General features: G+C 39.0%; 2 protein-coding genes across 9 annotated transcripts; one reads left to right on the top strand and one right to left on the bottom strand.

The window, feature by feature from the left end:
* Nucleotides 1-3,346: 3,346 nt before the first annotated feature.
* On the bottom strand, nt 3,347-49,434 carry ARFIP1 (ARF interacting protein 1). Of its 8 annotated transcripts, none has more exons than XM_072861776.1 (10): nt 49,212-49,434; nt 44,163-44,242; nt 39,290-39,391; nt 29,801-29,915; nt 26,955-27,050; nt 25,391-25,500; nt 20,107-20,328; nt 16,461-16,618; nt 13,226-13,400; nt 3,347-4,929 (listed from the first exon to the last, which is right to left on the bottom strand). In XM_072861776.1, exons 2-10 carry the CDS (start codon nt 44,238-44,240, stop codon nt 4,774-4,776), a joined length of 1,212 nt encoding a protein of 403 aa, XP_072717877.1. In that variant the 5' UTR covers nt 44,241-44,242; nt 49,212-49,434; the 3' UTR covers nt 3,347-4,773. The 8 variants fall into 8 exon arrangements, with proteins under 8 accessions (XP_072717877.1, XP_072717880.1, XP_072717878.1 ...); XM_072861779.1 differs by lacking the exon at nt 49,212-49,434 and adding an exon at nt 48,683-48,906 and having other exon boundaries at nt 26,979-27,050; nt 29,807-29,915; XM_072861777.1 differs by lacking the exon at nt 49,212-49,434 and adding an exon at nt 48,683-48,906 and having other exon boundaries at nt 29,807-29,915.
* On the top strand, nt 48,990-52,275 carry TIGD4 (tigger transposable element derived 4). The gene has a single exon (XM_072861773.1). The coding sequence runs from the start codon at nt 49,648-49,650 to the stop codon at nt 51,184-51,186; it is 1,539 nt and encodes a 512-aa protein (XP_072717874.1). The 5' UTR covers nt 48,990-49,647; the 3' UTR covers nt 51,187-52,275.
* The last annotated feature ends 19,814 nt before the right edge of the window (nt 52,276-72,089 follow it).

Below are 72,089 nucleotides of genomic sequence, written 5' to 3' on the forward strand. Positions count from 1 at the left end.
ACAGATCTAATGGGAACAAAGCAATTTATACGACCTGAAAAAAGGTGTCGTCATCTTCATTACAAGTCCTCATTTCTACAGTGTTCGGACAAAGGAAGGAGAGAAAGTTAATTGTGACACTTCAGACACATTAAAACCAAGTTCTATTTGGTTTCAAAATTAAGCACGGTGGTAGTTAACCTCTTAAACAAAACCTTGCAATTAATTACCACTATCACATAAAACTAGCATGATACATACACATATGTAAGAAAGGCAAATCAAGACTGAACAGGCAGCACTAGTTTTTAGCATTAATTAATTCTTAAGTGCTTGAATTTACAGCCTTAAGTATTCTTTAAAAGGTAGCAAGGTGTATAATTTTTTTTAATTAGCACAGTAAGACATACTATTTTTCAAGTCCCATTTACTAGGAACACGTTGCTGATAGCTGAACTGTTCCTGACTGAACCAATGGATTTATGCTGGCACACACAGTAATAACAGGGCAAACCCGAACTAAAAATTTGTTTCAGGTTTACTCTGTTCTATATCTGATCTCTGCACTTAATTAAGAAATGTTATCATACAGCCACACTGGTACCCATCTAAGTTCTACCACCCGGTGATGCAAGGGAACTCTGGAAAGATACTCTTCATCTCTTTTTCTGCTCCTGGAATATCAAATATTTCTATTCCTCCAATAGCTATTATCTTTAAAATGGGTTCTCAAAGAGATGAGACAGAGTGTATTTGCTCAGAAAAAAAAGTTTTTCTCACCCACAGCGATTAAAAAAAAGTTGAACATACATTTTGCTGAGCATAAGTACTTAAAAGAAATACACTACCAAGAGTGGACAGCACAGAGTTGTTGCTGCTCCTGCCCCCTTCTTAAAAAAAAAATTTTTTTTGAAAGGCAGCTGAAGTGCAAAAAAGTAATGCCTTTGTGCCAGCACTCTCAGCCATAGGAAACAAAAGATTTGCAAACCATAGACTGAGCTTTTACGTCCAAGGCCATTGCTCTGCAAGGTTCACGTGCTGCTGCTCTGCATTTCAGTGTAGGGACTCTGATGAAACAGCAACACATCACTTTTCCTTTCCACTGCTGCTCTATCAATTTATGCCAAACTTCTCCAAGGCGGGCACAAGCCATCCTACTTGCTACTCTTACGCGACAGGGTAAGGCACTTCCTTAATTCACTTGGAACTATTGCCATGGTGACACACCCCACCTACCTGGCCACTTGGTTCCCATATAAGACTGACAGAAATTAACAGAAAGGACCTTGGTGAAAATAGGTGTGGCATGGTGAATGAGACCGCTGTCACAGACACAGAAATGCACTTTCTATGCACCACTAGCTTTAACACCACAACACCTGAAAGAACACAAAGATGTCAAAGAGCTACTAACAACGACAAGTAACAAGGAGAACAAAGAAATATAAACCAAGGAACAGTCAACTCCCCTGTGGATCTTCTCATCAAAAAAACTAAGCTTACCTGCCAGTAGTTGGATAAGTTTGGGGTGGGGGCAATCACAAAATATGAAAAGATTAATGACTAATTAAAAAATCTGTGACTAGTACAACCTCCACATCAAGCATGCAGCACGGAAAAGATAACCAGACTAAAAAAAACCCGAAAGATAATTGCAGATGAGGAATGCTAAATAATTATAATACCTTATTACTCTTGTAACACCACAATAAGGAACAAGAGCAGATAAGCAGAGAATACAAACTGAACATGCCCCCAGTTCAGTTCAAAACAGAGTTGAGGGGAACGTTTAGCTTTCCTTTAACATTACTTTGAACATTTTTTGAAGCAGAGACAGAACAGAGATAAAGTTGCTGGGAAAACCAGTTGACAGAAGATTGAAATCAAGCTGTTACTTTAATGATACTGGTGTGTTACTGCACTCTACTTGCATAGACCTCTCTTCAAATGTAACTATAGATACAGTTTATAACCAGAAAGGTTCTTTGTAAGGGCTTGACAAAGCATGAAGTATGCCAAAGAGCACTTCTAGAGCAGAAGAGCTGTTAGTAGAATTCATACAAACAAGATAACAGGAGCTACAAGTTTCAAACAAGCCAGGGGTGCAGATAACTTACACTACGGTCACCGAGAAATGAAACAGCTCCCTGGGTCTCTGGTAGAGCAGCTGCAACAGCATATCTGAAACACTATTAACTGCTTTAAATTCTTCTTCCTGAGAAACCTCACACAACATTAGAAGCACTGATGTGGTAACTTGTTACAGAGGCGAAAATTTTCATAGACAAGACTACTAGGTGAGTATGGCCCCCTCATCAAACAAACAAAAGAATCCACCCTGACAACCGTCTATCCAGACAAATGCCAGCGTTACCATCTTAAGGTATTTATACAGCTTTTTTGTTAGTATCAGAAAAGCTGACAACCATAATTACTTCCCATTAGAAACTTCAGAAGTGTCTTCCTCATATGATCTCCAGAAGCAAAAGATTCTAAATTTGGTTAGATATGAAGAGCTAACTTTGAATACGAGACATGAGCTTGACTCATTTCATAAGCACATATATTTGAATGGGGGCAAAAAAAGAAAGTTAAAGTACTACAAAAGGCAACCAGTTTAATATCCTATCGATCAGCTGAACACAGAACCCTCCTCACTGAGGCTATCAATTAGAACAATTGCTTCGGTGAGCAAAACGGAAGTCATTCTTCCAGGTGAAGAGACTCTAGCAGTTTTAAGCCATTGGAAAAGTTTGAGGGTTACACAATGCCACATGGGTCATTCCTGCATAAGGCAATTTCAGATTCAAGTTCACTCTTACCATTTCTGACAGATCAGTTCCTTCTGGGCAGGGACTATCCTCAGCAGGAGACGCATGAATCAGAAACCAATGGCACATGTTCCATATGTATCCTTTTCCTATAGTGGTCTGAAAGCTGGTATTTCAGTTGTAGTCAGTAGGTTTGCATTCTTCATCCCTGCTATAATGCTGCTATCTGCATTTCCTAGCTCAACTGTACTGTTATACAGCTAACTTTTCTTGCACCATCATACCATACACATGCCAAGATTCAGAGACAGCAGAAGTCAACAGCTTCGTAAAAGTTGTAAATGTAATGAAATTTCCTTTAAAAGTTTAAGTCAAGAATTGCATGTACTGAAAGATTTGTTTCACTATGAATTTACATTCAACTTGAACTTGCACAGTACTAAATCATCCTGAAATAAAACAGCATCAGTGTTACCACCTAGTACTGCTTTACCAGAAATTCTTGGGCAGGGGTGGCAACTCTGAAAAACAGGACTAAGCTTTCACTGCAGAAGCTGGGTTCTACTCTTAACCATCACAAGTCAAGGAAGTTTGACTGCAAACACCTTTAATATGAATACAAAATTCACATAGGATATACATTCTGGGGGATGTAAATGAACTATTACAAGAGATTCTGACAGAACAAAAACATAAAGAAGGCTCTGTCAGGCCAAGAATTTAATGAGGAATGATTAAAAAGTTTGATTTACAGTTACATTACAGTTGTGTTAAGCACTGAAAACTTTAAGAACGTCAGCTGAAAGGCATTTGAACATACAGTACATAAATCATACAATCCACACTGTTGTAAATAACATATTTGAAGTATTTCATTTTACTTAACAGAACACAAAGCAACATAACATGTGCAAATGAGGACTCCAATATATTGAATTTAAAATGTCTGATAAAATTGACATAGAATTTTACATTTAAGGACTACACGATTGATGGAGAAATTAAAAAAGTATCCTCCATGTTACTCCCATTACCAAAGTATGCTTTTCAATTAAATAGAAAAACCATACTGGTCCAATTTCCTCTCTCAAAATTATACATGTCCATGAAGGTTAACGAAAGCTTTAACTTGCTCTAAGTGTAAAACAAAACAGCATTTACACAGTCTCCTTCCCCTTGTTGGGAATTGACAAACCATTATGGGAGAGGGTTCTTGGATTATGTACATTGGTGGAAAATATTATCTTATAAAAAGGCACATACCTGTGATTTAAGGCTAGTACGGTATTTGTTTCATAGAGAAAGTAAAATTTTAAATGAAATTAGTACATTGCATGGTTGGCCTCACTCAGCAAACCACTTGGTGCAAAGCAAAAATGTGTGCTTAGAAGCCTCAGACTGACAGTGATTCTCGCTTTAGTGTTTTTCTGGGTTTTTTTGAACCTATGATGGAAAGGTACATCTTTAAAAAAGGCATTTGCTACAATTCCACTAGTCAATGAACCACCTGCTACTGTTGCCTTATATGCAGATATCCCACAAAGGCCTTAAATTATTAATCTGCAAAATATTCTTTTAACTCTCTTCTTTTTAAAAGTCATATGAAAATTACTAAAGATGTTTTCTATATTCATCTATAAAATACCAGATGTTGGTACAAATCATGTAAACCTCCATTTGGAAATATTTTGACTAGCCACCAAAATGACCAGAAATCACAAACATCATTTTGTCAGTGCAAATCTATAATAGTTTTCTTTCCCCTCCCTCCCTCATCCCAGTTACAGAAATAACCACCAACCTTCACATACAAAATGAGTGCTCTATATTTGAAATGACAGAAATTATGTTTGGTTAAAGCCACCCACTTTCCCACCAAATTCATTTTTACAGTATTATAAAAGGGGAAAAAAATTAAAGCTATCTGTGCAAGAATCACTACAACAGTCCTTCAACCCCAACCCTTAATTATTATCAGATTTAAAGATTTTAATTTAACATTGGGTCCTCTTCTCTGATCCGATTACTGTTCTTCAAGCCAGGATGGGGCATCTGCTCCAGGAGTTTTCAATTTGATGTGGAACTGTTTAAGTGTCTGTTCAAGCTGCTTTTGATTCCCAGCAAAGTATGCCGCAATGGCATTGTGGAACAGAACAAGCTGATTGTGCAATACCTTAACCTGCAGGCAAGGACAGAGATAGGTTAAGAGGAGGAGGCAGATGTTAACGTCATCACAGGTCATTTAAAAAAAATAGGTGTATTTGAGATGCTCAGACTTCATACAGGTTTATTTAATAAAAGTTTAAAAATACAAATACAAAATGCATATACAAAATTCTTTAACATTGAAGTGATTTAGAGTTTTCATAAAGTGTGGTTAACAGTCAATACCAAGTCAGTATGCATGGATCAAAAGCAATTCACTAAACAGCATAATGTTATCAAATATCAAACACGATTACAAGTACTTGATTCCTTGAAATTAGATGCCAAAGCTCTGTTTAATATACCTACCTAAAGGCCAAACAGACTTCCCTGAGACAGTACATGACAAATGCATTATCTAAGTATACAGTTCATTTATTTGCCCCCTTGCAGGGAGTTGCTGTTTTCCAGCTCACCTATACCTAAGTCAGATGAAACTGATGTTCTTTTCCCAGCAATATTTCTTGTTCATCTCCTGTAACACAGGATTATTGACAGCACTTGGTCAGTATCTAGACTATAACATTTGTGCAAAGTAGTCGTGAAACACACAGGTCATAGCAGTAATCAAAACTTGGGGAGAAGAACACAAGAGCAGCTGGAAGGCATCACCGTTTTTCTCTTCCAGTCTAGTCTATGATGACAAGCTATAGCACTGATGAAGTCAAGGTTAAACAAATGTTACATTTTCATCCTAGCACACCAGTAAACCTGAAGCTGTGAATGATGAACAGTAGTATGCTGGAAAAGGCATCTGTCCAGTTTCTCCTGCAGCCAAAACCTGTCCTTTTTGTTCTTGAGTGTACTCTCAGCCCAGCACAACCTTACTGTTGTGTCAGAGCCCGAATCCCTAAGGTGGTGGCCCTGTGCCTGTTTTCAGCCTACAAGACCTTAAGCCCAACAGCGTTTAGCCAACACAGAAGAGAACAGAGGAACAGGGTGGCTGACAGAGCTCAAAGGGAGGAGGTGGTAGGCAGCAGATTTAGCTTTCTCTGCTCAAATTTTGGATCACTACCCCATTTGTCAGCACAATCCACAAGGAAAAGTCTACTCCTGTCATGCTAGCAAGCAAAACTGTCCTTGGGCCAGGTTTGGCCTATGCCTACCAGTTGGCCATGCCTGTTTCAACAGGTTATCTGGCTAACATGCTTTTCTGAAATGCATGCAACTCAATACAGAGATACTTTATTGCCTTAATTTAAGAAAGGATCTCAAATTAAAAAAAAACACAACATGTATTAGACATGCTATTACAAAGAGTGTAACATTTACACTATTACACAGAAATGTAATAATATACTTTTAAAATAAAATACTTAGAGAAAAAGGGGCTGAACATGTGTGCGTGTGCACGCATGCATACTGGTGTATATAAAAGTTTCAGCACTAAAAGTTGAAATTTCTTTTATGGTATAAAACAATTTTTTTTTTTTTTTACTGAATAGTCTCATGTCATAAATTAAGTTTTGCCCATAAACTGACAACTGTACAGACCTTAGTATCCTACTTAAGTGATAACCTCTCTTTGGTGACCCAAATTTTGGTCTAAGTTGCTCTGACAGTTTGAAAACTGGTATTCCTGTGTTTTCTCCCCTAAAAATTCAGGCTAATTTAAACTTAATACATATGAAATAGGCTTTTTGCCTCATCAACAGTGTAAAATGGTAGGTTCTTCCATCAAAAAGCTCTCCAAAAAGAAACATGAGAGAGGCGGGCATGGTTAGAAAGGAGTCTGCAGTACACATCATATCTTGGGACAATGTTTTTTTCATTTACAATAGAAGACTTCACCAAATTCATGAGGTACAGTCATTTTAATATTTAGGCAATGTAGAATATAGCTAACTACACTTGTTCAACAAACTTACAGTTCAGCTTTTCAGGGTCACGAAAGATGGCCTCTTTCAGTTTGTGTGGGAATAGAATTATATAGGCATATTTTTTGTATCTATAAAAATCTGTATTTTCACCCCAAAAATATTAAGTCATACAAGTGGAAAATGTCACAACAATATCAAGAGTTTGCTTTTGAAAGTCGAGAGCAAAAAATTTAGCAAGTACAGTTTTTTTCTTGAGCAGATTTGTTCATCATTGACATGCAAAGTTTCAGGCAGTCCAAGCTAGTTCTAGCACATTATTAAAATGCTACAAGAGTTTTATTCCTACTGTTTATAGGAACTCAAATAAAATAAGGATAATTAATCCACCCTCCCAGCCCAAGTTCATGAATTTGAGGCCAAATTTGGTACTTTGTTAGGGTAGCTTTTTAACACAAAGCTTTCCTGAAGTGCCCTGAAACCTTCTGATAATTTTATAAATTCAGTCAGACCTAGGCTCAAGTATATGTGCACATGCACAGAGAGGCAGGAATTGACAGTGTAGAAGCAGATGATTTGGACTGAAAAAATGTTTTGTTTTGGTGGGGTTTTTGGAACTACCAGAGCTAACCTCACTGTATGAGGTTCTATCCCCAAGCCAGAGCTACCTCATCATGGTGTAAATTTTGTGATTGTTATCAAACTGGTTGCAGAGGTTCAAGATGTTACAATTTCTGCTCTCCTCCTTCAGAAGCCGATTGCTAAGTGAATCCCAAAAGTGATGGTGGGATCTTCCTACGCATAGCTTCATTCAGGCAACTTTAAGATTAAATTTCTAGAAAAAGACCACTTAAACTGTCTGACACTGCACAAAGAAGCTCTACTATGAGCTCTACTATGAAGCAGCAGCCAGCTAAGAGAAAAAAAAAGCTGTAACATTTCAAATCACCTGATGTCCACTGCAAAAACACCTGCAATCACAGGTAAGAACTGGACAACAAATATTCACTTAAAGCCAAGTTCAAACCTAGCCAGTTTTCCCATGAAAGAATCTCAGCCTTGCCCACTCCCGTATCCAGCCATTGATTCCTACTGTGTTTCACCTTAGCCCTCTGTTGGCAAAACATTCATGCAGTTATGCAGTCAGTTGGATCAGGGAACAGATCTAGATTAAAACTAACCAGACAACAACATATTTGCTTTAACCTGGATCAGTTCCCCAATCTGATTCTCCGCACAGCTGCAAAAACACTTTTGTAAGCACAACAGAAGGTAATGTGGGGGAAGGGGGATAGAGGATGAAGGGACCACTTCTTTTTTTGCAGCAAAGCCTTGAAGTGACTGTCAGACTACCGCGCGAAAGGCCAACTCGTGAGCACTAACCTGTAGCACCTATTCCAGTGAATGAGCATTTGAAGATTTGCCTTTCAATAAAAGAATGTTAATGGTATACTGCTAAAATACAGGTTACAGGGTATGACTAGCATGCCTGTCAGAAAGCCATCATGTTTTACAATTGAACATCATTTAAAATCATTGTTCCTTCTTAATTAACTACATACACCTATTTGTTCCTAATTACGAGCAGAGTAAGCACTCCATAATAGACTTGGCAAACTTAAGTCTCAAAACAAAACTGAACTTTGTGAATAAGCATAAAAACTGGGCATGCCCTAAGAAGACTTAAGTTCCATATACAGAAGATACTGTGGGTTGGATTTGTGTTTTCACATTTCCTCTGTATGCTCTTAACATCTCATTTCTTTTTAAATATTATCCTCTTCCCCCCACCTCCGTCTGAACACCATATTTTCCGTGGCTAATTAAGTATAGATTTCTTTACATCCTCCTCATTCAGACTGTTTCAGCCATCTCAACGACCAAAAAGTCTACCCCCATTGTAATCTTTCTGTCAGTTTGTACCTCCTCACAACTCTCATAATCCTTTCCCCTAGCTATCTTTATTTGAAGTTACTTGGTCTAAACAGTTATGTCATCTGGGTTTCCATTAGATTGCATATTGCTTTCAGTTGTAGAAGCAAGCATTTAAACATCAAACTCCTGAAGTACAACTCATAGAATTGCATTCAATTTCTTTCTTTACAGAAAGATTGTACATTTCTCAAGTGCATACATGAACAACAGTTTTCCCTTTCTCAAAAAAACAATGCCTTTTCAAAAATTTTTCAGTGGCAGAAATCTTTAAACTAAGAACAGGCCACCATCCTTACTGAAAAAAAAATTAACTATTTGTAAGCTACAGATTTTGATTGCAGCTATTCTTATACTCATTACCCAATGCCACAAACTTCTACAGAACTCTGCCAGCTAGGGATAGCGCCAATAAAACTCTGCAGCAACATAAAAAATCAGTTCTAACTTCAAGATCTAACGCTATAATGAAAGTGAATAGAAGTCTTCTATATCTTGGTTTTACAGACAGAAACTCTCAATCCCAGCTTTACTGTAATTCAGTTCTCTGAACCTTTGGGGGCTTTTAATTGAAATATTAACATACAAACACAGAAGAGGCACAAAGAGACTGCAACCACATGATGCCTTTTTTCCCCTAAACATAGGGCCAGCTAGATTATCACTGTTTGGTGACATTTGCGGCAACACAGACCAACCAGAGCCCACCAGCCAGTTAAAATGGCTTTATAGTTCCTTTGCAGTGACCTCCCATTTTGCCCTGCTCTCCTCATATGTCAGGCTTAACCAAATATGGAACAAAACTTTTGAGTGCGAACATAACTGAGTGCATCTAGTGGAGGTACATTTACAAAGGAATATCTAGGATTCTGTTTTGACATTAATTTATCAGGCAAAAACATACACTTTATTTTTTTAAAATACTTAATATTGGTCAGACTGTAAAAACATATTTATTGGGAGATCATCATGAACTGATTTATCTAATCTAAAATTAAACCCTAAATTGCTTAATTGCTTTGCTATGGTAAGGTTTCATTATACAATTCTGTTTTCAACACAGAAGTGATAACAACAACTAAGCTTGAGACTACACTGTACTACTTCCTGTATCAATATATACAAGACTTGAAGCCAAAAGGTTTACAATCTACAACAGAAAAATTATATGGTTACCATACCATTTTCTTACCTAAAAAGGCTTCTCTAATTAGACTCAGAACAAATATTAATTCACATCTGGACTCAGCATCATGACAATACATATTAATAAAGTTGATTATTAGAGATTTGCATGTTCTAGTATATTGTAAGATGAGTCTGGCAAAGGCCATGCCTTGATATAGCTGCTCAAATACTAACCCTCATTTGCCTTGTATGCAATATGCCTGCAACAACACAGGCTTTCTAAAACAGGCTACAAAAAGGCCCTTTGTGAGAGACTGAGTAAAACCAGTATTTTGTCTGTCTGATCTCCCTTTATTTTGATCTCCCATTCTATTAAACGGGCACCAACACGGTCCTGGGGATAGACGGCAAGTTCCTGTTACCAAGGATATAGTATCAATATAACCAGTATAATTCCCTCCCCAGGACTACTGTAACAGCTTAACAATATCAAAATTGCCCTTCCACTTGGGAGTTCAACATCATATATGGTCTCCAGTTTAAGCTATCTCCTAAACAGTGCACTACTACCACAGCTGAAGCAGCTGAGTTAGAGCACAATGGGTACAGCTGTATGAGTGTGTCTTTCTCCTTTCTTTCTTCTCCTTCATATTAGGCACATGCTGTACTTATAGATGTTTAAATTATGATGGATCATAGCAATTGTTATCACATACCTTTGGAAAACGTAGAACATCTGAGATTATTAAATCTAACTGAAGTTAAAATCTAGTTCCTATACTGACTGATCCTATACTTACTGAGTTAGTAATCCTTTAAAATATAAAAAGTAATTTACTTCAGGGCAGTTACATATACTTTATATGCAGCTAAAAATTAAAAGTAATTTTTATAATGGTTATATAGTTGTCTAGCAAATCAGTTGTGCATTCCAATTTCTTAATACTAGCTGCAGGACAAGTATGAGGTCTAACAGGAGCTGCCCTCCACTGACATTAATTAAAAAAGCGGTTGACACCAGAAAAAGGAATAAAGATGTCAGATTGGTAAGAACATCATCTCTCAGATAACCACTGCCTCCCACTACACCCCAGGAAGCATTCTGGGCAACAGAAGAACAAAAACTGTCAGAGACGTATGCAAGCTGGAAAAAAGTGCTCCTGAAATGAAAATTTAGGATTAGGATTAAGATTACATACTGTTTACTACAGAGAATCCTATACAATAAACAGAAAACACCAAAGTAAAGCTTACCTGAGTAAAGCTGTCAGTAGATAATCATATTTAAGCCAGTATTTGACTGTAAAGGAAGTCCTTTCTATGGCTTATTTGGGAACAAAATTACATACACCCTTCAGTAAATATTTTGACATCTCTAGTGTCAAAACTGAGAAGTGTCAACCATTGATAAAAAGGCTTAAGTATGTGAAAGTCCCCTCTGTATTAATCTAAAAGAAAAGGCAGGAAGGAAAAAACAATCTCTTTCTGAAACAAAATTTGTAGGCTGTGACTGCTAACACGATGCTTGATCTAATTCAAGACACTCACTAGGAAGACAACTTCAGTGTTCCCTAAATTATCTAATTTAGTTTTTTTTAAAAAATATGGAAACTTTTTTGTACAAGATGGAAATAAAATGCTTTTACTCTGAAGCTTTCCTATCTGTATAAGCACAAATTGATCAGTCTGCTATATAGTTAATGCAAACCAAGAGGAAGCAGGGAAAGTGCTATTTTCAACCAATTTGAAGTTAAGCATCAGAATTCCTGTACAGATATGAGCTGGAAGGATCAAACAATTTCAACAGAAGTACATTATATTAGTAGCAAACAACTTACTCGAAGATGAAAACAAAGGGGGAAAAAAAAAGACACACCTTCAGTATACCCATTTTCAACGTTGCATAGTTTTAAAATTCAGTTTTTATAAGCATTTTCTAATTTAAGCAGAAGTATCAGCATTTAGATTAGACTTCAGCTTGTTCAAGAAAATTAATTTCAATATGGATTTTTTTCCATTGGAAAGTTAATGGGCTACAAGTTCAGCAAGAACAACAAATGAAAGTCAGGGCAATACCAGTTTTTAATCATCTGATGATCTGGTTCATCAACTCTTAATGTGCTAAATGGCTATGTGATTCCAGATCCCTGGTCCTAATGCAAATGCCTATATAAAGTAACAGTGCTCAGGAGCTACATTTTTAGCATATATGGTTTTGGGAACCAAAAGGTTTGTTGATTTTCTCCACTTTTTTCTTCTCACGTGTTGACAGTTCATGTTTTTTTCCTGTCTTCCACCTTTATTCTAAGTAGCTGATGCAACTGCATATATGATAATATATTCAAGAATTCAGAATAATAATCAGTTTTAATTGGTTTAGCTTGTCCCCATGATTTTCCCTTAAAGTTTCCTCCTACCATGCAAGAAGCATGGTTTGCTACTGTTGTCATTTGGGGCCACTCCTGTATTCTCTTGACAAGCAGTTGTTACCTATGTTCAGATCTTTAAAATATATGAATTAACCCATACTGAAAATGTTAATCCACTGCTAGACATGGACAAACGGAAAAACTACTACCTTTTATGTAAGTTTTGATCATATTTTCCTCCCTCTGAAGACAGAGGAAATATAGGCACAGATGATATAACCATTTCATTTACTACGAGTATGAACAAAAATCAGATCTTGAAAGACCATAATTTTTACACCTAATTAGAAACAATTTAGAAAGACTTGTTTATCAAAGAAAGCACAGTTTAAAAGTGTGTTCTGTATGGCAATTCTATTTTTGCCTGGTAGACAGAATAAGACAGGTAAGAATCCCATCATTAAGACGGTATAGATAAAATGGTACGGTTGGAATAAACATATTATGGGGAAAAAAACCTTCAAACCAACAGTTCAAGACCCCTGTTTAGAATTAAGTTGTATTTCTCAGTTCAAGTTATTAGTTTAAAGAAAGCTTAGTTTTCAAGAAGCCTCTTCACAGTTCTCTCACTTTGTGCATATCCTTCATGACAGTGTTGTCAAAAATAAGTATTACTTTGAATCTTAAATCAGTAGTTGTATGACTCGTTTAACCATTAAATGCGATAAACTGGGAAAGTAATGCTTTTCCAAACTTGAAACCTCCCATATCACCAAGAAACTTACTGCCCTAATGTTTGCCATTTGTAGCTGGAGCAGCTTGATTAGGGACTTTTAAGGTTGCCTGTTCTAAAACTGTGTCATCTGGTGGTACAGCAAGAACTCAGAAAATTCAGCTTATTTATTTTGCTTGCTCTACTTTTAAATTAAGATACATTTTAAGATCTAACAACAAGAGTATTTCTAGCAAAGCAGAAACTTACAGGACAAAACTCCTAAACATAATATCAGAAGTTGTAGCTTACCTTATTTTCTTCCAAAAATTTCAATTTGATAGATACATCATTACGCATTTTGTCATATTTCTCTTTATGCACTTGAAACACTTGTTGTGATTGTTCAATCTTTGGCAGAGTGTTTGCATCACGAGGGCCAAGATTCAGCTCTTCTAGGTCTGTTCGATAGGCATCATATTCAATCCTGAGAAGAAAGAGGAGGAGGGAAAAAAAAAATCTAAAGGCAAAGTGTCTCAAAACAGACCTCACATGTAGGGCCAAGTACAACAGAAGATGAACAAAAAAGTCAAGTACGGAAAAAATAAAAGACCTGGGCAAGTTTTTTTCTGCCTCCTCCTATTCATCAAGCAAAAACACCCTGAAGTACTATAAAGCTGCCTCAATACCCTCCTACTTCTGTTCCTGTCTCAGCCACATGCTCCCAACCCACTGTTTTATGCTGGCTTCAGTAGTCAGAGCCTTTTCTGGGACATTTCAGCTTACTAACCCAGCTTCAGAGGTCAGAGCCTTTCCTGGGCCATCTCAGCTTATTAACCCAGATAAAGCTAGTATCTGTTTTTTCAGGTTATTCTTCTGCTGTTGAATCAGTTCAGTGAAGAGTTTGTGTAGAGAGCAAGAGAAGCACCTAGTGCAGGACATCCCCTTTAACTAGATGTTTGAGCAACAGCTCACTTCTACCAAACTCTGTCCCAATGCTTTTTCAGCATGCTCTCGGCTTCTCTGTATGCATTAATTGGAACAGCTTTATAGCTCTTCCACAAATAGTTTTGCGAGAACTTGTATGCCCTATGGATAAACAGGCTGCAAAAAGATGATGCATCATTTATACTCTACTGAGCACCTATCTTATTTTCCTAGGGAAGTCAGACTCTCTGGATCAATACCACCACTGAAGGAGATAAGGGAAGAAAGAACGTTAAGACTAACAGCCAGGTAAGTATTTAAGCTAACTCTGCACCAAAGGTATATATCCCACTTCTAGATAAGACAGATGAAAAGTATTTTCTAATTTACTTGTGTTCTCTCCAAATTATCTATCCTGGATACTGCTAGCAAAACCAGAATTGATGTTATGGTATAAGCTCTTGCCTGTAGATACCTGACAATGTTTTAATTGAATGAACTAGTCTTCATATACCACTATTTATTAAAACAGTTATAAACCTCCTTGATATCCTTCCATATTAGGCTGTACCATTTTATTACATGAACAGAGATGGACCAGTCATACCTTCTTTCTCATTTTAATGGAAAAAATCAAAATGTCTTAAAAGTATTTTTTAATACAGAAGTAAGTTTGAATATTCAGGTTTGTCTTCAAAAACATTAAGTAATTTTTTTTTTCAAGAAAGTTTATTTAAGTTAAGCTTTCTATTCATCAACGTATAGCATTTTTAAGTGAGAAAAGCACCTATGGAATGTTAGTAGTTTAAAGATTGTATCACTAAATTAATCTTCTGCTTTCCAGTGTTACATACAAGTCTACCAAACACTGGATCCTTGCCAGATAAACTATTTTTATATTTTGAAACATTATTGCAAGTGGATGAGACAAATGTAGTAAAAACCTCTTAACTTTTTTCTTCCTCCTCTTATGCAACATGCTCCTTTGTTGACAGCCATCTAGCACTTTGACCAGGTAAAGCAACAGACAATAGCCAGAAATCACTCCAGGGTCATGGGCAGTCCTGCCCAAAGCCTCGCTCTTCCTTCCATACTACTTTGTAGCTTTCAAATAATGGAACCTAGCGTATCAGCATGTGATAGATACCAATTTTAATGGAACAAACCAACCTATTTCTGGCTTTTCAAATATGCTTTCTCACAAACAGACATTTCTAAAACTGGAAACAAATCAGGATTAAAAACTGGTTATAAAAAACAACTTTTCAGTTGGTATAACTGCTCCAAAATAAAATACAACATTTTCATAGATAAAAGGAGTTATCATATTCACAGGGCTCTTTGATTCTCATTGCCACTATGATTCAGGCTTTATTTAAATAATTTATGACTTCATTCCAAAAAGGAAACAAACCAATACAGAGTTCATAGAAGAGGGGAACAGATGAATGCTGAAGTGCAACTGGGGACAGGGAAGTAGTAGTACAGAAATATATGTGACCTATTTTCACATTGCAAAATGATAGACTGGCTATGTAAGTCAAGAACCTTTGTAATTTATTGGCCTTATTGAAATGGCAAAATACTTGGTATCTTTAATGAACAGAAAAGGAAAGTAATGAAGGTATTTCAGGAGAGAAGAGCCATATATTGAAAATGATTGGCAAGAACAATGTTTGCAGATGTATTTTGTATAAATTTTCAAGGGGATACCTGGAAGATGTGTGAACTGATTTTTTTTTAAATAATATAAGAAATAAAGCAATACTTTACATTCAGATTAATTCTGCCTTTCATGCCTTTTGGAAGTTTACCTAAATATCTAAACAATAACTTACTATTTTGCTTATAAATAAAACATTAGAACAGAACAATAAAAACAAGGGGGGGAGAACTTCAAAACTCAAGCAGTTTGCAATTTTTTACCTAAAAAAAGGTAAAAAAATCACAAAAAATAACCAGCATAAACTACATCCTTTGGCAAATTAAAAGAAACATATTTTATCCTATTAAGTGAAAGAAAGTCAAAATGGAACCAAGCATCAGAAAGGACCACAAGTCCAAACCTTGGCAGGAGAAGGGAACCTGGCTTTAGACTACTATGCCATATCTGAAAGTAACCTTCTCCAGGGCAGGAAATGCATTATCTACTGCTAGATATTATTCACTCATTAAGAAATTTCTTTTTTATTTTCACCTTTCCAACCTAGCCTGCAACATCTGCATAAAATTGAAGTGTGACTTGCACATATTGTGCATCAACAGAAGCACAAGATTAAATGTTTTTCAGTCAAAGAAATTATTTCACCTATTACAACATAGCTAAATAAAAGGATTACTCTTGCACTGCTACATTGCTTACAAAGCCACCTTAATCCAGCAGGCAGGAAAAAATAGCTAAAATTACTCTTAGATATAGAGCTAACAAGTAAAGCAGAACATTTACAAAACATTTGAAGATACAGGCAATGAGGCAGTTAACTGTAAATCCTAATGATATGAGAGTTGTGTTATAAGGTTTTTATCTGACAGGTTAGTCACTCACAAGGACTAAGCTGATACAAAGTCTGTTTCCTGAAGATTAGTTTGTAATGAAAATAGCTAGACATAAAATAGCTACCTGGCACTTTCATACTGTTTCACAGTCAATAATGTATCCTCAATTGTTTTATTCACCAATGTATTCACACTGGCAATAAAAAAGTTAATAGCCCCGAGAAGAGTTTCTCCATTTTTAGCTAGAAGTTTCTGCGTATCTGCATTGTAGCCAAACTCCTCCTATAAACAAAAAGCAGAGAAAACAGAACTGTAGATCATTTAAAATCATAACATTCATCAGCAACTACATAAAAAAATACAAACACACAGATGTGGAAGTTCTGTCACTTCTGTTTGGGTATGGTTACGATTAAACAGATATGATTTCAATACAACATTCAGTTCACAGTTTTTATGAAATCTCTCTAACGTCAGTAAAACATGGTTTACAATTTTGTTGCCACGCATGATGTTAAATCCTATTTTATAATGTGATTTTTCTGCACGCGGAAGTCTTGAACGTTACTTAAAAGTAAGTGCTAATGTAATCTTTACGTTGTCATTCAGCAGGGTTTTAATCCAGCATCTCTCATGTGGTTGTCTAGGTAATGCTTTAATACCAACAGAGACATCACTACATTAAGTACAGTCATATAACTAAATTCACAAGGGCACACAGCATTAATTAGCTATTAAGTTTTATTCTTTCATTCTGGAAAAGAGCACTGCAAAAAAGCCCAACATCTATCACAGTTTAATAGGCTGTAAATAATTGAAGAGCAGAGCATTATAATGGATAGCAAATAAAAATTGTAATGTAGATCAGCCATAAATTTTAAAGGGACAAGGGTGAAATTATTTCCAAGGCATTTCAGTCACATTTGGATATATGTTTGTTCATGTCTTTTTGTTAACAGCAGCGTAAGCCCTGACCAAGGCTGCAAAGATTTTCCTAATGCATGGATGCCAAACGAGTCCAATTATTATATTTATGTCATCCATATGGCATCTTCATATTCTGCAGATGGGAGTTCTCACAAAAGAGTACAATCTCTGGTTGTAATGGCTGTAAAACACACTAGGTTCATATTTGGAACTTGGTCTTTTTAGGCTTGCATACTGCCAACAACTGACTCAGAAGTGCTGTATTCTCCCAGTTTCCTTTCATCTGTCTAGAACATGAACACCAAAGCCAAATGGTATTTCATGGTAACATTAACAACTTCATGAGGGTAAGGGCAATGGGCAATGGTAAGGGAAGAATCCTCTAGAAAAGGAGGTGCAGTGGAAGTGAGCAAACTGAAGAAGAAAAAAGGAAGAGAACTTAACGCAAGTTTTCATGAGCTAAGCCCGGTAAACACCGCTAAAGATCTGTTGCCTTTGCTTTGCAAAGCTGCCTGGGTGGCAAAAGCAGTCAGCCAAGTCACAACAGATCTTGCTGAAATAAAAAAATTAGCCTTTTCCAGCTGGTTTTGCTCTAACATTGCCAGCTACACAGCAACACAAGAGCTAGCACAGGGAAGAAGTAGGAGCATACAAGCAGGGACAACAGCAGTAGGACTGCCCCTTTCAGCAGTGTTTAGTCCCATCTCATTTCCCTCCTGCAGGCAAGACTGCAATTAGTTTTCCAGCTGGTCCTCTGACCCAGATCATCACAGACCCAAATGAGCATCACTACCAGTTCAATAGAGCGGGGTAAGAAGGATGGGACTGCGGTGGCCTACAGTACTAAGAAACATGCTAGCCACTAAAACTGTCCTTCTACTGGTTTGTAGAGTTTCATATAAAAACTTTTGAGTTTTGTCCATGACCTTTGTGGATACCTCTTATGAAAGAGACAGGAAATCCTTTCTGTCTCAAGAGTTTACACTCAGTTCATACTCTATGCACAGGTCAATTAAAATTGGAATTAATCTGTCTATATAATTAGAGGCACATGAGCTTGGAACCAGGAATTATCTTTGTATCCAAAAGAGAAACAGCAGAACATTCACATTAAGTTATACCTCTGCAGATACCACACTGAGATCTAATTTTGTTATCATGTATGAAATAATAAATATTACCTTAAGAAGTGGTGTGGGGTTTGTTTTAGGGGTTTTGGGGTGTTTTTTTTTTAAACTTATATACTGTTATCACATTAAACATTAAAGACTAACTGTTCAGAAATTTTACTTCTAACTTGCACAAGTTTTAGAGGCAACAATGCTATCCAAACATCCAAGAAGAATAGGCCAGGCTACAGATGGCAATACGGTACAGATTAAACAAAGGGGAAACACAAAGAGGAAAGAGACAAACATCAGGCAAGTCTCCAAGAGGCAAAGGTTAGATAACTTTTATTACAGCAGCAGAAACCTTTATTTGATTTTCATCAACAGCCCCATTCAATAATCTACACAAGAGAAGAATGACTGAAACAAATTCCAAGACCAGTACAAGGTGCCGAAAGAACCTGGAAGAACAGTATTCCCTTTAGAAGTTACAAGCTATTCACGAAGAAAAACCCAAAACATTCATTGAACAAGAGCATGATGCCAGACTTAATCCAAGTTTCAGAAGAAACATCCAACTTCAGCACATACTTCATAACAATCACTAAGTTCTGCCACAAACCACATGTCCACATTTGCGTCAAGGGTAAACCGATTATTAAGAACTTCTTCTTTTAGCAGATTATTTAATTTCTTAGCTGCTAGAAGTGCTCTACTTTCACAGATTTTCATCTGTCAGACTGTAATATTAAAAAATTCCTGTACTCCAGTGCAGGAGTCTCAAGTTTCTTCAGCTAGCTATCAGTTAAGGTTCCTCTGTGCAAGCATGAACTCCACCTCCTCCCTTAAAACTCAATGGGAATAGAAAACCATGAAAAGGGAAAAAACAAACAAACAGAGGTTTTAAGTTTAATAATCACAAAGATAATTTGGGCTGTTTCAGCAGCTATGTTTTAGGGAATCATTCAGCCCCTTCATACTGGTTTTCCAAAGGATCAGTAGCAGTATCAGATTGCTTTAACTTTGGAAGTACAGAACAATCAATGTAGAAGCAAGCCAGCTACTATGTTTTGTATGCAACATCTACCTTCTCTGTCTTTACACCAGACAGTTTTATTATTGGCAACAAAAAGTGCCAGTGTTACATAAACTTCTAAATCAAAGAATCATAACAATCCGAATGCAGATATCTAAAGATTGCCCCTCTTGCTCAGAAACTCCAAACAACGTTAAGAATACAGATTAGTCCTATTAGTAGCAGAATTCCGATTAAAAAAGGACTTCGAGATTAAATCTCAATGCTTAAATATGATACGGAAAAATAATTTACTGTGCACAAGTGAAGTAATGTGCCCTATTCTACTTACTCCCAGGCATATTCCCCAAAGACATCCTGTAATTGAAATGACGTAACACTCGAACAATTTGCCCATATTTCATTAGAAGCAAAATTAATAGTAAAATGCATTTTCTATACAAAGGAAAGTTGTCAGTTCTTGAGTCCAACCATCAACTAAAGGCAAACATTTAAGAAACAATATAGAACTACAATAATTTCAATAATTTCCTATAGTTTTAAGTGAATTACATAAGCTTGTAACACAGAGAGCATATAATATATTGTTAACTACAATGTTCAGAAAAATAGCTGCTAACTACTATATACCCTGCACAAGTCAATTAGGCTTATCTTCATCTCTGCCATTTTATTTTTTAACACTATAAAAGTCTTACATGAAGTTCCAATGATTTCAAACTCAGGTCAGCAAATGCATCTCCAAGTTGCCTTTGGGTATGTACCATCTGGAAGAGTTGTGTGGACAGCGTCTGTGCCAGTCTCAAGATATTTTCATATTTTTTTTTGTTATCTCTCAATATATCTATTTGAGCTTCTAGTTCCAGATCTACTGTTCTTGAGCCACGACCTAATTTTTCAGAGATGATCTGACGTGTACACTGGGGAAAAAAAAAAAATTTAAATTATAAAGAATCAAGTATATTCAAGACAACACAGCATACACCCATTTTCAGCTTCAAGGGACGTATAATTACACACAATTCTTTCACAATCATCCCTCCCAATATAAGTTTGCACAACAAACTGAAAAACCAACACACACTTTAGAAGTTTATCAGGACTCAGCAAGAACAGTTGGACAAGTCTCAACTTCTACTAAGATGAATATTCAAGTTAGCAAATCAAGAGCATAACTAATTGTTTCTCAAGTAAAAGAACACTTATCTCTTTAGGTTTGGTGAATCTCATTAAGTTAAAAGAAGCAATTTAGCCCAGTGCATTAAAGTCAGTTAATGGGAATATTACTAGTTCTGCATAAAAATATCTAGCTAATGATCTTTTGGGCTTTGTATACCAACCATCCAATTCCAGATCATAGAATGCTTTGGGTTGGAAGGGACCTTTACAGGCCATCTAGTCCAAACCCCCTGCAAGAGCAGGGACATCTTTAACTAGATCAGGTTGCTCAGAGCCCCATCCAACCTGACCTTGAATGGGGCCTCCCATTCCTCTCTGGAATGGGAGAGGAATCCCCATTCCCAGTTTCCAGGGATGGGGCCTCCATTACCTCTCTGGGCAACCTGTTCCAGTGCTTCACACTGGAATAATCTATGTTCTATTTTCAAAAAATAATATTTTTGGAGGGTTTTTTTGGAGGGGAGGTAAGGATGTGGTGGTTTTCAGCATGTTTGTTTAAAGTTGACTGGGAAACTGAGAACTCCCATTGAGAAATATGTAAAACTACTAAAATGAGAAACATTTCTCATTATTTACACGTCTATAAAATGGAGCCGATTGTCTCAGAAAGACTTACTATTTCTTTTCTGTCACAAGTGAAATTCTTAACAGATTTGCAGTTCATTAACACAGTGAGCAGAAAACGTGCCCTTATAAGGCTGTAGACACTTTCACCCAGCCAATGGCTGTGATAGCTCAGGCTGCTACCACATTCCACTTATCTGTGACACCTTCTCTGCCAGAGATTTGAGCCCAAGTTGGCAGTGAGCCTCCCAAGATACACATTGGGGTTTCCCTTGACTGAGACACAGGAGAAGCCATTTGCAAAGCAGATGTGTAGCAAAGCCATACAATTTCTCTATGGAAAGCAGGAATTATTTACTGTTTTAGCAAGTTACTTGAAGATAATCTGTGGTCCCAAGAGGTGAAGAGATAACCGAGTTACACATATGAAGAATTACTGCTAGAAACAGAATTACAAGGAAACTAAGTTAGTAGTCAAGGCCACAACTACTCCGAAAGGACTTAGGTTAAGTGCAAAACTGCTATTTTGTTAGGTGAAATAATGCCCAAGCCTATCTTATATCACATTCCCCAAATAGATTACAGCACTTTGTTTCCCAGGGTTCCAAATTCAAGGACTTTAGTTTAATCCAGTCTTTACTTATATCCAAAGGAGATAAAAATTCTAGCAGGTTAAATGTGCATCTCCTTTCCAAATTTAATAGACAAACACAGGAAAGACTCAAGACTGATCAAGCAGAACGAGCTGGTCATAACTCATAAGCTTTAGATTGGAAGGTACAGACTATTCAACCAATTAACAAGAAAGAGCACAGCTTATCTAGGAGACATTTGTCTGTCAAGAATCAGAAATTTGGGAGAGCATAACAAATCATATCAACAGAGAATACAACTTTACTACCAAAGTCTGCAACAGAAATTGCAAAATACAGCTTAGCAATGAGTGTGGCCAGAGCATAAATAAGGATTTCACTAGGAACTATGGAACTGATGGACAAATTTTGGCTATTTTCCAAAAAAACTGACACAGACTGCCCCCCACCCCAAAATGCAAGAGAAAAATCTGAATCATGTAAGGCAAAATTTTGGGAAGCAAGAATAGATTACAAACGAAGGAATTATTTTCAACCAAGAAGTATTTGCTTCAGAAGTTACAGCAAAACACCTAAAAAACCCCAGCAGTGACAAGTGAAGAAAAACTAGTAATTGGGAAGACAAACTGCATACTTCGTTAAACTGAGATGTAGCTAAAGATAAACACTGAGACTGAACAAGAATAATTGAGAAGGATGCACCTATATATTTTGATTTACTCTGGTTCTAAGCAGACTAGTACAGACACACAGAATATACACGACTTGTGTATATTCTATAGTATATTGTCACTACCAAACGGAGCAAATTCCACACATTAATTCCATTTTGCTTTGTTCTAAAAGTACATCTATAAAGAACACTGTCCTGAATAAGACCACACTCCTCAAAGTCATCCCACAAGGCAAAGTTTAAAAACAACTCTCTCAAAGAAAAAAACCCCCACCAAAATACATTTAAGAGAAATATATTTTAAATCGCGTATGTTAAAAGATGAACAGACACATTACTAGACATGCCTCAGAAATAAATGTTCCACTAGTAGCCTAGTATTAAAGAGAGGCTTGTAAAACAGGTATATTGGTTTTTTTCCTCAAAGTTTAAGAAGTTGTATGAAAAACAAAAAGATAAACTTTTTATTAGAATTGCTGAAACTCAAGAAGAGTCACCACTTTCTTGTGCCTGTGTCTTTTTGCTAAACTGAACATGCCTTTCTTATCCAAGAGGGAGGCAGGGGAAGGGGAAAGAACAGAAAAAGCTCTTGCCACTAGATTATAGAAGGAAGGCCAATTTCTTTTGACGCTAACTCATGATTACTAGGGAGCATAAGATTGGAGAGAGTGAAGAGGGACAGTGGTTGCAAAGGCAACAGAACAGTCTTATCAAGTTATAAATTACAGGAAAAAGTTAAATACAGTCTACGAAAATTCATGGTTAGGCTAGACAGAAAAGCAGCTTTAACCTCCTGTGGTTTTCAGTTGGAAACAGTTTCTTAAAACAGAAATAAAAGAGGGAAATAACAAAAGCAATTATGTCTCATTCACAGAAATGCATACAGGACAAAAAACAAGGTACTCAACATATATGAAGGCATAATTAACCATCTCTTCACAGATGGTTAAGACTTCTGAACATATCCAGTAATTTAGATTTCACAGCTCCTGGTACAGACACCATGACAGAGGAACTAATGTCAGATTCCTAAAGAACTTCCTAACAGCAAGTTTCACCACTAACTCCACTTGCAGATTAATGCCCGGTACATTGAATAGCACAGCTTTCAGCTCGGAGGGGTTCAACTGCTGACTTCCCTCCACTAACCATTTACGCCTGCCCTTTATTTCTGCATCTTCTAACCTATGATCAGTTAGCTATTACGAGATGAAGAAGAGACTTCTTCCCACGACCTTCCTAATGGGAACCAAAGCAAGCCAGTATATCCACAAACTGAAATACTGTCCTTAATCAAATCAAATATGCTTTTTGTATGTAGCCATACATTTGAAAACACTTTATATGTAGGCATCTCCAGGGACATTTGCATAATGCTCCCTCAACTCAGAATGAATTCATAAGCTCTCTGAACAATCCCATCCCTCCAAAAAAGCCATACAAGAAGTCAGTTTGGGACTCTAGAAAGATCATAACTGACCTATCTCCTTAGGCATACTTGGGAAACAACTTCAAGATTATGGATTTCAAGAAAACAGATTCATTTAATTTTCTGAAAGTGCTACTCTGTTTGCTACACCATAACTGGTGGGATTCTGGATTTCAGGGAGAGGGAGGTTTAAGCCAAGAAAGAAATCTAAAAATCCAGACTTTGCAAAGACTACTGCCAAGAAATCATGTTCTAAACAAGGATCTGAGACCACTTTTCCCAGCATTTTTTTTAGTCCTCTGGCTATTGCTTCACCTAAGTGGGTTTGTAATTGAGACATGGGGATTTTTTTGGTTGTTTTCTAAATCAAGGCACCAAAAAGAGAGACTAAGGTCAAGTCCTCTCCTATTTAGTTGGGGTATACCAGATTCAGTCTCAAGAGTCAATGTTTCTTAAACAGAGAACTTTAAAGAATGGCTTCAGCTGAATAGCATGTATTCTGATGGGACCACAGCACACTCCAGGAGTAGCTGACAGACTTCTGCAGTTGCTACAAAATTTAGATTACAAGAAAAGTAGAAATTCTAAAAGCCATTTAATTAGACATAAAAAAGATGCAAACTTCTGATTCTAACACAAAGAACAGCATTTACTAGTGGGTAGAATGTCTCCATCCTTGCTTCCCGTCCGCACTGGGGAGGAAGTCGTTATCTGGACTTAAGAACACTGGAGGGCTTCAGACTTGTGTTTTTTTCCAGAGGTTCTTAATTTCTTCATGGTTTGATGTAGATCCCACTGATGGACAACCCACCTGTCCACACCTCTGTCATTTAATTGGCAGGCATAACAAAAAGCTACTTTTCAAAACTGGTCTTTGTTTAAAACTCCTGACAGTAATGTATTCCCTGACAGTTGTTCCTTACCTTATGGCTTTTTAATGAGAGCCACTTTTGTCAAACTGGTGTACTTTAAACACCTTTTCTTTATTCTTTTATTATTATTTTAATTTCATCAAATCCCAGCTGATCACAAGGAAGCACCATATAAGAGTAAAACACACATGAATCGAAGCAAAAATTCAAACACTAAGAACAAACAATCAGCCAGGACAGAACAAAACCATCAGAATAGCGATTAACAAGTATGGAACTTGTAGATGGGCCTGACTTATTCCCATCAGCTAAAATTTTATTGTATCAGCAATCAACTCAAAGATAGCAAAAAGATTTAGTTACAAGTATTAGTGCTGAAATCTGTACATTCTGTATGTTGAAGGGGACATTAGAAATGGAACATTCTTCACCTTGTTAAATCAATAATACCTATGAAAGATTTTCCACTTAAAACCAGAAATGTAAAGAGGCTTACAAAGAATGCTAGACTTGGAAGAAAACTAAGCCTTCCCTATGCATTCTTGCTTATGGTCACTGCAACAACAGATTACTTTCACAGAGTAGTACAATACTTTGAAAGCTTTAGTCCAATCTAGCAGCAAACTCCTTTCTAGAATACATACATACACATGCAAATATATGTCTGCGTACCTTGTAAGTGTTTAGGCTCCACTTTCTCACCAATTCCAACTTCTCCATTGCTGGATTCTTTACTTCATCTGCTAACACAACAGGTCCACTCTTCTGCTGAGCTCTGCCCCCTACGTCAGACACAAAGCAAATCTTCAAGGCTTTGGGTTTTGTTGTTTTAAAGGATTAATAGCAGGTATGGAAGATTTGTGCAATTGCACATGCAAAAGCAGAGCAAGGTGACAGTAAGCACTTTAGACTAATGCAGATTTTCAAAATCAATTCCAGAAAGAAAGAATTACTTTAAAACTGATATAAAGTGTGTATATATCTCAGTATTTCGTGTAGTAATAGGCTGAATAAAGCTTACCTGAATGCACGGAGTTTTACTAACCAACCTTAAAACAGCTCTTGAGACATGTTTATTACTTAATCTATATTTTAAAATTCCAACAGTTGAACACCCTCCCTCTTGGATTTAGCCAACCTAAAAGTCTGTTTACAACCTGCAGACCATCAAATGAAAATTATCAGCATATAAAAACTGTTGTTACAGAGTACAACCAATACATTTCAAAACAGTTTTTATCTTTTCCAATTAATGTCATCCTTTCCAGAAGATGTGTTCAGCCAATATTTATTTCAGCTTTATTAGCTCATTGTATTAGGAATAATTAATTCTACAAACCACCAATATAAAAACAGCAACAAAGAAAAGATTTAAAGCAACAAATTAAAATATCTGGGGCCAATCACCACACATTAATGGCCAATATTTAGCATTTTCAAGCTAGTATGGGATATCACATGGATTCTAAGTTTTAATTTTGCAAAAATATTTCCTAGTGTCCGAAATAGTAAGAATTGCAAAGCACTACCACTTTTTAAGCAACATTTTTATTTATTCATGTACAATTTTGACTACTCCTGCCTCTAATCCCTACTGCTACTTACAGTCACCTTAGCCTTGACAGGTTATTTATGTAAATATGAGTGCGGAATAAAGTCTATACAGATGCCTCAAGATACTCCTTTAGCATCAAGCTCTACTATGTTCTTTACGTCTTCAAAATGCTGTGCAAACATTAAGTAATTAATCCTCTCAACACCCTTATGAGGTAACTGAATAGGTTTTCTCCTTTTATATAGGAGGAAACAGACAAAGATGTTAAGTAATTTGCCCATAGGCACAAAATGAGTCAAGTGGCAAAGCCTAGTTTGGGTGTTGTGAATTCCTAATGGCCACCTCATACTCTATTCTACTGGAATATGTGATCATTTTGGCAAAAAACACCAAAAGTGTCAGCTTTAACCTAAATAAAAGATTTTGGTTACTCCCATTTTAGCTACTGTTTGTTATTATTAACATTTGGTAATTATTTCTTAAATTGTATAGAGCAAAAAGCAGCATACAGAAAGGAAAGCAGAGGTTACTTTGTGAACTGTTAGAAGCCAGAAATGAGAGCTACCAAAAAATCCCAGAAGTTATATTTCCAACCAAGAGTAAATCAAATTATTAGAGACATGGAAGAGTTAGTACAGTGTCAGCAGAGACAAGGGCGTTATCCATTCAGTGCTATGATACCTGTGGGAATAATTAAATCACAACCTTGTCCAGCCAGTCTGCTAGCTGCTGCACTGCTAGGAGATATAACAGACGATTTGGGTGATGCTGAGGAGCCTGAAAAGTGGACATATTTAACCATGAAAATCCATCATCTTCCCTTAGAAGGCAATGTGCACTTTTACACAGATAGTTTTGGTTTGGTTTGTTTTGTTTTTTTAAAAAACAAAGAAACATTTGCTTCAGCAGCACACTAAATAGAAGGATTCACAGAAAAGTTGCTGGAATTTCTGATGGAAATGCTTTAAGAGGTGCAGCTGTTCATGTGAACTACTCCAAGTTTTCGTGATTTAATCTTCTTCTCTAGGTCACGATGCCAAACTTTTTTGGGTTTTTTTTGTAAGAGTAATCAAAATACAACTGACAGCTTCATCAGTAAAGTATATACTGTCAACAGAAAATCCCATGAAAGACTGTTATATAAAGCTTCCACAGCTGAAACCTCCTTTTTCAGGTCTAGGTAGATTTCACACTGCACTGTCACTGAATGGTACTCACAGCATTAAGGGGTGAAGTAAACTCTGAAATCTGTGCCAATTTCAGATATACTTGATTAACATCTGCTTCTAAGTCTGTGTAAACACACAGCAATAAGCTATCCTGAAGATGGTATAAGCCATTAAGCTGTTAAGGTGTGTAGTCTCCTTCCCAAAAGAAGGATTTTACAGCACTTGCTTATTCTCTTTAAAAAAAAACAAAAAACCCAACTTTAAATAACCTGCACCACATGTGTTCTCTAAGCTGGGTTAGGCTTATACTTTTCAGAGCTTTACATTTAAGTAATATAAGAGTTGCAAAGTGGCATTCTTATGAAGTTTTCAGGATTTAAAAACCAAACAAATTAGCTTTTTCTCTGTAGTGATGCGTAATCATCATATTGGGGGGGAGCTTTTATTGCTTTTGCTGAGAAATTCTGAGATACTTCAGAGCTGACAGTGTGCTAGAGGAAAAGGAAATCAAACCTAAACTTTGGCAGTTTCAACAACCTTTAATTATCTGTAACACCAAAAATGTCACTCCAAGTAACTGAATCATCAGCTTTTGCCTTTTAAACATACTATAGAGCACTACTAACATGGGGTACAATTAATCCAATGATTTGGATCCAATTGCGCAGAAAAGATAAGATTGAAAGGTAGCTCACTTGCTGTGTCCTTCCGTAGCAACGCATTGCATAAGAGCTGCAACTGGATTCATCCAGGCGTAAAAGTTTGACTGCAAGATCCTGCTAAAGGCCTAAAGACTGAATCACTGCAGCAAGCGAGCTAAGACAAGCAGTTTAAAAAATCCTTATCATTTGACAGAGTATAAATGCAGCCTTACGCATGCTTCATCATTCAACATCCCCCAAATCCTAAAAGCCCTTCCCCTCCAGTATTGTCTACTTTGAGTGTCCTTATAGGGCTTCATTTTTGAATGCAAACAGAAAATAGAATTTTCAGAAATAGGGCAATCATTCTACTTTTGTCCATAGTTTCATAAGAAGCCTTAGTTTCTGCCACTTATCTCTCTCTCTCTCTCTTTGATTTGGTTAGAGCATTAGGAAAAATCTGAAGAAAATATCCTTGGAGGAAAACTGTGATATCTAAAGTGTTAAAAATTACATGTCCAAAGCTCATAATTTGTGTACGTAACTTACTGCAGAACATTTGGATTTCAAACATATTAGTGTAGCTTGAAACACATCTTAGACACTTTTTCCCTTACAGGCTAATGCACTTAACAGCTGCAACAGTTATCCTGCTAATAGAATACAAAAAGGCAACAATGGTGAGCGGTTTGCCATCTGCCCAGTTTTTAGCTAGATATTTTGCTACTTTCAAAGACTTAAAGAAACCACAGCATTCACTTTAATATATGTGAAGTACACCATGTAAATCACTGTTTTCATAAGCACAACATTTTACCAAACAGGAAATGAAGCAAAATGTAAATTAAATCTATAACTACAAAGAGACATATTTTCACAGCTGCTCATTTGAGATCATTTTAAACCTTTCAAATTCAGAAATTGTCAAAGCTATAATTCATTAAAAGATCACTTTCACATACTATATCGTGGCACTCTATTGTTTTTAGACAGATGGGAAACACTGACATTACTGGCTTGTTTATCACTTTGCATTTCTCATTGTTTAATACTAGCTTAGATTCTCTAAAACATACATTAATACTTGCATAGTGAATTAAATATTAACTAAAATCCTTCTGCTATAAACAACTGCAACTCTGTGCTGAGAAAATATGAGAACAGACACTTTTTCATTAGGTAGTACCTGGAAAAAGAGACCCAAAGCATTATGACTCCTGACAATAATAAATTAAAGTAATATATGCACTATAATAAAAAAAGGAGAGACAAGTCTCAGGTGCAACAAAGAAGAATTCCACTCATTAATCTGCTCCAGGTAAGTGAACTGTCTGTCAAGAAATAACTCTCCAGTTATGTTTCAAATCAGAACAATACCTGCAACACTTAAAAGAAAATTTCAATGCAAGGTAATAGTAAAATTATTCAGTCTGACACCATTTCAAGGTGCTCAAGGACTCCCCTTCCTATAAATGCAGACCAATTTAACACTAAGTAGTTTCCACTGGTCCCTTGACAGATATTACAAGTGTAGCATATATTCTCTATTTTAACAACCCAGCTACCAGAGAAGATAAAAAGGTTGTCATTAATGCACATCTCAACATGTACATTTACACCAAAATGCTCAAAGCAGCTACAGAACACTGTATTCCTGACCACATGAAAATATGCCTAAAGATTTTAAATTGAGAAATGAACACAAAAAAGCAGTTACCTTTACCTGGAAATGGTCCTGCCTCAACGACTCCCTCTTTGGTGCTGTCAAAGCCATGAGATGTTATTTTGGTTTCAGAAAGTCCAAGTCCAACTGGTAACGAACGTTTCAAGTCCTTTGAAATATTTGAATAAAAATGCAAAGTTAATGTTTAAAAAAAGATAAAAGTGACTCAAGAGTATTATAATGCAATTTCAGCAGCTCTCAGACAGGCAATTCTGCCTTTAGCCTGGATTGTCTCCGCTGGTGTCAAAAGCATTCTACTGCGATGCACAAATAAGACATCAATGAATGAGAAACACTCCAATTTATTCTACTTATTGTAGAATAAGTATGAATAAGTGTAGAATTATAGAATATTAGAATTATAGAATATAAGTGTAGAAAATTTTTTTTATATTGATGAACAACTAGAATGCCATCTCTTAGAGCAGCAGTTACCAAGATTGTATCCCACAACATTATGTTATGTGGTTTGAAGCTGGTCCAAACAACCATATCAGTTTAATAATGTTTCCAGTTAAAAACTGACAGGGGTACAGAATGATCGAAGACTAAGAGCAGACAACATTTTACAAACCAAAAATGTGGAAGCAACCATCATAATGTTAAAGATTAAAAAAAATTATTTCACTCTAAGCAAGAAATAGCTTTAACATTCACAACATCCTTAATTTCTACAAATAGCACATGAAATCTCTTTAATATTTGACATAGGAGAAACAGCCAGAAAGGCATTACTTCAACAACTTCCTTCTGAGCACCTACTCTACATCACAAGTGCTCACAGCACAAAGTTGCCATTTAATTGTTTGCTTTTGAAACTCATTGATTTAAAATTGCCTGGAATCACTTTAACTTTTGAGAGCTAGATGAACTACTACAACCAACTTTCAGGCAACTGAAGTCTTTATAGAAACCCAATGCAGGCCTATTACTGAACTATTAACTCATACACCATAATTCACATACCATCCTACTGCCCATTTTTGCTATCTTACCCACCTCTACAAAGAGCTCCCAGAGGTTTCCTGGACTATATTTCCAGCCATCTGACTGAAGTTTAAGCCTCTGGTGTTATGGAATATTTAGTGCTTTAAAAAACATTCAGGTATTCAAAGCAATTTAAAACCACTAATTTGTAAAAGTAAAAAGTGAGCAAAAAGCTACTCAAAGTGAAAGCAAAAAGGTGAAATACACTTGCAAAAAATTAAGCATCAAGAAATTGGAGAACTGGCAGTTTCTGGAGTCAGGAACTCTTTTGCATCCCCTCTGCTTCCATACAGAGGCAAAAAAGATTAAAAAGTATAGAGGAGCAATAGTGAAATTTGCAGAGAAAAACTATACATAGCTTTAAGATGTCAGTGCCTGGGCACGTGCAGTAACTATTTATGATACATGCAATGCTTCTAATTACAAAGAAAACGCAACCTTTAAAATCCAATCTATGTTTGACATATTACTGTAGTCACTCAATCCACAAACCAGAAGCAAGCTAGTGCATAAGAATGATACTGCCTAGAGGCTCAGAATGTCAAAAAGTGGCTTTGGATCATGTCCCCACAGATTTAGTTAGTTGTTTTTAGCTTAAGACAAACTCCTGGGAAGAAGAACAAAGGGAGAGCTACAAACATATGAATTCCAGCAGAACAGAAATCTTGTTGACATCGAAAACCCAGGATGTTATTGCAATCAGAGTAACCAATTCCTATAGCCACACTTTCACTCACACGAACTGGCTATTTAATAACCGATTATGCTATATTTGTGTATCTGAAGCATTATAAAAAAAGGAAAAATAAACAGCATGAACTACAAATAGTAGTCACATGCAGAACCTGACCTCACAAATTAAGCATATCACAACGTTGGATACATACTGTTTTCAGTCTTCAGAACTGACTTAACACTGGTGCTTCCATTTAAGTACTCGCAGTTGGTGGTATGCTGGAAAGCCTTTGCTTCAACTTAGTTTAGCTAATAGACAGAGTCCATTTAACTCAAAATGTAGCAAGTCACTAGGAGCTGAAAAAGCAGAGAGACTTGAAAAAGGATAACCAGATTGCAAAGGAGGAGATGCACTGATTTAACAAAAACGACATGGCATCAATTTTTTTTTTTTCTGAAGGCACCTGGGCACGTTGTATAGTTTTCAGAAATATCTAAATCTGTAGCCAAAGAAACGTAGACAGCTAACCTGCTTAAGCATGTTCGCAATAGGAATCTAAGCAATCATCTGTATTTAAGGTTAAAATGCAGAGCATCTGCTTTGTAAAGACAGAAGTTTAGATATAAACTTAAGCAATTGTACTACTACTGTACATTCAACTTAATTCTAATTTGAAGCTAAACATAGGCTGAACAAACTACAGAGTTAAATAAATCAGAATATTACAATACATCCTTCTCTTAAATAAAAACCTGATATTTGGATCATGAAAATTATTAAGATCTACAATTGTGTATATATACACATCAGGGTTTTTTACATAAATATATACACATATGCATGTATATGGACACAAACACATCTTTGTTCGAAGAGTTCTACACTTTTTTCATTGGCAAAAAGGCAAAGTTCAGTGTAAAGAACTGCATTCAAATCTGTTTTTAAACACCTATATTAACCAGTTGAAATATACCCTGCTGAAGAAAGATATCCTCGCATCTGAATTTAAAAGAAAGATTTACCATTTGTTGATTTATACATGACCAGAATTGTCATCAAAAAGTCGGTGATCAATACACTACCTTTTTGTTGTTTATAAACATGCAAGTTACTGTTCAGTGGAGACATGCTTCTGCATGTAAACTTCAATTTTTAACATGTCATTCTTGCAACTGATAGTGCTTGCCTTTTTTTTCCCCCACAAATGCAGATAAACAAAAAAGCTACCTGAAAATCTGTAATCATTCTGACAAAGCAATTTATCCCTTCAATAATTTACAGAGAAGGATAATTTAGAAACAGCCTTAGAATAAGAAAAGACATGCAACAAAAGTTCACATTTAAGAGAAGGCATAAGAGTACTTAAGGAGATTTTAGAGGGGTAAGAAGGAAATGTAAATAGCTTTCTTTTTTGTTCCCACCAAATGTAGGTTTGCTGTTATAACGTGGGAAGCGAGGACAGATTCCCCTACTACAAGGTGATTATACTTTGACTACATTTTGCTCTTCTAGCTAAGAGAAAGGTTTTGACCATCAGAAGATCTGCTTTCAAACTCTAAGTGATTTCCCCCCTTCTTTGTACAAGGGAAATCAAGTCTTTAGAATTAATCAAAATTTGTTGATACATTTCAAAACTACAAATCTGTTAAGGGATCATGACCACAAGAAAAAAGCTTCATTCATAATTTTCAACTATATGAGGCTGAAAACCATTGCATGTTTATGCAATTATCATCTAGGAGAAGTATTTTAGTATTGTAACTTCACTGAGACCCAGAGCTAGAGGTATAAAAACCCTAAACTCAGAAGATTCCCAATAAGTCAAAAGGCTGGATTACCTATCCCATTCTCAGCCATTTAGCATGCTAAAGGCTCAAAGAAGCAAAAGCATGAAATACAGGTACACAGAACAGCTGCACTAGCTTAATTTGGTCTAGTCAAGGCAGTGGAAACCTATATTGTATAGAGCATTTAAACTACTTTAACCCTTTGTTAAAATCCCATTTTAATTAGTTCAAATCACCAATTTAAACTAAACATATTTTAATAAGGCTAGCCTTATTTATGCAACTAACAAAGATATTAATCAGTTTATTATACAGATCATCTAGAAGAACCAGTATGAATTTTTGATATATCAGTCCTGTCGAGACAGCAGACACAGCAAAGAAGTCACTCAGAATTCATGTTCATGAAGGAATGTTGGCTGAATTACAAGGCTATTTCCAAAAAGATACTTCCTATCCATGCTCTCCATAATAATCTAAAATGAAGAGGGGGAAGATACCAAACTGTACTGTTTCTCCACCAGCAGAAATTGCCTTAGCAGAAACTTACTAGAGGCCCACTTACTTAGTTGAGGCCCACTTACTTAGTCAAGACTAAGAGGCAAGCAAGCAAACAACATTGTATTAATTTCTTAGTTATGTCAGTCCATTATGAATGCATGACTAAGCATTATCTTCTGCTTAGTACCAATAGTAAGTTTAAAAGATATGGTTTTACTTGCTTTTACTACTATTAATAAAGGTATTTTAAAAACCCCACATCACTAGCTAGTTCAAAGAGTCCATTAAAAGTGAAATAACTAAACTGGGATCAATCATATGCTCATTTATGTTTTAATGATGCACAGCATTTTAAATAAAACTACTCAAGTTACCTTTAGGAAAAATTTGCAACACATCTCATTGTAAAGTTCACAGTTTAAAGATAACATTTTGTTTCATGGGACTTGTAATGTAGATAGACATAACATCTTATCCAGTAAGATAACTAGCTCTAAACTTTAACTTTTTACCCTAATTCATGTGCAAGTGGAGCTCCTTGTACGTATTCAGCATTTTCTTCTTCTCTTTGTCCTATTTTATCACTCAGCTCCTATTTTTCATGAATTAAGCCACTAGATCCTCACATCAATATAAGTTCAAGCATAAAAATAAATGGGAGGAGAGCTGAAGGCTTTAATTATGCTGAAGTGGCAAACAACATGGACTGACACATTTCTTCTATTCTCCAACGCATTGCTCTTCACTCAGAAGACCCTTTCTTCTATTACATCCCTTTTGACTTACCTAATGCCATACCACAATCCAGTTTTAAATTAGTGTCCCTTCTACTCTCATCACTAACATTCACATTTTTGGTTTTTAAGACTGTATGAAGCAGACCACTTGGCAACAAAAAGACTGGTCTTTTTTGTTTCATCTCCTAAAAACAGTTTTCTAGAACTGACACACAGAAATATATTTTAAATCAGTCTACATTAATTAAAATATAATTGCCCATGGTAAAAATCTAAGTATGCCAGTCAACATCACAAAACCTAAGAGATGAACTCAGATGTTTCAGGTAGAATGTGAGTGACAAGGCTGGCATTTTTTCCAGAAGGCAAAAGACAAAAAAGAATTGACCTTATCTATTTGTGCAGTCTTGCAATAAAATTACAGAACAAGATACTGAACACATGCACTCAGATTCATCAGATCCCAGAGCTTATTTTGTAATTCTAATAAGATGAATCGAAGACTCACAACAAAGTTAATTTATCTTTTGCAGCCTAAAGTTTATTACTGTTATTACATACATGTTTAATAATGGCTTTGTCCCTGTAAGAGTACAAAGAGCCAGGAGAAGAGAGTCTATACTGAAAATGAAAGAAAATAACAAACAATTTCAGAGACTCAGACTGACAATAACTTCATATAGATTTTGTACAACAGTTTAAACATAACAAATAGCTTACAGCTGCCTGAATACCTTTACAGGCAGACCAAACAGTTTTTTGATTAATTTAATTTATTCCTATGCAGCTTTCACACTATATGGCATGTTATGGAATTAGGAATAATATACTTCCTCACTCCTTCCCACAGTCCTCAGCTCCCAATCCCCTCAGTGACATTAAAACACCACTATTCTAATCACATAATTATAATAGCATGGGAGGAAAACCATGTTCTAGAAGTCAGGGATAAGTGAAATAAACAAGTGAAGAATAGAACCAGGAAGACTTTTTTTTTTGCTGAGTTCTCTTGTACAAAGTAGTAAGAAAAACATGTTTGATTAGGAAATGCCGAAGTCCTCTGTTATTAAGACAGACTAACAAGCATGCAAACATTGGCAAACGGTTCTATACACCAAGTTTTTAAATCTTAAGTGAGTTCCAACAGAGCTTGGAGAGCTGAAAAGCACTGGGTCAAGCTTTTTCATAATAAAGGACATTAGACATTTCATCCAATGACAACTGAAGCTACAGGCTTTTTTTAGTTAAAAAAAGTTTCCATCCATCATATGGGCAGGACAAAACTTGTCAGAATTCCACAGGCGTCTCTTATTATTACAAAGAAGACAGAATTAGAATGTAGCAGCATATTTCTGAATGAGACTTTACAGTTAGGCATACTTATTTAAGTAACCTTATAAATACGCTTTTGATTCTCTTTCTTAAATGTAAGGAACCAAGAAGATTCATCAAGTATTGCTATATCACATTCCCACAAGACTGAAACTAATGTGCTTCCTTCTAAATGACATTATGGCAATCTATGCCGCTGTCTGATGTTATGCACAACTAATGGCATTCTTATTCAAAGAAGGAGCAACCCTACTTGCCATTTCCAGGTAGATACATTTGCACTGCATTGCCTTGCAAAATGAAATACTTCTCATGCTTGACTACATACAAATAACTGCATTTGGTGGAAAATAAATGTGCGTTTTCAGCCTGAGCAGCTTATGGATGAGGTCTGATGGAAGTGCTAAATAGAACTTGAGTCTAGAGGAAAGTTTAGTTTTGTAATTAAAGAACCCTGAAGAAAAGGTTGTACAACTACCTCTTTACTCAGTCTATCAGAAACATACAATCAAAGCTGCTCAAGTGTTTGTCGCAAAATAGCTGTACAAGACCAAATAAAAAATACAGGATAAATTATGTTTTATTGTTTACATCTGAATTATACAACATCTAGATGAACGGCTCCCTGATCATAACGATAAGAAAACAAGAAACTAAAATAACCTTGCTCCCCAGCTTCCCAAGAAGGTGTAATTGAAATCAGTATATTGGAGTTTGAGTGCTCTAAACTCTACTGTGGTCACATACTCTTACCGAGCACTGTGGTTAACAGTACAACTTAAAGTGCCCTTTTCTTAAGCGACCTCCTAAAAATCAGTAGTTGGCTTGTCATTTCCATAAGTCGATAGAAAAAAAGACCCCTGAAAACTTGGCACAGAAATTTTGTAGTGCAATGCATATTGCTTTAGGTTAAAAATAAAATTACCTGGCAAGGATAAAAAGAAAAAGCATAGCATTAAGCATTTGAAATAACAAACACAAAGCAAGATGAATAGAAGCTAAATATTAGAATTTGAGACTAACAGATTTGTAAACAGACCTAGATGTTAATTCCAAGAAGTTTGTTTTCTTTGTTTTGTTTATAAGAAGCCCCGATTATCACATATTCTGAGTTTAGGTCACACATGCAGGTGTTAACTTGTATAAGACAGTTCAAAAAAATATTTGAAGTGCACTTCATCTTCATTGATCTCAGAATAAGCATCGTGAAAATAATTACAGCAGCAAACACAACTATGCTTGCATAGTATAAATTTTCTGCAACTTGACTAAATATTTGACCCATTTTTGTGGAAGTGGAAGTTTCAAAATATAGTTAACTCCAAGCCAGCAAAATAATTAGCATGCCAGCAAAAACCTACTTCACGTTTTATATGTGGCCATAGACAAAAACTACCTTAACATTTCAACTTTCCATAGAAAATGGTGATTATATTTTGACTGAACAAGAGTTCTGACCCAGTCAATGAGAGTGCAAGTTCCATTTACTGTAACTAATAAATACGCATTGGATGCACTACACTGAAGCAGCAATTATTACGTAAGGAAATGGTAACTTAGCCAGCAGTCAAGACACAGCACCATCAAGGTCATCAGGCTTAAAACCAGTAAATCTGTTTCTCTACTTCCAGGTGAACCCAAATGCATTACCACTTGAAGGTGTTTTTTGTTGCCCTGCCCCCCCCCCCCCGCCATAGGTACATCTTTATAAAAATTTAGTTTTAACTTTATTTCATTAAACATAGTGCTAATTTTCTACATTACATTACTGGTAGATCTTAGTTGAACAACAAATCTTAAGAAACATAAGCCTTCCCTCATTGGAGTGCAATTCATAAAAAAAATCATGGCCGATTCAGCAGAAGTAGAAAAAGTGCCCAGTAATAAGTGCAGTATTTTTTAGTAAGAGCTCTATATGGATGCATTTCCATCTCATGAAGTTTTATACTTTTTTTGCAGCCATGCTCACTATGTAGCTATCCTGCAATCATAGTCAAATTGTCTCAGATGTTGTTTTCAGGATGTATTTTATTTTTTAACATTTTAAATACATACTTAAATAACATTTTTATTTATAATGATAATATAATAAATATATGTTTAAAACAATACTTTAATATATATATTTAAATGGCTGTTTTCCTGTTCTAGGAATAAAATTGCTGGATTAAAGATCAGCATCCTCAAGGCTTAGAGTCAATAATTAGAAATGTATACACTTGATTGTGCATTACAGAGTACCCAATACTTTACACTATTTAACATTCAGAAAAAAATTGCCACTACTAATATACCTTTCATACAAAAAAGCTATTGCAATGTGCAGTATCTGCTTTGGTTTTTTAGTCAACTTTAACAATAATTTATCAGCTTTGAAGGAGTTTTTCCAATAAAGCTAAAACCAGAAGACAAAATTAGGCAGATGTTTATTCTACCAATATTCAGGATGTGTATGTAATTTGTTTTTAAACTTATGAAGGTTCCCCCCTCTAATCAGCATTTTAGTAGGACAGAATAAAATGTTGAAGTCCTGCACAGTATTTCTTTTAGAAATAACCCTGCACTGCAAGTCAGCATGGAACTGTTAAAGCTTAGAGATTTCCTTGAAATCTAAGTCTCAACAGGTATCAGATAAATGGGGATAATTAACTAGGCTTCATATTTCCAACAGAAAAGCAAAATAAAAGTACAGAAAACCAACCCCAAATTCCATAAACTACATCTTGGCACCCTCTGCTGGGCAGCCAAACACAACAAGAACCAGTAGTAAACTCTCTCAAGGTTAAGAGAAAGAACTCAAATTGCATACAGATGATTATGGAAGTGTAACTTTTTTCAACATACAACAAATAAGATGGATTCTGATACATCTCATCTATATAGCATACAGCAATACACTAGCATTTTTTCAGTTTCAACACAAGAAGTGTTACTTCTCTCCTGTTTACAGCTTCAAATCAGAACATGACTTCCTACTTTTAGGCATGTTGCCTCCAAACTTAATACCCCTTAGAAGTAGCTTGACTCGAACAATTTGATACTTCTTCATAAAAATTTAGGATTTGGTAGCCTGAGTTCACAGGACCTGTTAAGTCTCATACTTTAAAAACGTTTGTTGTCCTGTTTTATGAATAAGATTGTTGGATTAAAAATCAGTATCCTCAATGATCAGAGACAAGAATGTAGACACATATACATTGTGCATTACAGAACACCCAATTCTTTACACTATTTCATGTTCAGAAATATTTGCCACTACTAACATGCCTTTTATACAAAAAAGATTATTGCAATGTGCAACCACATTCTGTTACGTCAACTTTAACAATAATTTATGAGCTTCAAAGGAGTTTTTCCATTAAAGCTCTAGAAAACTATGTCAAGTGAAGTCTGCTATGCATTGCATTGTACCTTCAGCATTTCTGATAATGGTACCTTGTTAGACAGCAAGGAAAATTCTTACCCTGTTAAAGCTGTGCTCGTGAGAATCTTCCAGCTGTCCATTGCTAGTCACAGGAATTTCTGCTGCTGAATTTTTGGGAGACTCTTGAGCCATTGTACCCTCCTAAGAAGAAACAGGTTAGTATTTGTCTTAAATTTCTAATGAGTGATCTATATTAAAATATTTGATTGGTTTCATAACAGTTGATTTTATTTCAAACTCCTATTGGTAATATTCTGATATACTAGGTCTGTATACATTAATTTAATCACATACCCAAATCACATTAATATGCTAGCACAGCTCAGACAGAAGTAATTTAAAGCTTCAAGATGTAAGAGAAAAGAAACACTAAAATTTAACTCATTGATATGGGGGGGTGGGGGGTGTCAGACACAGATGAGACATGTGGGGCCAGAGAAATCCTTTCTATGCACCTTGACCCTTAGAGTAGTTTACCTATCTCAAACTACAAAAAAGGTGAGCTTGGAAAAAAAAAAATTTGTACTAGCTAATGATAAGCAAGAAATATTAGAGAAGTGCAATGAGTTTAATCATGTGTTACAAAAAGAAAAGTAATTATTCCAAACTTTACATTAGTTTAACTTGCTTCTTATTTTATCATAACATAGTGCCACCTTCTGACTAAACTGTTGGTATGCAACTCTCATTCAGTCAACAGCAGTAAATCTAAAGTGAAATGCAGAAACAAGAACTTAAAAGCACCAATGCAACTCAAGAACCAAAGATAGTTTCAAAATGCAGCTGCGCTATGAACAGGAGCAGCAGCTGTGAAACCACTGCTTTCAAGAATGACCTAAGGTATAACCTAGAAGAGACATTCCCAGAAGAAATGCACACCGTTTACAAGCACCTGAAGAGTGAAGGGCACCCTAACACTCTCCAAAACGAAGAGAAACTGACCATTTCAAGCCCTTTCAAAAAGCTACCCCTAAACACTGTGAGACAGCTTCATTAGTCAACTACAGTGTACAAGAACAGTAGAAAAGTCAACACACAACGGAAGCAGTGTTTGTTCAATTACTTACATAAAAGATGTCTCAAGTATTCAAACCAGCCTGTGCACCTGTGCAAGACTGGCAAGACATGGTACACCATCAACAGGTAGTTGAGAATAGGTGCTTTCTTCCCTCAAAGCTCCTAAATCATCAAACTGAACCAGTTCTTTTCAGTCAAAGGGTCAGGAAGAGGCCCAGTCTGAGATCAGGCTGAAGTACCAGCAGCTTCTCCAACCACACGTGAAGCTTTTACACGATATCCATGTAACACAAAGATTTTACTGGTACTTACTCAGGAGCACCTGCATCATTCCTAATTGGCAACATCTTCTGTCATACCCCATTGCTAATATTTCCCCCATTTTCACCTATCACCACTTCGTTTACATTAGTAAGCTTGATTTCCTCACTAAGCTCCGAGGCCTCCCAAGCTTTTTTTCTAACTAGTCACTGTCTGTGGGCTCCAATAAACATGCTCCTCTAACTCCAGATCACTTTCAAAGCTATGTTACCATAACTTCTTCCAAAGACTGTAAATTACTGAGACTCCACTTCTGTTGGTCTTTTGAAGCAGAGCTCACTACTCAAACTTTGTTTGGTATCTACAAAATCTGATTTACATTTCTGAAAGTCTAATAAGCTTCTTCAATTAGCAGCATAAAACACCACCATCACAAAAAAAAAAAGAAAGGAGACTGAAGTCCATCAAGTTCTGAGTAAATGTTGCCTTTTACCCATACAGAGAAGAGAAAGAAAAAGACCAGGGACAAGCCACTAAGAACCATACATATGAACTACAATCCATGGATGCACACCATAAAATACCACCTGAGGTGACACATTTTCCCCTTTTGAGGATCAACACTTTCTCTACAACTAGCTTAGCAAAACTGAATTGAAAGCTACTCTTTCAAAAATAGTGCTTTATGAAACACTTTCCTAAAATGAGAAGCTAAACGTTTAGGCACAGCTTTTGAAAAAAATTCCAAATACCCAGAGAACAGATTTCAAATCATTTAAGTAAAAGTCAGTGTGCTATAAATTCAAGAAAAAGTGACTTTATAACACACTAACTTACCCCATCAGTCTCTCTCATTTAGGACCTAGAAAGTGCCTTCTTTCAGCACTGCGAAGGAATAACTCGCATGCCGTATATTCCTGCTGGCTTAGCATACCAAATTCTCAATATAGTTCAGTCTTCACCCACAACTAGAACACAGAACAGCTGGTTTTTGGTTCATTCATCATACAACAGAACAAACTCAAAATTCATAGCTTTTAAGTAAATGAAAATATTGAAGCACACCAAAAGGTCAATGTTTATTTTATGAGTACTTTTAACACAATAATTTGTTTCATTTCATAGAATATAGAATATCTCAAGTTGCAAGCAACCCATAAAGATCGAGTCCAACTCCCTGTTCCTTGCAGGGAGCTGCTACACAACACCATTAGATCAAATGTTCTAGTTACCTGCCATATTAGATTTTAATTTAGGAAATCTGTCCAATAGCTCAAGCTTCTTAAGCTTGCTCTAAATCTCACATCTGCCTAAACTCTAAGACTGCTACGAACTATACTTCTACTTGACACAGTAAAGTGAGGTATTTTTCAAAATGCTTGGCCTGTCACAGCTACCTGCGCAACACTGAAACATTAGTATAGTCTAGTGTAGCTATTTTTGTTCTTCTTTCTGCAAATTGTCAGAAAACACAGTGTCGGGGAAGTCCTGTACCGTCAGGGGATACACTTTGTTTGGCAGGGATCACAAACAAAATTGCATCTCCAAATTTAATTAAAGGCAAAACAAATACTTGGCTTGGGTGCTTTTCATCAAGAATCTCAAATCATTTTGCTAATATTGTACATTGATACATGTTTATGCATTTATTCAGACATATACACACTCACACATATGCATACATGTCTCTAATAAATACAAACATTAGAAAACAAAAAATCATCAGCTTCTCTAGACAACTTATGAAATCTAAAAAGGCCTAGAAGCAATTCACAGGTTTTTTTAGGTGTTTCTACTTGAGGCAAATCTATGCATCAACTCCAGAGAAAGCAAATAATTACTTGCTAACTTCAGTTTCATGTTATGTCTGAACTAAAACACCATTGTCCATTGCTGAAAGGAGGATGTTTCACTACTCCCCTTTTCCAGTCCCTACTGTGAGCCACACAGTGTCCCAACCACAACACATGCCTGCCACTCACCTGACTGCACAGTAAAGAGATTCATCTCACTAGCCTGACAATAGACCTTTTCACCAGGTTAATTTTCCACAGTTTCAGTGAGTTGAATCAGTTTGCAATGAGGTCAGACAAGCACCAAAGACAGGAAGTGAGTAGCTGAAAAAGGGAAGTGGGATAAACTGCTAATTTGGCTCAGCCATAACAAGAAATCACCACCTGCATTTTAGTAAACAGTCTAAGCCAGCACTGCTCCCAAGAACAGCAAGTCTTTGCCTTTTTTTTTTTTTTCCCCTTTACCCCTAACTCTTCCCCCCATCAACTTCCCCTATTCCCCCACCTCTTCCCTGGGCCAGAACAATGTATTTGTACAGCAAACAAGATTGTGGAAACACCGCAGGTTAAAAGAAGGTGACCTATGCCCAAAAAGGGGATGGGTAATTTTTCCACTCAAATCAGTTCGTCACACAGCTCCAACGCTTGTACCTAACAAAACAGAGGAGGCAATAATGCAATAAAACACTCCTAAGAATGAAGGACTGCTCTCGGCCACAGCACCAGCTTACTTCAACAGTGCAGTATCTCAAAATACTTTAACTGTAGACTACTGCCAAAACCAGTGGCCATTTCTCTTTACCTCTGAATGCATGTTCCTGCAACCTCACACAATCTTAGTAAGCTTACTGATCTGAGAGAAAACTGAATCACCAAATCACAACAGTATTTCTGTTAAAACAGTGAGTATGATTGCTGAATGAAGTGTCCCTTTGGCAAGTGCAGCCCACAGCTGATTTAAACTAAGTATATAAAGAAACTGCATCCTGAGAAGAAAATTTAGCACATGTAGGAAGAGTCTAAAGTAAATATAAGAAGTTCCTAAATTTGCATTGATGTATTAGGCATGAATGAAATAAGCACTATGGAAAAATCATGACGTTTGAGCTGGATATTTTATATAGAAAAATATACTAATCCTTCAGTAACTTTTTTCTTAGCACATCTCTGTCTGCAAATACCAGATTTGGAGATACACTACATATCTATGGAATCACTATTCTGTTTTTATAAGAAGTTTAAAAATAATTCACTGGTACTGAAACTCTAATAGTGATAAAGTCCGCATCATCTTTTTTTCTTTCTCACTCTAGAGCAGCCAGGGAAACATTTACTCTTTATCTTTCTGAAACAGCCCTCCAAACACTTCTGATTGGCTAAATATAATGGAGAACCTTAGGAATTTGTTCATTATTTTAAAAAGTCACAGACTTCTCCACAATGAAGGTGCAAGCTGTATCTGCTACCAAGAAAAAAGATTCACCACTCCAGCAGCAGACAGAATGCCTTGTTATAGTGAGGTTACGCAGACTGCTGCCTTTTAACTACCAGCCCTTTCTTCCTGCAGCACCTACACATTTCAGACTCTACCCCACCTAAATCTATTCAGCTTACAAAACAAATACTGCAGCACAGCAAAAAAAGGTTGAAGTAATCCTTTGTTATGAATTAATTGGATTGTTCTTCATAGTGTCTCAAAACCAAACCCACCCATTCAAGATAATATGCATGAGCTCATATCCCCATACTAACTTCACTGTGCTGTGTATATAATTTTTGGCAGTCTGAAACCGTTGCTGGGATTGGTTGATTTTACACTAATATAACTATCACCCAATCACCTCAAAGTCAGACTGGACCTCTTCTGCAGCTGGGTGAGATTCATCAAGTGTTGTGGATTCATTGCTGTGTTCTGACATACCTGAAAATAAAATAGGTTTGGCATGCATTAATTGATGTGAAAGGAGCTGGATGTTGCACCTTACAGAAATCTAAGTAGGCTTTCAGAAAACATTTCTTTTACAAGTTCTGCTAAAGCAAAGAGAAACCTCTCTCTTTTGATGATGACCAGGTCTTTAACAATCCAAAATCTAACCAAGACTAGGAATATAGTCTAACATAAGCTCCCATTGCCAGAGCAACTTTTCCCGCGCAGACGGCTAAGCTTGCAACATAAAACCCAGGAAGTCACACAAGGTTCTTCAGCTGGTATTTACTGTCACCTGCAACAATACACTGACTGTATCCTACCACTGCAGTGTTCACAATTTTGTTAAGACATGAGATTTATCCAAATGTTGCAAGTTTATATTGATCCTAAGCCACTGGAACCTAGTAAGCAGTTCAGTCTGTTATGCCCAACTAGAAATAGAATCCCTTTCACTTTATTCTCAAAAAAAATCTCACCTACAGAGGCAAAGAAAGTCAATAACACTGAGTACAGGCGCAAGAAATCAACTCTGTGAGTGGAGTGATCATGAAAGTTAAGTTACATGCCTAATATAGCTTAAATAAGGAAAGTTTCTAAATTTGATTTCAAATAGCTGGTAACTACAGGTGACACTGCAATTCACTCAGCTGTTTGAGAGGAGGAGACAACCAATCATTAAAAATTAAACACAGTCTGTCAGTATTGAGTATAATCACACATGACTTCAGTTCATTAAGTCTTGCACCATTTTATATGTGTTCAGCCACATACCAGATTAAGAAAAATTATAAAGAGATCACTATTTATATTTATATTGTATTTCAATTTCCCAAGCTATAAAACATTTTAATTAAAGCAAATAATTAATAAGGTAAGCATCTCGCATGACAAGGGAAATAAAATAAGGACACAAAGGCTGAGAAACTGAACCATCTAGATCATATTACACTGGATAACCTAGTACTTTACTTTGGAAAACCAAACACGTAAAATTAGAAATTTTCTCCAGAAAAAACAATTCATTCAGGGCTATCACTGAATGAAGCTGGATTTTTCTCTGACCAATACAAAATTCTTTTCAAAGTAATTAGTATAACTTCCTTATATATCTTTCTTAATTTTCTAGAAGTCTTTTGAATATGAAAGACCGTACAGCAGAAGTGCTGCTTTCCCACACAGTCCTGTCCAAACTGCTTGTGGTTGAAAACAACCTCCATGCTTAACAGCTTATTTCTGAGTAGATAAAAAAATGTCCATTATGGCCTAGAAGAGTAAGTGTGATTTCTTTGCTCTGCTGGTTAAACAAGAAGCTAAATTCATCTTGTAGTGCAGTCTTGGTTAAGACAATCTGTACCTCAGTTTTACCACATTAGTGATCCTGGAGTTATGTTTGTACCTCACATACAAACTTACATACCATGGTAATGCTGTTTAAAACTATTAAATGCTATAAGCAGCAAAAGTATTTTCTTGATAACCTTAAGAACTCTTAATAACCTAATCTAGAGGCATGAACCATCTCACAAACCCATGTAGAAGACACTGCGTCAAGACAAATAATTCCTTTTTTCAAATCCAAATTAATTCACCATTTGTGTTACAACCTTCCCCCCCCAGTTTTTGTATAGTATTCTTTTCCTGCAAGCAGTATCAATACTTTCAACACAGCTCTGCAGGATCACACTGACCAACTTTAAAACGTGAGAAGGGGAAAACTGTAGATTAAAGGTGGCTTTTGTAAAAAGTTGAACTGTACATTCTAGTTTAACTACAGAATTCCCTGATGACTGCTTCTATAGCAAAAAAATGGGAATGTAAACATCAAATGCTGGATGTAAGGACAAAAACTTTCTACATGTTTTCAAAGATTCAGAACTTAAGATGTTCATGTGAAGTTGTGGCAAACATGGCATCTACATACATATATTACTTATATTTAAGGTTTCATTACAGAAATGCATATAGACTTTTGTATCTCAGTAGTTACTGATTCTCTTGCAGGTGTCAGAGAAAGGGCCATTCTTATAAGAGCTTGCTAACCTTCAGTACAGTATGAATTCTGCATTATCGATTATTTTTCCACTAAAGCAGCCATGACTAAGAACATGCTAGGTGACTGTTCAGTGTACCAGGACATTCATAACCATCAGCTGCAATTACAACTCAGAGATGTTCTACTTGGGAAAAAAAAAATGCCCGATCCATATTCTGACATGAATTTCAGCCCGAAACCCTGACCTCATCACTCCTGCCCTTCTGGATTTTAATTTTTTTTCCTACTAGACCAATTCTGCAAATCCATACAAATACTGCACCAGAGTAGAACTGAGGAGACAGAATAGACCGAGAATCTTCCCCCCTATGGCAAAGCCACCTTAAATGCATATCAGATTACAAACTCAGTCATTTTAAGTTCTGCTCACCATAAATAAAACCACATAATTTTTAAGTTCTGGGGATTTATATATCATTTCTTCAACTGGCAAAGTAAAAAGCAAAGCAAAGCAAAAACTTACAAACAACATACTAAGCTTCCTCTAGGATGAAGACTTCAGAGACATTTAACCACTTATAATTAGTGGTTATAAGACCACACTTACAGACTTTTCATAAAAAAAGACAAATTCATATTTGCTTATTCATGCAAATATGAGTTAAACATCATCAACAATAAATTCATTCTGAAGAAGGGGTTTATTCTTAACATAGTTACATTACTTGAGTAAATTACTTATGGTCTCAGAAATGAGGACCATGGGATTCTCAACAATTACATCTCCTTTTCTAAGCAGGATGCACGGGCTCCTTCACTTGAGTTTTTCCCTTAAATTAATTGCCAATAAGGTAAAAACAAGATAGCTTCTCTCCAAATAAAGTTTATCACACACTTTTATTGTTGTCTTACTACTCCACTGCACAGATAAGAAATAAAAGTTTTTGTAACACTGCAGAACATGCAAGTGCTGGTGGAAAATAATGATTTAACGCATATTTTCTTAATTTGAATTTCTAACTAAGAACACTATCACTAATTCTTGTCAAGATCAATTGCTTTTTAAAAATAATTTAAAGAACTGTATTAAACACTTCCTGCTGCAATCACATCATAGTTTCGTCTTTATGCTCTTGAATTACCTGGCTGCTCCACTTGCAAGATCTAATTATACTTGAAAGTTACAAGACATGATGGAGGTAAGGACTGGAGAATAGGGCTGCCACTAACTTCCACGCTCCCTACTCTAGGTCAGCCTGCCCCTAAGCGCTTTAACACTCTGCTCGTCTCCAGATTAGCTAAGGCATGGGCTCCCATTATGGTTTCAATGTCTACCAAAACAGAAAAAAGCAGCTGATCAAGATATTGCCTCAGCTTCCAATTTTTCCAATCTAAAGTTCTCCTGTATTACTTATTCCTCACATTTTAACTGTGTGTGTACATACATATATACATAAACATATATACAATTCAGACAGCCGTTTAGTTTTGGAGTTGCGCTTATCAAGCCTTCTCCAGCCCTGCAAAAGAACCCTTCCGTTATCTTTTCTAGAGAATCAACACTTCGATAACAAAGCCACTGACCACGAGTGCTAACTCCTTGTTACCAGTTCCACCAAGCACAAAAAGCGCACGTTAGACACTGAAACTACATCCAGTTCCGGGATGCAAGACGAAAGGCTATGAGGGGGTTTCAGTTAAAAAGGATAGATCAGAGATGTACTATAAGCAACACTAGAAGAGTTGCTTATAGTTTGTAAACAATACCAGATGCAACACCTGCTTGTCACACAACACCACAGTGTTTCCATGTTTTAAGAATAGTAAGCCAGCTGCAAAAGACAAATTGGAACACTTAAAACAATAATTGTCAGGGTGTGGAATAAGTCCCACGGGCATGAAATTGATGCAGCATCTAGAGTTTTCTTTCTCCACCATCAGGTTTCCTTTCCCACTTGTAACACCCAGCTCCTACCAAGCTCAGGCTCTGCCCGCCTTCTTCGGGTGCCCACCACCCCCAGGAGCTGGGCCCCCGCCGTGAACCCCGCAGACAGGCAAAGCACCCCAACCAGCACCGCACTCCCGACCCCCACGGCAAGGGCACCCGCCCAGCCGCCGGCACCTGGGGCGGCGGGCAGGACGAAGCGGGCGCTGATGAGCGGGGCAGCCCCAGGTGGGCCCCGCTAGGGGCTGCGGGCTCCCCCCACGCCGCCGACAGGCCCAGCCGCTCGCTGCCCGCACCCACGGGCTGCCGGGGAGGCCGGAGAAGCGGAGGCCGCTCCCGCGGTGCGACACGTAGGACAGGACGGGACGGAAGGGGAGGTGAGGTGCGGCCCTCCCCGCCCCGCTGCAGCGACCACCGCGCCGGGCTGGGCCGGGTCCGACCCGAACCCAGGGCCCAGCGGCCTGCCCCGGCCTTACCCTGCCCCGTCCCTCACCTGCCGGCGGCGCTGCTGCTGCCCCGGAGGCGTCGTGCTGAGGGGGGAGGGAGGACGGGACAGAGGGAGGGGGGGGGGGGAAGGAGGAAGCCGGGCGGGGCGGCACCGGTGCTCCCTGTCCAGCTTTATTTTCTTCCTTCTCCGGTACCACCAGGAGCCGGAAGCGCTTGGCCGGAAAGGCGGCTGACGGCGGCCTCGCCGGGGAGGCGCGGCGGGCAGCGGCCTCTCTAGGCTGCGGCGCGCGTGTCTATGGTCCCTGCCCGGCCGATCCGTAGCCATAGCAACCAGAGCCGGGGCCGCCGCTCCTCACCCGCCGCCGGCGACGCCCGCCCCGCCCCGTCCTGCCGTGCCCTGCCCGCCCTGCGCTGCCGTGCCCTGCCCTGCCCTGCCCTACCCTGCCCGCTCCTCCTCTCCTGCCGGCGCTTGTATTTTGCTACCGCCCGGCGGAGGCCTCTGGAAGGGCGGCCCGGCTCGGGGGGCACCGAGGGGGTGCCCAGAGGCGAGGAGGCGGCGGCGAGGGGCTCCTCACCCGCCTCCGCTGGCGGCGCGGGGGGAGGCGGCGGCTCCTCTCAGGGGAGGCCAGGGAAGGGGGCCCGGGTGGGTACACTGGTCACTGCGGTGCTGGCGGCCGTGTCCGGCCCGCTGCGTGTGTGCGGGCAGGCTCTCCCCTCGTCAGGCCTGAGGTGCGGTTCTGGGCCTGCTGCTCAGCGCTGGCGGCGGCCCCGGGCTGTGGAGCCCGCTCTCCAGCCAGGGCGGTCGCAGCATTAAGCTTTGCGGCGGTGGCGTGCGTGTGCGGCAGCTGTAATGGGGAGGCTGCTCCAGCCTCTGCCAAGTGCCATGCCTGTGAGATCAGAGCGCGGTCTGGAAAACCGGCCTCATGGAAGGCGCCCGGAGCCGAAAGCGGCAGAGCAGGAGCGTGGCAGCATGCGTGTGGATGTGCGCGCCTGCAAGCCGTGCTCGGTACCATGGCAGAGGCTTCGGGAAGTCCTCTGCCCGAACCCGTAGTGAGGAGGAAAAAAAGCATATCTATTGAGGAAAAAATTGACATCATAAGTGCTGTGGAAAGTGGCAAGAAAAAGGCAGACATCGCAGCCAAGTACGGCATAAAGAAGAATTCCCTGTCTTCAATTATGAAGAATAAAGAAAAAGTTTTGGAAGCCTTTGAGTCTTTACGATTTGATCCTAAAAGAAAAAGACTAAGGACTGCTTTCTATACCGACCTGGAGGAGGCATTGATGAAGTGGTACAGAATTGCTCAGTGCTTGAATGTGCCGGTAAATGGTCCTATGTTGCGCCTCAAGGCTAACGATTTTGCCCAGAAGCTTGGACATAGTGATTTTAAATGCAGTAATGGCTGGCTCGATCGTTTCAAGTCAAGGTATGGTTTAGTTTTCAGAGCTCAGCCTGTAGAAGCAGTTGCTACTACTACAGTGGATGCTCCAACTCTTTGGTACCAAAATGTTCTTCCTTATTATTTAAATGATTATCAGCCAAAAAACGTGTTTTATATAAAGGAGACTGGATTGCTGTATCAGATGTTGCCACATAATACATTTGCATTTAAAGGGGAAACTTGTTCTGTAGGTAAACTAAGCAAAGAGAGAATAACCGTAGTGGTGGGTACAAATATGGATGGCTCTGAGAAACTTCCTTTGCTTGTTATAGGAAAAAACAAAAGTCCATGCTGTTTCAAAGATGTGAAGTCGCTACCTGTGACTTACAAAGCAAATGATATGGCGTGGATGACTGCCGATGTGTTTGAACAGTGGATGCATAAACTTGATGACAGATTTCAAGGACAGCAGCGACGAGTAGTTATTCTTGTTGATTCTCTCCCAGCTCACACAGAAGTAAAGAACCTGAAGTCTGTCAAATTAGTGTTCTGTCCTCCAGACTCTTCTTCATGTATAGCTATGAAACAAGGGGCTATCAGAAGTCTGAAGGTTAAATACAGGTGCTGTCTTATCAAGAGATTTGTTGACTGCGTAGAAGGTAATAAAGAGTTTATGCTCACTCTTCTTGATGCAATTGAGATGTTGCACCTGTGCTGGAGGAAAGTAACACCAGAGACTATTGTAAAAAGTTACAATGAAGCAGGATTCAAATTAGAAACCAAGGAAAATGGTAATGACACAGAGGTTGAAAGTGATTTTGATTTGATTGCACATGCACAGGCAGCTGGAGTAGAGTTTCCAGAACGTTTGTCTTTGGAGGAATATGCAGCTCTAGATGATGGCTTGCTAACTTGCGAAATCCCCACAAATAATGAAAGGATGTATGCCAAAGAAAGCACATCAGATAAAGCTGGGACATTTGTTGGTGATGAAGATGAGGATGAAGGTGATCGATTTCAGGGAGCTGAACAGCCTTTACCATCAAAAAATGAGGCTTTGAGTGCTTTAGATACCCTTCGAAAATTTCTCAGAAGTCAAGACACAAATGATTCTCTTCACGATTCACTAGCTGACCTGGAGAATTTTATTCAACATGTAGCATGTAAATAAATATTTTAGCAAAGTGTGAAAGCATGTTATTGAAAAAAAGGAATTATGCAAGTAACCAAAAATAGGCAGTTTAATAACAAGTGTTGCCGCAATGTTGTCTAGTGTGTCTTGCTCAGGTGCCTAGATGTACGCAATGAAAGGACTTTGAAATTATGAAAAAGGGCTGTGAACTGAAGTTTTCTACAAAATCAGGAGGAAAGAACACAAAATTTGGGGTGGAGAGAGGAAATAAGTTGAACCTTTAAAATTATAACTGTAGTAAGTACAGCAGAGGCAAAAGCAATTCTCTGAGCAGTTCGGTGCACTCAGGATGAACTGGTGCCCACTTGGAATTCTTTCTTCAGGAAGAGATGAGCACTTCTTCACATCGATAATTTCACCGGTGTCTTTGGTATCATTGACAGTGGAACAGTAAATACCTGTGAGCTTGGTGCTTTTGATACTTAAACAAAAAATGGAATAGCACAGAAAATACATGCTTAAGTTCTGAGAACTAAGGGGTTTGCAAAATAAATTTTTTTTGTCCTTGTTCAAGAATTCTGGCCATAGTTTGTTCTTGTAGCAGATGATGAACAGCAGAAAGTTAGCAGCTTTGGATGTATTGTTCTTAAAGCTGCTCATGTGTGGATACACATGAATGGCATAATCATTTATCCGAGAGTCAAAAGGCAAACAAGCCTTTACTTGGTCTTTGAAGAGGTCAAAAAGGAAGGTCATTCTCTCCCTTTCAGCCTTTTTGGTATTTGGATTTGATGTAGGTCCTTCTGTGCAACTCCATGTTTTTCTACAGTAAATACAGAAAAAAAATCAGCTTATGCAGTATCTGCACTCAAAACCTTCTGAACTCTTGTTTTATTTACTATACTTGAAGGCTTTGCTGCAGGAGTCAATGCACCAATGCAGTGTACTATTACAGGTGCCGTTAACAGGTGTGCTGTTCGCATGAAAGCAGTGTGAAGTTGAGCACATCACAGTACATTTACACATCTTCAAGTATGGGGTTCAAGCAGTGTAATCATACCAGAGCCAAAAATCTCAATTTGTTTGAGACATATTGTTTGTGACTTTTTTCAAAACCTGTTCTAAATATTTTCCATATCTACCAATTTTAATATTTTCAAAAGTTAGAGATAATAATTTTTCTATTTTAGAGGAAGAATAAAATATTTTATGGAAGCCCTTTAGGAAACCTGTGTAATAAAGAATCTGTTACGGTGCCTGTAATTAAACCACGAGAAACAATCTCTTGCTTACTTGAATCTTCAGTTTTCAAGACATAGTTTGGCTAAAGCTTTGTTTACTGTTCTTGCTGGTGGAGGACAGTTTATCCATTTCTAAAAGTGTTTCAGAAAATGTATCAAATTGTTGGAAGACAGTGCAAATATTGGGGGGGGGGGGTGTGAGAAAATGCCTATGGCTAAACTGTATGAATGTTTTACTAGAAGCCCTACAAAAAAACCCCACAAACTTCTGGTTTCTTATTATGCAGTATCTGATGTCAACTCCATCCAAAGAATATTCTGATGAAATGAGAAATTTCTGTTGAAATTCCCATAAATAAAGTCCCACACGGAGATTTATAGATTCTGTGAAAGAGGTGCCCCTCTGTATTATCTCTGTTAACTATGCATTTTGTTAAAATGCGAAGTCTTTTAAATTCGGAAGCTGTGTCAAATAAATCAACACATTTTGCTTGCTTAAATACTTTAGAACAAGCTTATGAAAAGTACTTTTTATTTTGGTTAAGCTTATTTGAAGTTCGTATAAATCCCACAGAGCCCTATGGATAGTTTTCTTATAGTAATCTTTTGATTTAAAATCCGTGGTTTTCTTTGCAATAGCTTCTCCTGCTAAAGGCAAGTTTAGGGAAAAGCTTCTATTATCCATATAGTAAATCTGTATATTCTTTAAAATTCAACTCCATGTGGACGTCATCGGCCCAGGATCCAGTAAGGAGACTCTCTGTTTCCTTCTAAGAGAATTCTGAGTGTGAAGTGTTGGATCTGAGTGAGAAAGGCCTGTGTAAGTAAGCAGCAAATCTTGGTTAAACAAGGGTTCGATCTACAAGAAGTGTAGTCTTTGCCAGATGAGGCTTAGAAAATCAGGAGATAGGAAATAACATTGTTAGCTGATGACAAAGGAAGTAAATTACTGAGTGCTGTCATACTCCTTCATGAAAACAACAGGAAGGATTTACTAATTTGGCCTAGACTTTGAAGGTGAATTGTGGAACTTGCTTTAAAAAACATACAGCCCATTGAAATCCCCTATCTTTAGAGAATATATGACTTTTTCCTAGCCTCCTAGTTCATTCTGAGAAGCCAAGCTAAAATGCACTCACTGAAACTATTTTTTTAGGTCAGACGCTTTATATTCTAACACTATAGCTTTCAAAATTATTTAGGAGCACGAATATTTATTTTCACTTGGATTTTGGTCACATTTGTAGTCGAACAGAGAAGGTGAAATCCAGTTTGAAGCTTGTTGCTATTTCAGGTGTTTGTTCATGGGGAAGTGCAGACTCCTCAGCTCTGAAGTGCTAGCAGTGAAAAAGGAAGTGGTACGCTATGTAAATGTTAGTCATTTCAGCCTGTGTGCACAGTTTGGGCTAGAGATTTTTTTACATTGTCTAGGTAGACCACCAGGACACTGGCTTTTTATGTCTGGGGTGGTATCTCTTGGAGGGAGAGGAAGAATATTGCTTTAGACTGCACCATATTTAAAAATAAGAACCTTTTCTATAAAAGGCAGATTACTAAGGCTGTCATTTGCTTTAATACTTCAGATATGAATTTGGAGAACTATGTGCTTTTTCCTGTACGCTTTTCTGCTTTATGCTGTAGTTAGATAATAATTATGTGCTTTGGCATCAAAATCAGTGAGGTCACTTTAAGTAACCCAAAGCTACTTCTAGAAGTGTGAACTGAAAAGATGAAGTTTTAAGAACATAAGTAACTTCCAAACAAGGCCAAAATAGAAAAAAAATATTGGAACATATATTTGATATCATCAAAAGCATCCTCAGAGTCATTCTTGAGACAGGAAATATGTAAAACTAAGTATGCTTTTCAAAATATATCTGTATTTGAAAATTTTAATAAATACTACACTATTTCTGATTTTTGTGTGTGTTGCTGTTGTGTGTGGTTCTGGATACCTTTCAGATCCATAAAACGACATCTCCTTTTAAAATTGTTACTCAAAGGAACTCACCTCTAAAGCTAAAAGGAAATTAACAAGTTTTTGCACCTTTCGGCAAAAGCAGAAGAGAGGGGCTGGTCAGGGATTTATAGGAAAGCAATCCATAAGTGCCTCTGTACCCAAGATCCGTGACATTTTGATAGCTAAGTAATCGAAGGGAGTAAATAAGTAGATGGTTTCTCATTATTTATTATGTAAGGCTCCAGAATGAGTCTCAAACACGCAGAATCTTTAGTGACTGTAAATTTTAGAAATGCCATACTACTTTGTTAGCTAGTATTCTTACAGTAGAAAACAGCAATCATATGCAAGTATTAATTTCAGTGAATTTCAGATCCGTTTTCTTTGTTCTCTCTACCACCCTGGAAAGTATGTTGGCTCAGGTAGGCAACCAATTTTTCAATGAACAGTAGGAGCGGATTTAGTCAAATTTAACTGCAACGATTTCATAAATGTAAATTAAATTATAACAGTAAAATATTAGTAAAATACCTTCAAGATTTTTTTGGTGGTTGTGTTCACTGAAATGGTAGAATGAATATTGGCCTACTCAACAGTTAACTAAAACGTGTGGTGACTGGGCAACCATGGCATGCAATGACAGCGTTTCACATTATTTTCTTCCTTTAATATCAGTAAAAGTTGGTGCTTCCTTTTTTTGGGAGGCAATTGTTAAAGGAGAACTTTGTGAAGTTCTTATTGGGGCTATCGCTGAAGAAGAGACTTGATATTTAAGCAAGGAAGTCGTATCTGTATCTAGATGTTTTAATATGACTATTTTGGGGTTTCCTTTCTTGAAAATCCAAACCAAAATCAGTCAATTCACAAGCAAACAACTCTCTTCTAATTGAAATATTTGCGATGTGATGAGTGACAGTGTACTTCTTATTGATACATTCATTAACAAGGGAAAAATCTTTGCAACAGATGAAAAGAGAACAATTTTATGTCTGACAGCCTGTTTTTACGCACAGCTTTTGTATTGCTAAAGCGGTGATGTATAGAGATGTGATCCCTTTTACTGATACACCTAGCTGTGGTATAACCACATAATTGTTATATGAGATTACTAATTCAAGCATAGCTCATTGCCTTCTTGCTAGTACAGTTACTCCATTTGAGATGTATTTTCTCTCTTACAACTGTAGCTGTTTAACTGTGTCACTCTAGTTAAACTATACAACTTCTGGGTTAAGGCAGAGTGGGAAAACCAGTAGTGTCTTGCTAACTTTTTCATAGCTGTGTCACCTCTGCTCCTTGAGCAGAATGGAAAAGTGTAAATTACAAATTACTGTGGTCAGTAACATGAACAAATACCACACTGAATTACCAGATCTGCTGAGTGAGAAGATGCCATATTTACAACAATTTTTAAAATGCCTTACTGTGTTTTACAATATTTCAGCTGAAAGCCACATTCTTCCTAAGCTTTCATGCCATCATACCTCTGGTGCAACTTTCCAGTCTTGCATGTGAATAGCACCAAGGGGAACAGGTCAATCCCCTCAGCGCACACGTAGCTACAACTCGTGCAAATTGTCAGCCTGCAGACAGGTCGTCGGCCATGTCACTGGGGAGGTGAGCTCCAGAGCTGGTTTGCATCCTCCACTTCTCCTGCGTTTGTGTTGTTTTGTGTGCCTGTGTGAGCACTTGCTTATAATCACCGGGGTGGTGACTCATCTGTCTGAGAAAGTTGTGGTCCGATGGGACGGTGCAACCTCACCCCAAATGCCAAATCAAACACCATTCATAATATATTGATCGGCTGTTTGAAAACTCTGCAGGACCCAGGATTGCCAATAGAGACATCCCAGGAGGGTGGTAAGAGGTCTCAGCTCTCCTGCCCCTTGCTTAGTAGCAAAGCTGAAGAGCCCTACTCTCCAGAGAAGCTCTTGCCAAACACTCGCTATTCAAGAAGGACCACTTTGACATGTGATAACTAGTTGCTGGATTTCTCATCTGAAGTCATCCACTTCTCTTGAGACATGTGCTGTGGGGTGCCACTGTATCATGCATACAAGGAGACACCTTACTGAAACCACTGCTTTACTTCTAGCAGTGTTGGTACCTTATACTTCTAAGCTGTATAAATGATGCAATAAGATATTTTGCTGTTCAAAATTGTATTTCTTTCCTCTTCCACCTTTTTTCATCCATTGCCTTCTAGCATTTTATATTAATTGATATCCTGCTAATTCTAGCGTTAATGTTAGGATCGTTGGCACAACCTTCTGGCAAGCCACTTTTCTCCTTACCCTCCCTATTTCTAATACTGTCTTTTGCAGGTGGTATTTTTGAATCATCTCGTGTATCAGCTGGTATCACCCTCTTGGTACACATGCTCGTGATCTCAGGCCCTAATTTCTCCATTGCTGTATTTAGTGGCCTTCCCAAATCCTTGCTTCATTTAGCCAAGAGTATTTAGTATGTCCGTGTTTCTTTTTGTCTTGTCTTTTTATAGAGGAGGGTAAGCAGTGCTTTTGCCAGCAGTCTCCCAGGACGTCTGAGAGAATTGGTAATAAAACACGTAATCTTTCTCTCCTATCTCCATCTTTTCCTTCCGTCAGTGGTCCCTTCTGATCTGTACTTTTGAGATTCTCAATTTGACATTTATTATCTTCGTCTAAACCGTTCCCTTTTCTCTTTCATCTCTTGCCCTTATCTGCCTGTATAGCAGCCTTGCCACAGTTCACTTACATTTCCATTTCTAAATATCATACCCCTAACCTCAGCTCTTTGGATCTTTCTTCCCTCCTCTTTTACTGGCCCCATCTAGTGTTTAAACTATGTTTCAAACTCTCTTTTCCTCCTTTCTGTGGTTTGATGTCTATTTCTTTTATCCAAAAACCAAATATTTAACTCTTTCTGGAGACAACCAGTTTTTTACTGTCTATTTTACTCGGTGTGTCTTCATTATACCCTTAGATCAAAGATTATGTAATGATTAAAAGTATGTTATTTTCCCTAAATTTACCTCTTTGCATTTTGTTTTCTCCCGTTCTTTATTCCCAGCACTTTCAAGTCTTTCCTTTGTTTGAGCTTTTCTTTTGTGCTCCTGATCACCAGCATAAATCTGACTCATTTTTTAAGCTAGTAAAAAATTAAACCCACAAACAAAACCTGCACAAAGAAAGCGTTTGGGGCTATTTGTTTACATAGCTAACTGTGTTACAATGTTGCATAAAATAAGATTAAAAGCCAGCTCACACATTAGCTAGTTTCTATCAAGGTTTTTCTTTTAATTTACTTTTTTTGTTGTTTATTTTCACTCTGATTTTTCATATTTCAATAGTTGTTTGTGAGTTTTCAGATAATTATGGCCTGTTTGTCTTTGTAGTCAGCCCATATGGCCTGCGATCTTGGAGAAAAGCAGGTAGATCATAAAAAGAAGGAGTCAAAAGGCGAGGTCCTTGTCCATTCAGCTTCCCCTGCAGGAGATCAAGGAGAACTTGTAACTCAGGTTAAACAGAACTTTTTATTCAAAACCAATATTCAGAGTCCTGTGAAAGTCTCCACATCCATACACAAATTAGCCACAGAAACTGATACGAGGGATAACACCACAGGTTGTCTGAATTTAGGATGGCAAGAAATGGCCGCTCATAATTCAGCTCCACTCCGAAATTAATTGACACCAGGGTTTTTTTCGCAGAGCTAAGGAGACATGATCTATGTAAACCATAAGTCACTGCACTGCCCAGGGCTCATCTGTGTTCAGTAAGCAAACAGAAATTTGCCTAGAGACAAAGCAAGGCTGAAACAGCATTTCTGTGTAAGAGCAGTATTTCTGTATAGTCTAGGAGTTGCAGGAAGAGTCAGATGAGCTTGAAAATTGGCACGGCATTTCAGAAGTTACCGAGAGACACTTCGTAGTATGGGCTTGGGATCTCTGCGTTAAAGAGATACTTAATTACGTGCAGTTCCCAACAACTAGAGAACTATTTTTGAAAAGCTGGCTTGATGCATATCAATTTTACAGCTCTGAGAAAATGTGGCAAAGAGCATTACATTTACATTCAACGCGTGGCACAGACAAACATTACAATTCAAATTCTAGCAGAGAAAGACCCTCAATTCCCTGTGGGAGCTAAGGGTGACCAGACGCAGTGCATATATGGTGAGCACGTGCGGAGAAGCAGGAGCAGACGTGGCGTACGCTGTAGACGTGCAACAGCAAGACAGAAAAGATGAGTACAGGCAGACAGAGCTACAGGCGCTCGGCTCCGCTTGTTGAATGACTATAAAGGACTGTCCTATGCCCCATCCAAAGGGCTTTCCCTACATGCCCCGTTACCAGCCCAAATTTTTCAAAAAGCGAAGGAAATCTTATGAACTGAAAGAGATTAAGATTTGATAATTTCTTGCCAATTTGGCAGTGTCGTGCTTCATACCCTTGTAGCACACAGAAGTTGGCAGCAGAAAGCAGAACTATAAAAGGTAAAGCTGAAGTAAATGCACAATGAAGCTTGTAGGTTTTATGTCATGTTCTTACCTGGCCTTTACTCAGTCCATGTGGAGTTAGCAGCATTACTACAAGGGGCCACCTGTACATCCCCTAAATCAGACAGCACTTTCAAAGATTTGTCAAAACCTAATTTAATGCCAGCAACTTGCCCACCACTGCTAACAGGAGACGATTTGGCAAACTTAATGCTTGGATGGTTAGAAACCGTCTTGTGATTGCATCTTAACTATTCACGGTTAAATAGCAACCAAGAGGCTGTAGGAAAATAAGAGGACTTGATAATTCCCTAACAGTACCTACACCATTATCTATAGGCAGCCTTAATGCGCATGTGCAACTCCAAACCTGTATTCCTATTTAAATGTCAGTGTTGATCTGGCGAGGACTAATACTGGGATGGCAGATATCATCCTGGGCAATGAGATTATATGAAATTTACATTCATGTAAGCTTCCTAAGGGATTATTTAGAATGGGGATTAGGGAGCTTTATGAATTTCAAACTTCCTTCGGATTTCTTCATCTTCTCACCTCATCTCAAAGAGGGGAGAGCCCAGTGGCTTGCAGTGGTGCAGGCCCACAGCGGGTAGCATGATCATTTTGAATGGCCGCCTTTGTGGGCAGCTCTGCCAGTGTTTGCCAGCATATTAGTCTGCAAGAATTAGGAGGAAATGCTGCAACCTATGGAAAACAGCCCTTACGCTCCGGCCAGCGGGAGGTGTAACTGCTGCTCTGCCTCCTGAGTGGGTTGAGCCAGGCTCTTACCAGGATGCTGACTCCTCAGGCAAGGCGCATATTTGTGAGATTACATCTTCAGAAAGCAGAAATGCAGGTACTGGTTTGCTTTTCATCATTCATCCTGCACCCTCCTTCCTGTCTGCCATTCCAGCTCCTCAGAGATTAAAAATTCCCCGTCAGCCGCCTGCACGATCCGATCAGTCCCCCAGTTCAGAAACCTGAGATAGTTCCGTGCCATCCACCCGCCTGATTTACAGGCTTTAAATATAGCTCCTATCTTTGGCAGGCATCTTTTTCCTTTTTTTGAGTACCAGATATTTGCATTCTCTAAAAGCATTTCCAGCTCTAATGGGAAAAGAATGAGTTGTGGACCTCAAATGAACTCCACGTTCCTCCACCGTGTGGAGATACAATTATAAGAATTTATATCAGGCGGAGATCTGCCCTTACTGACTTTCAAGGCGGTTGTAGACTCAAGCTATGTGTGGATTGACCTTTGCAGACATGGTGGGAGACGTAAAACTTCACAATTAAGTAGTCAGAATCAAAATGGATTAACAGAGGAATTATACATTCGCTTCCAGGAAGCCTCTATTTCCTTTAGGATCATATCGACGATTCTTTCCATCATGGGTTTCATTACCAGCCATTAGCACTGACCTCTTTACTCTGCAGCTGCCTGTAACTAGACAAATGCCAATTCTCACAGAATTTTAATATTGCTTACCTTGTACACAGGGTACACCTAAGTATAAAAATGGTACCTTTTGACAGGAGATCAATCTTCAGAGAGCAGCATATAGGCAGTGTAGCAGCCTGTCAGACCCAGGAACTTCTCGCTTCACACCGCACTTGGTGCACCTACACTTTGGCACGGAGGTGTGACTGTGGCATGGCCAGGTACATAGAAAAGGAGCCAGAGGAGTCAAAGGGTATTGGTTGTATAGTGCTATTAGGATACGTAACTGGGCTGCTAGCCCATACTGAAGTATATTTCACTGTCACAGCTCTCTACAGCAACCAAAAAAAATCTAATGAAGGTATGCCGACTTGCAATGCTGTCACAGATACCTGTCCAAACATGGATCTACCTGAAAATGACCCACAACACATCTAACCCAGCTGCTTGGAAAGGATTTCTCCCCATACCAGACTCAAGGGGAGACATAGACAGCTGCTTGTATTTTGGCAAACTCAACGTTTCTACAATTTATACAAATTCATGAGGTTTCACTAAGTGACATTTTGGTAAGCTCAGCACTTGCACAACGTAATCAAATTCTTAAGGTTTCACTAAGTGACAGCTATATTGCAACTTAAATATGAAGCCATTCTGTATATTCAGACAAAATGAAGCGAACAAACACATAAACTTACTTTAACTGTGTAATAAACAGGCATAGTTTCTCATGGGGAATGAAGAAAGGCATATCTCAGAGAGAAAGAAACAAAAATAAAGTAGCAGAAGAGACAAGGCAAAATTTCTGATTTTTTTTTTTTTTCAGGTAGTCTTGCAGCACTGTAGTCAGCTATACTGAGCTGAAAGTTAGTTAACACAGGGTGCTGAGAAGTGGTGCTTTCTGCCATAACTCCACCCAGCATACCCCTCCCTGGGTTGTGACCGATGGCATTTTGGCTGGGTAAAATATCACAAAAAAAAAAAATTATCACCTGCATGAAAAGCTTAAATATACCATGTGATTAAATATACCACGTGTTGGGACAGGGCACTGTTTTCAGAGAAGTAACAATTGTAGGCAAGATACTACTTGCATTGCCTACTGAAAATGAGGGTGCAAGTACATGACTTTCCAGGTTTCAGCATGGCGTCTAAATGATTTCAGATACCATGCAGAAGTTTACAAATTCCTGAAAAAGCGTCCTTGGCATTGCAAAGACTGTACAAAACTCATAGAGTTAGCAATCTGTGTGCTTAATACGATCACACTGACAAAGGGGCTTATCACATAGTAGCATCTGTGATAGTCAAACCAGTATTAACAATATAGTGCCATAGAAAATGCTTTAATTGCATTTTTTTTTAATATCGTGTTTCCAAAATATACTTAAGTCCATTTTAAAATAACCACCTATGCTTTATTGCTTCAGTCCCAGTTTCCACCAGCATAGAAGAGAGGGCAAAAATGCCTTCAGGAGCATCAATACTTTTCTGTGCAGGGCCTAAAGTTAAAAAAGCACATGCTCAAAACGCAGGGTGAAAGCCATCCACACAGCCTTAATTTAGCCTCTTGCTTATAAATACAACCTCTCTGTAGACTATCACACTTTTTTCCTTTGATATGTGTCTAGTTTTCTGCCAGATGCCACCTCTTTGATTCCACTGGGACTATTTACATGCTTAAACACATGCACAATTTTGCAGAGCTGGACTAAGACAGGGCTGGAGGCTGCCTCCATGATTTTAAAGGGCGACTCATAACACTAGACTAGAACTGGGCACTTGAGTTAGATCTTTTAAAGATATTTAAATGACCAACTACGAAAATACACTTTTTCAAAGTATCTAGGAACCAAAGTTGTCCCAGATCAGATATCCATACTCTTGAAAGTAGTTAGTGCTTATTTGCATCTTTGGATACCTAAGTAGCTTTCAAAAAGCTCATCTTTAATGTCTCTTTATAGTCTGGACTCTCTATTAGCTATTTGTGAAGTAAAGTTCGGTAATTACAGTGAAAATATGCAAAAGAAAAAGTAGAGAACATTTTAATTCAAGAACAGAGAAAGGGACTTAGATGGGAGGATCAAATGAGAGCTGCCACAGCCTAAAAAAAGTATCAAGCAACATTTAAGCAGCATTATTTTAGGACATCAAAGTTTATCTTCAGATACTTAAGGTGTGGCTGGAAAAATTTTAGTACTCACATTACAGTTTGGATGTGCTGGTGTGTTTTTTATGGTAGAGTATTACCGCAAGAATGTGCTTTTCAGATTTTATTCTCTTCTTATGAATCGTTCACAGCTGAGAAAATACCCTTCGATCAGTCAATTGAAGCACCCTAGAAATAAAAATAATAAGGGTTTAAAAAAATCTAATTTCCTTTCCCTCAAGTACCTTGTTTCTCTACACTTCATTTTACTAAATTCACCAATGGTTACACCCAAGGCAGATTTATGTTTATTTCTTCAATCCTTTGCTTCATCAATCTCACATTTTATTATCTCTTTAAGAGAAATGTTTCAATTTCTATAGAGCACTGTGGGTTTTCTTCAAGCCAGATCTTAAGCTAACACTGACTTGAAAGTGACAACTAATGAGTAGGCACCTCCGTGTAAGACAGGCAGCGCTGACGTTTCAGGTAAAGATAATTCACCAGCCGACGGCTTTTTCCCCCGTTTAAGTTGCTGACTGCACATCTATTAACTGAGCTGGCACATGAAAGCCTGCGGCCAGACAAGGCTCTGGTCCTGGTGCCGGACACCCAGGCAGTGTTTCTTCTCTTGCTCCCAAGAGCAGTCACACAGAATTTCCATTTTCTGAAGTGTTTTTCCAAATTGCACAGATATTCTTTTTAGCATTACAATTGTGTTGTCCGTCCTGTATCTGCGTACTGTGTATCTATCATATCTATTGTGCTGCGAGGTCTGCTCCCCTCCTGTGCCTATGCAGTCATTTCCATACAAAAAGACTTTATTCCTGACACTGGAGACTGCAGTCAGCTCCTGTTCTGAACACACATTTGAGGACATTCACGTCTCGCTGCGAGGCATTTGAAGCAATTCGTTCCTCCTAGCTTATTATGTCCATACACACATGAGACTACTTTTGGGGTCCCCTTCTGGTCAGATGTCTTCCCAAACCTCTGGCGGGGAGTGGAAGGGGACCCTCTCCTGCCAACAGAATTGCAGCGCTCCAATGAACCACTTGTTCCTTAAATTAGTTTATCTTGGACCGTTTATACCAAATGTGGACTTTAAATACAAGTTTGGGATACATTGCAACCCTGCGGAAAATTCACATTAAAATCATTCAGTCTCTAATTCCACCCTAGACCCTAAGCATTGTAATGCATTATTTATATAATTATTTTCAAAGAATGAGACAAACCTTTAGCTAATAATTCCCTGGGCTGCTCTGCAAAGAAGTGAAACCCTGATTTGCTCATACATAAAAGATCAGGAAACTGAGCCAAGCCCTTTTAAAACCTGATGCATTTTATTTCAGTTTCATTCCATCACTCGCCACAAAGGATCCAAACAGAAGAGATTAATAAATTGTAGATTTCTGTCACAATAGCAATATTGTCAGAATTAATAAAAATGCCTGAAAACTCGATTCTCAGAATTGCATTAGGCAGACCTTGGTTGCTTGTCTGAGATGCTCATGGCTTCATGTCTCACAAGGGTGCTTTGCCCAGTTTTGAAGTAAAGTGGGGCACAGCCTCTTGGCCCAACGGCCTAGGTTTTCCATGTTAAAACAGAGATTCGGGGGGGCAGAAGAGGGTGGCGGTGGGGGTGCACAGCTGCTGCCAGAGCTTGGGAGCACTCGGACCTTGCAAAGTTGGGACAGAGCCCTTATTATTTAGCCACCGAAGGGAACATGAAGCTGGTAGTGCTGAGATAAGCACAGGCTTTCCCCAAAAACAAAGCCCAAAGCTGTACTTTGGGGGGGGTCATTCCACCTTTACCCAGCCTGCATTGAGACAAAGGTACATCTCATGGAGTTTCACCTAGATTTCAGTGGTAGGAGTCTTGGAAGATGGCGGGTGAAGGATTTCATGGGCAAACCCCGCACTAAGCTAGATGGAGACACTGCTTGGGACTACCTACATCACATAATAACGCTGTGTTTCGCTAGCGGTTGAATAAGAAGATGACTTTGCTGAAGAGAGGTCGTCCTTTCAGAAGTGCAGTCTTCAGCTGTGGATTTTGCCCAAAGTAAAGCTGAGCCCCCAGGAGAAAGCATGTTTCAAAACACAGTCAGTACTACAATGTAACACAGGCATAGTCTATTTTAGGATTTTACACACGTCACAAATAACTTAAGAAGCTTTTGGCATGTGCAAAATTTAAAATCCATGTACCGCTTTCCAACAAAGGTGTAGAAATGAAGTGTGCAGCTACACTTTGACGTAAGCCTGCCAGCGCCCTAGCTGCACCCTGCCGTCTTTTTCATTTCAGAGGAGGTTTTCAATGTCAGAAATCTCTCTTTGAATCCATTTTTCATTTTGTTAAAGGAAACTTAGATACAAACATCTGGATATTTTCAAGTATAGTTTTGTATTTTCTTTCTGTCCCTATTGAAGTCTCCAAAATATTATAACCATGCTTTAATGGCCTGTGTTGCATGTAAGGAAGAAAATAAAGAAAAAGACAGTAAAAGAAAGCGGAAATTTACAATCCCAGTTAAGCAGAGAGGTACTTAAAACTGGCAGGTACTTCTTTTTATGTTTTTATTATCACTCTAATTTTAGTTATGTTATTTTATGATACCCAGTTAGGGCCAATATCTTGTTGTTCTAAGCATTGTTCTAATTTATACTGGTGGCATTGGTTTCAGAAAGGTATAAAGCTTTTCCTTGAGCATCTCTGCAGCTGAAATAAAATGTAACTTATCTTTTCATATAAACCTGAATTGAGAGAGTTTACTGGAGAGAGAGCTTTATCTTCTACAACTCACCCAGGCAAAGCTTGCTCTGAAACAAGTGCAACCGTGGATGCGGTTCCAGATCCGTGTGAGGTTTCTACACAAGGATGCTGTGGATTTTAGCCTTGATTCTGCGGATTTTAGCCGTGATTCTGCAACTCTTACTTACCTCTGCAGCCCACAGAAGCACCATTGCAGCTGGCGCTCAGGCTGGCTTGAGAAGATCCCTCTGGGCTTTGCAAACCCTCCTGTGCTTCGGGGATTTTACTTTTCTTTTTCTTTTTTATGTTGCGGTGAATTGCAATACAGTGCAATTTCCCGTTCTTTCCAGGTGTCTTGTGGGAAAATTTTACCCGCCCTTTCCCAACATGTGTCAGAGGCAGAAATAAGTCATTAAGGGACTAGCAGAACTTGACTGGCGCTAGCCCCTGCCTTCACTTCAGAGCAAGCAGATTAGCTGCTGACATCTGTGGCAGACAAGCTGCCCTAGCAGGAGTTTATAATAAAAGCCCTATAACTACCCAGCAGCTTGCTCCATCGCTTTCAAAAGTTCCAATGTTGTTGTTGTTATTGGAGTTTTCATAGGAAAACGGAACAAGAAGAGTGTGAGTCAAGTGGCTGCAGCGTTACAAAACATTTCTGGTTTTCTGCAAATGTCACACTGATGACATTCTGTAATCTCAGTGATGCAAACCTTTCTCTGATTAAGGAAGAACATTAGCAAACAGCCTAGCCAGGCAGTCAGAAATGCCCTTTATAACATAAAAATCGATGAAACAGTACCAAAAGTGTGTGCAGATGTTTCCAGCTGGGTAACATATGCTGAAAACACCCAGGAAACTTAGTTGTCTCACCTGTGAAAAGACATTTCTTTTTGCTAAGGTGCATTGTGGATCCTAGTAAATACACTAAGGCCTATGAAATTATCAGATACAATCTACCCCTCTTACAAAAATCATCTGTGACTGAAGCCACCTGGGGCTCCAAATGCACAAGTTTGTTTTGCAGCGAGGTTGTCACTATGGCGCTTGTTTTCCGTATTTCTACTGTGGAGAGAGAAGCAGGTGGCTGAAGAAGACGACCCAGGCAAAGACACTAACCTGGCTTCCCAGGCAGGCGAAAGGGAGCCCGCTGGGAGTGCTGCAGGGGGAGCACGATGGCAGTGCTGGTGGGGATGGACCGAGGTAGCGGCCCTTCCGTGACAGTCCGATTCTTCAGCATCCAAAATATCTCGTTCCTCTTTCTCTACAATTAAAAATAAAAACAATTAAAGTAGTCAAATGCATGCCAAGCTGCTTTTGTATCGCTCTAAAGTCTTAATTAAAATGTAATGTGGCATGAAGTCACGTTTCCTGAACTTTAATTTGCCTTAGAAATCATTAATTGGGTACACACCAGTGGGTGGCTATCTTGCTCTGAAGGGGCAGTGACGAGTTGTTAGCTGAACGTGTGTCAAAAATAGTTGATGGGGATATGAGTGGGAAATGCTACAGCCTGTACAGAAAGACTGGAAGGGAAAAGAGGAAAGGATATAGTCTTGTACGTTAGAGATAGGAGGTAAAAATGCAGCAAAGGTACAAAACAAAAACCACAAGTCCTTTCCTCTTTTCCCTTCCAGTCTTCCTGTCTAGGTTTACATTTTAGTAAGGGTGAGTGAGTTGGGCTGTCTACAGAACAGGGCAAAATAGCCAAAAACACAGGGCGGATAAACTGAGAGAACATGTTTGCAGCCCATGTCGTATTAGAAAGACTGAGAGTGGCAAACCCGGGAAGGAGGTGAGGAAGAAAGAGCAAGGAGGGTAACACATCCTCTATGCAGAAATCAACGACGGATTAAAATACTGTTAAAAAGCATGACTTTGCCTACTACTGACTAAAGCTAAAGAAAATCTGAGGCTGGACAATAGTAATAGCCTTAGGACCTGAGTCTGTGCTCACCAAAACACAGGCAGTCCTTGTCCGTGCTGCTCCAATGGCTGATTATTGGTTTTCCTCTCGCCAGACCAGACAAAGCCCCGGCACCGCTGAGCACATAGGAGATGCCTGGGTAGCCTCATTTTCTGGACTTTCATAATTGAGAGTATCTATATCAATTAGACACTATTACTATTACTTGGAACTTCTGTCATTTCTTAACAGGAAAATCTTAAAAGCATTTGCAAGTCTCACCTCTAACACTTCTCTCTGTATTGTCATGTATTGTCATGTATGACTATGACATCATGTTAAATAATATCTCCTAGAAATATTTAATTAGTCAGTCAGCAGTTTCATAACTCGGAGCTCCTCTTTATCTTCTTGTAGCTGCAATGTTGTAACTTTGCTTTGCCTTTTCCCCCCCACTGTATTATGAAGTGCATAAACGTACCTTGCCACTACTAAGCAATCAGTTCAGATTTTTAGTTAACGAAATCATTCAAGTGTTTTAAATCTATTAACAAGCTGGTCATTAAATGAATCACTGACCTATTTCTCAGCTACTCGAGCTAAGAAACTATAACTGATGACCCATAAAAGCATCAGTGTGTTAAAAGAAATTATTAGCTGCAGGAGAGCAACAATTGGTCACTTCAGCAGCTCCCACCAACCTAAACACAAAGATTCATCATTGCCAGCTTCAGCTAATTCACCAGAAATCACATTTCGACACAGACTAATGTCTAGGGGAAGTACCATGAAGCTGCTACACTGGCAGCGTACGTCTATTCTTCCTTAGTTTATTACTGGAAAATTTTACACAAGTATTTAAAACGGCTCAAACCTGGGATGCTCCAGAGTAAAATCTGGGGTGCTCCAGAGTAAAATCTGGGGTGCAGACTCTCCCGGACTCAGAGGGATGAATTTTAGACCTAGCACTTATTTGTACAGTGGAACAAACCAAACCTATGGTCCAACCACCCCCCCTGCTTGGGGACAGGTATGGTTTAGATCCAGGCCCAAATTCTGAGCCCTGGCGAGGCCCACCCCATATAGCAAGAAGACTGAAAATGTTGGTTTTAACTTTGAGCTCCTCTGTTGCTCTTTCCCAGCTACAGGTGATACGTGGAAACCCCTGGTGAACCCTCGCGTGTTTCTGAGCGAGCGGGCAGTGGCGGGGCGGTGGGCACAGAGGATGGGTCAGTATGGGGGGGCACAGCCATGCCCCGCGGTCTGCACGCCCAGCCGGAGACCGCCGGCAGGGGAGCGAAAATCAGGAGGAGGGAGGAAGGGAGGCAGAGTTACCTGCCCCCTCGCCACCTCCATCGGCCGTGGCACCGTGGACCCCCACGCCAGGCACTGCATCCTGGTGGGGCTCGAGACCTTCTGGCCCCGTCATCTACAGCCATCGTCACACTGGCGTCTGAGTGCTTTCCGGCTAAGCCACCTGCTCCTAACAAAAACCAATGTGGTTTTCTGCTTTTTCCTCTTCCGCGGCTCAAACCAGCCCAAAATACCCAGTTACAGGCTGCCAAGTGAACCAGCCAGTTTTCCCATTTGCTGGAGACAGCCCCGCTTGGGGGTTGCCTTTTGGGATCATAAACACACGCAGCGTCCCACCGCGCTGGGGAGAACTACAGCTTGAAAACCAAGGCGGGGCGGGGGGGGCACTATTGAAATCTGCTCAGCCACCCCAAAAAGCAAGCTAAAACCTTCCTGCTAACACACATAAGTGATCTTCTGTGTCTGATTTGTATTTGTGTGATGTTCATCCCATGACACTGCGTGTAGATGAAGACAGATGGTGGTAAAGTTGGGAGTCAAAAAAGCAGAGGAGAGTAGGAGCGTGCTTACCTACAGCAGAAAGGTGCTTCAGCCGAGTTAGTGCTTGAAGAGCAAGAACTTTTTTTTTTGTCTTTCTTTTGCAATCATTGCTCACTTGACAGGCCCAGACGGAATTACATCACTTCCTAAAAGCCATCAAAGAGAGTCCATCTCCTGCAGAAATGCGGCTCAGATGCACCCCGGCAGGAAACAGGAAATGTAAATGTTCGGGTGAAGCCGGGAGCCAGCCGAAGCACCCCTCGGGTGGGAGCACCGCCAAGGTAACATGCGAAAGCAAAACCTCATCGTGCTGCTTTCTGCCCTGTCGCTGGCCGGAGGATCTGCCAGGAACAGTGAGTAAGAAAGCGCCTTTCGCCTTCCGAGGTGGGACTGCGTTTCGTGCCTGCAGCGATGGGACCGAGTCGGAGGGCAACACCCTCCGAACTGAGCGCTAGGAGAAGATCTGTGGGGGCTTGCTCTCTGCTTCTTTTAGCTGTGTTTACCCTCTCTGTTTTCAGCTGCCTGACTTTTTCAAAGCTTTGACCTTTTTTCTTAGACCTAACCCCGAACGGCAGCAACCGAATCCTACAATTCCTACATTTCCTACATTGCAGGTGTGTAGGGAACCGGAGTTTCCATGCTGGCCTGCCAGGCATTTTGGTTCTAACTTTAATTATTTGTTGTACTTTTTTAACCCCGCACCCATACTATCAGCATTTAATAGTAAAGTTAAAGACGGAGCACTGCTTCCATTCAAAAGCCGACTGCAGAGTTCCATAGTCCCGGTGAACTGAAACCGGTTTAACAAAAGAACAGCCAGTTCCGGAGACAAATATTTTGAATTCTCAGCTGCAGCACAAAGTGGTCGGCACCGTGGATTTAGGTCCTGACCTTTTGAAGGGAAGAACCGTGAGTGGAAAAGCCACTTGTGACAAAATGCTGAAGCGTTGGGGTGTCGTTGCAGAGGCTCTCACCCCGTTCGCGGGGGGTAGTTTGTTCCACTGGCATTTTGGCAGCCAGCGACTGCCCAAGACAGGCAGCTCTTTTAGTAAAACCTTGCCAGGCAGTTCTTATGTGCCTTTCGGTGTCAAGCAAATCACTGCCCAAGTGCCTCAGTATGGACTAGAAGTGTTTGCTGCCTCTGTGCTGCTGTAGCAAGCAGGAGCTCTCCTGAAAGCAGGGAGAGAGGACAGTCACGCTCAGCTATCACTGGACTTCTTGTATTAAGGATTTAAAATGCATTGGTGAAATAGGTGGTTTGGTATGGGTATTTTTTCCCTGAAAACCAGTACTATCAGCAGGGTGTAAAACTGGGCTGCTGGCTGCCGGTGTGCTGCCGAGCTGCTCGTGGTTAGGAGCCTTGCTTAGCTGTAAGGGTGAGCTAAGCGAGGTATAAAATGGTTTGGTCTTGTCTGCGTTACTACAGCCCTGCTGCGTTACAGCCACGTTAGGAAAATATGCTGCAAGCGTTGAACGTAGCTCAGAGTCACAGCGGTCAGAGGAAAAAATCTGCCATGGACAGAGCAAAACGGAGGTCACAGGGAAACGGACGGGCATGATGCGAGCAACGCAGAGTGATCAGGCTCCAGCTTCCTTAGCTCATTTGCAGTGTACTGATCGCTAGGACTTCATCCCCATCTCCACAGGGTGGAGGGATGCCTTAGTCCCCGACCCCCCCAGCCCACGGCTGGGCCCCCCCACCCTCCTTTGCGATGGGCGTTAAAGGCTGCACAAAGCACCAGGCAGATGTCACATACCAGGTGCCCCAACCCACTCCCCGCTGCCTTTAGAGGCTTCCTACCCGTAGGTCCACTTTTCAGTTTTGGTTGATTTTGGAACAGTTCCTCCATGGGAGTGAGTCAGCCCTGCCAGAGCTCTCCCTGACCGCTGTCAGCCCTGGCTCTCCTGAGCCAGCCCCCCACGGCTGGGGAAGGGGAGGAGAGCACCCGCCCAGAGAAGACGGGGACCCCTGCTCCCCACACAAAGGCGGCTTTCGTTTGTGCAACCAGCCCCAAAATGCACCCAGGGCTTACTCTGACTGCAAGGGTGGAAAGGGGGAAGTTGTGAACTTGGGCCTCAGGGCTGAAACTGAACTGGAGGGGGAAGAGTTTATGTAGGGGCTTATCTACCCCACAGGCACTGGTGGGTCGGGAGCCCCTCTGCTGAGGGCAGCCTGCCGGGGGGATCCTTTGCTCTCACCCCTGCTTGCTCACAGATCAACAGGACAGGACCTTTAAAGGAGCTTTTTTCCTTTTTCCTCCAGTCCCAGACACAGTCCTCACCTTTAAAGTGGTCTGCTGGAGAAGGGGGCAGAAGCTCTTGGGGATCTTCCAGGTCTCACCTCTACTGTCTAGAAACCATTTACAAAATAGGCAATAAGACTATGATTAAATCTTGCAGCATAGACAGACGGAAGCCTTTATAAGTCCCGTTCCCATACCTTGCTGGAGCCTTCCAAAACCCTAGCCTTGCCATTTCGATTATGATTAACAGATGGTTTTCTCCCAGCTACACTACAATTACTCTAAGCCAGTAGCTCTAAGAGCGTGCTGGAGGCCTCCGCTCCGGGTGCTGGCCCTCTCGCAGCTCCATGCTGAGGGCACACGGGGGTTTGCACCAGTCCCCTTCCCCTTGCCCATCCCCTTGCTTTATGCAGGCAGAAAGACCCGCTGGTGGCCTGCTGAGGGCCAGCAGTGGCCCTCCCTGCTCTGGGTGATGGTGGTCACTGCTCAGCCTCGCAGCAGCCCTAAAGACCTACCTAAGTGTGTGCTGTCCCTAGGAAGAAGTATTAAGGCCCTTACTATAGCTTATAGGAAAAGGCTCTGACCCGACGGGCATTTCCCAGGGTACGCCAGCCTCGGTGCTCGGTGAAACATGCAGGAAATTGCAGCATAAGCGGTCTGACGCAGGGAGCAAGAAGATGCGCGAGGGAGAGAAGCAGTAAAGCGTGTACGGTCATTAAGTGGAAGAGCTGGGATGGCTGCAGGTAGTGCTTTATTTTGGCTGTGTCTCTGTGCTGTTGTTTTGAGCTGTCATTCAAAGGAATGTTGCTATCAAAGATCCAGATATTCAGCAGCTTGTGCCGTGAGCACAGGCGGCAGCTCTCTCTTTGGCAGAGACGTGCCTTTAAGTAAAGTCCCCTACAAAGCCAAGG

This window comes from Ciconia boyciana, chromosome 5 (assembly GCF_034638445.1).
Source record: "Ciconia boyciana chromosome 5, ASM3463844v1, whole genome shotgun sequence".
In the NCBI taxonomy this organism is placed as follows: domain Eukaryota; kingdom Metazoa; phylum Chordata; class Aves; order Ciconiiformes; family Ciconiidae; genus Ciconia; species Ciconia boyciana.

Excerpts from the sequence above, each read along its gene's own strand:
- ARFIP1 (XM_072861774.1), bottom strand. The coding sequence starts at position 44,270 with ATGCATGCCAAACCTATTTTATTTTCAGGTATGTCAGAACACAGCAAT. Across the intron at positions 16,619-20,106 it reads TGAAATCATTGGAACTTCAT|GAGGAGTTTGGCTACAATGC; the intron begins GTAAGACTTTTA and ends TTTTGTTTATAG. Across the intron at positions 13,401-16,460 it reads AAACAGTATGAAAGTGCCAG|GATTGAATATGATGCCTATC; the intron begins GTAGCTATTTTA and ends CTTTCTTCTCAG.
- TIGD4 (XM_072861773.1), top strand. The coding sequence starts at position 49,648 with ATGGCAGAGGCTTCGGGAAGTCCTCTGCCCGAACCCGTAGTGAGGAGG.